Genomic DNA, 72,089 nt, shown 5'->3' with positions numbered 1-72,089 from the left:
ATGTCAAGGACTCTACATCAGCAATGCCTGCTTGTCACCGCAGCATCCCCAATCGAATGGACAGGTAGAAGCGATGAACAAGATAATAAAGGGCCACCTCAAGATAAAACTGGAAAAAGCAAAGGGTGCATGGGCTGATGGCCTACTGTTTGTGTTATGGGCATACAGAACGACGACTCGGATGCTATAGGGGAGACACTATTCTCTCTCTCATACGGAGCGGAGGCAATCATCCCGGTGGAAATAAGGCTTCCCACTACCCGAGTGCAGTTATATCACAAGGGACAAAATACAGATCAAATGACAATGAGCCTCGACCTAGTTGAAGAACTAAGAGAGGTTGTCAGGCTACGAATCGTAGCTCGGCACCAACAAGTTGCTCGTTTTTACAACTCTAGGATCAAACCAAGGCGTTTTTGACTAGGAGATCTCATCTTGCGTCGTGTGTTCCAGAACACATCGGAGCCCAGAGTAGGGTCCTTAGGGCCTAACTAGGAAGGTCCCTATCGAGTCGTCAGCTCGGCGAAGCCCGGTTCTTATCGGCTCGAGACTCTAGAAGGATGCCCTCTATCGCATCCGTAGAATGCCAAGCATCTCAAAATCTACTACTCTTAAAGGGAGCAATGTAATGGTCTGCCCATGTTATCAAAATCTAGTATTTTAATAAAAGAAGTGTTTTTCTATGAAAAGTTGTCCATCTCTACACGATCTACAGGGACCCCTAGCAGGGAAAAGGTCCCGCAGGGAGATCGGCCGCCTAGTTGGATGGCCGGCTCATCTCCCGAGTACTTTACGAATGACTGCCTCTTACGTGCAGATCCTTCGGCGAGCAAACTCCTAAAGAGGAGGTCGGCTCGCCACTCGACAAACATCCAACAGTCATAGATCATTGTTCAACTATCAACATATAAAAGGCCAAATTAACATCCAAAAATACCAAAGTATCATCGTCTGGAGAGAAATTAAAAACTACTCGGCTCAAGGGCTGGGGTCAACAGGCTGAGGAGCAGGCTAAGCCTCGGAGTCGGGAGGAGGAATCTCAGAGTTAGGGACTCGGCCAGGAAGATCACCTTCAGCTGGCCTCTCCTCGGTGTCCTCAGCAGCAAGGCCCTCGAGGTTGAGGTCCGGGTATAACTCCAGGATGGCATCAATGCAAGCGTTATAGTCACAGTAATAAAATCGGTTGGCCTCGACAGTCCTCTCCTCTGAAGATTTAAATTCTTCAATGGCGGCGGCAACCACCGATGCGACTAAAGCCTCGGACTCAGCGCGTTGTGCAGCCTTCGCTCTCTTGACCGCAAGCCTCAGCTCCTCTGCAGCGTTAACTTTGGCCTGTTCCAGTTCAGCTACAAGCTGAGCTTTACCCTCCTCAACTGAGCCAAGACGAGCCTGGGCCTCCGCCAGCTCAGACACAACAACTCCGCAATGAGCTTGGAGCTCATTGATGACCCCTTGGTACTACAACCCCTTCATCTTCTCCTCGCCTAATGAGCCACGAAGCTCCTCTAGCTCCTCTCAGAGCGCTCCGACCTCATCCCGGAGAGCTGCTTTCTCCATGTCTTTTCTAGTGATCTCCCTCAATCTCTCTCGAGTAGACAACAGCATCGGCATGGCCTGAACCGAGTTAAGAGCATGAGCCTAGAATAAATTCAAAAGCAAATAAAGGGAGAATCTTCATGCGAGAGGTACCTTGTAGAAGACAAAGGCAATATCGTTTACAAAAGACTCATGCTGCTTGGTGAGGAGTTCGACGATCTCTTCTTAGAAAGCATGCTTTGCAGCCCAGTTGACCAGACCAGACATATGATAGCCCAAAGGAAACCTCGACCCACCAGCCTCAGGAAGAGGAGCGGATCCAACCGCCTCTCCAGTGCCGCTACCCACCGAGGCCTGAGCCTCGGCCATTGTATTGCCTCTGACCTTGGGAGGAGAGAGCATCCATCAACAGCTCAGATAGCTTCCTCGCGCTTGGAGGAAGTTGAGATCGCGATGCAGGGTTGAGGGGGTGCCGGCGGAGGCATTTCAGAGATTAGTGGGGCGATGGCAGGTCAGAGGGTTGGAATTTGAGCGACATCGGCCATAGATCTGACGATGGTGCCGATTGCCGCGACAACAACTAGAGCTACAACAACAAAAATTAGAGCTACAATAGCAGAACCCTCGCCCGTCTCTTCCGAGAAGTTAACTTTACTAAGGGCTCAGCTTACAACATGTCATGGAGGGGTGGGGGTGTAAGACTCGTATCCCAACCCGTACTGTTCCGTAGACTTCCGTAATTTTTCCGGTCGAATTTCGGCAACCTTCGACCCTTATCCGGTATTTACGCGCGACTCTGCGTCACATGCCGTCAACCCGAGTCGACTCAACCCAAGACTTGTATCCTTGCGACCACGCCATCGCCGCGGTTCCGATGCCGCGTCTTACGCGTCGAGATAATACCCAAGCCAGGAGATGTGGGCCTACGTTCAGTTCGAGGAAAACGCAGCGTGTTACAAATCCCAAGAGAATCCATCACATCAAATGTCAAGTACACTCCCATCACTCACCATCACTCACACCCATACCCAAGTACAACCACCCTCCCCAAAAGTCAATATTTTCTTACAACAAAGTACATACTTACATCACTCACCATCCTTCTCTCCCATCATCTCTCTCTCTCTCTCTCTCTCTCTCTCTCTCTCTCATTTCTCCCAAGCTCCATGGGAGCAACTCACGTCCATGGTTTCCATGGGAGAGGTTAGTGTGGCCCACCTTTTTACCACCCGATCCCACCATCCTAAGCCCATCTAAACCATTGAAATTGTCCATTTGGGACTCTATCATGCATTGGCGGAAGAAGAAAGGAGAGATCTCGAGGTGGGTGATCTTGGATCTACATCTTTGTCATTTTATTCTATTTTAGTTTTGTGATTTAAGGGCTCACATGTAGTGGGACCCACCTTGATGTATACTTTGTATTAAAGAGGGGCCTATAGTGGCGGGACTCCTCCGTCATCACGATCTCTCTAATTCTCTCTTTCCTTCTCCCTCTCTTTCCCTATGAATAATGGCCCACCTTGATGGGTGTATCATCCATCACCGTCCATCCATTGGACAGGACCCACCGGATATGTGGATGTGTAAAACTCAAACATCAGCTTCCTTCAAAACTTGTCGGTCCACACGAGTAGACTCACATCAGTTGTATGTATTCCGTACACACGGGGCCCACCTTGTATCCTACCGTCCAACCGTTTGAGAATGGTGGACCCCGCCATGATGTATGTGTGCATCCAGCGTCCAGACATGGGAGGACGCTGGATGTTACTTTTGCCAAGGATAGTAAGATGATAAAATAAAATATAAATATATATTATAATATATATACTTACATATATGTATATGAGGTGTGGCCACGTGTGTGGAGCCTCACCATATATATTTGTTTAGCAGTGCCGTACTGTCCTCGTGTGTGGACCCTACCATGATACATATGTTATATCTATACCATTCGTCCGTTTTTGGCAGCCGTGGGACCCACTCCACACGTGCTGCGCGTGCAGAGGTGGGGCCCACATCGATGTATGCATTCTGTATCCACGCTGTCCGTTGGAGGGACGGTGGATCCCAGTAGCAAATATGTTGTACTAGGACAGCAAGTTCCGTGGACGTGGTCCACATGATGCTTATATTTCATCCACGCCCTCCATCTACAAGGCCCACCATCATGCACGTGTGCAGAATCCACGCCGTCCATATGTGAGGGACGCACAGTGATGTAGGTGTTTTATCACCATGGTGTAGGCCACACATGTGTGGCACCTGTATGACATATATGTCACATCCCGTCCATCCACTTGGCTGTGTGCCAGCAGCTGTAGCTGCTGCTTTGACACAGCAAGCTCCGTGGGTCCCACCAGCAATTGAGGTCACCAAGTTCTGTGGTCCCCATGAGATACGTTTTGTATGTAAACCGTCCATCAATAACGGTGGGGCCCACTGACGCAGGTGTACTATCCACCGTCCATTCATCTGGACGGTTGGGCCCACTTTAATGTATGTGTTTCATTCACCGTCCATATGTGGAGGTTGTACAGCTAGTGGGCCACCATGATTTATGTATTTTATTAGCTCCGTCCATCTGTTGGACTGCTGGGCAGCAGCCTAGCAGCAATTTACCTGTTGTGAGGGTCACCGTGATGCATGTGTTTCATGTAGGCCGTTCACCTACAGCGTGCAGGCCCCACCTTGATGTATTCACTTCATCCACACCGTCCGCAGGATTGGGACGGTGGGACTCACCTCGAATGTATGTGTCCTATACAAGTTGTCCATTTGTTTTGCCAGCATGGATACCCACCTTGAGTTGTGTTTTGATCCAAGCCGTTCATCTGTTTTGGCAGCAGGTGGGTCCCACCTTGATGTATTTACTCTATGTCCACTCCGTCCATCTATCCAGATCAGTGGGACCCACCATGATTTTTGAATTCATCAATGTCATCCATTTTTTTTTTGCATCCATGTCGGCCATCTGCGAGATCCGTCGTGATTTATGTATTGTACATCTATGCCGTCCATCTAGTTTTCCATATAATTTTAAGGACCGGCTCACCTTGACTGTACATATTCTATAGACACGCCGTCTATCCATTTTGATGGACGTATGGTCCACCTTGAGGCACGTGCTTTAGCCACACCGTACAGTCCAGCTAGGACGTGGACCCCACCATGATGTATGTGTATTACACACACTGTCCATTTATTTTAGCCATAGACCTCATTACCTTGAGAGGCCACTTGTTGTATTTGAGGCCCATGAGTTGTGGCCCGTTGTGATGTATTTGAGGCCCATGGGCAAGGCCTGATGTGATGTGATTATGACCCATATGATGAGGCCCATTAAGATGTATTTTCAGCCCATGAGATGCGGCCCACTTGATGTATGAGACCCTTGTGTGAGGCCATGGGCCCACTATATGTTTGGTTCCATGTGGGCCATTCCTTGGGAACAATGTTGGTTAAACATCTACATTGATGGTCAATAATGGTTGAATGTCCATATTGTGACCTTCCCTTAGGCCTCATTAGGCCCATTCTCATCGAGGCCGATTTCGATTATCGGGGTTGAGGCCGATTCCGATTGACGTGACCAATTTGTTGACTTTGATTATCAATTGATTCCAATTGTCATGATCGATTTGTAAATTTGATTATTGATCGACCCGATTGTCGTGACCAATTTTCCGATTCTGATTATCGATTGATCCGATTGTCGTGACCGATTTACCGACTTTGATTATCAATCGATCCCGATTGTCGTGATCGATTTGTCAATTTTGATTATCGATCGATCTGATTGTCGTGATCTATTTGCCGATTCTGATTATTGATCAACCCGATTGTCATGACCGATTTACCGATTTTGATTATCGATCGATCTCGATTGTCGTGACCGATTTGCCGATTCTGATTATCGATCGATCCCGATTTACCGACTCTGATTATCGATCGATCCCGATTATCGTGACCGATTTACCGATTTTGATTATCTATTGATCCCAATTGTCGTGATCGATTTGTCGATTTTGATTATCTATCGACCCGATTGTCGTGACCGATTTGCCTATTTTGATTATCGATCGACCCGATTGTCGTGACCGATTTGCCGACTTTGATTATTGATCGATCTGATTATCGTGATCTATTTGCCGATTCTGATTATCGATCGACCCGATTGTCGTGACCGATGTACCGATTTTGATTATCGATCGATCTCGATTGTCGTGACCGATTTGCCGATTCTGATTATCGATCGATCCCGATTTACCGACTCTGATTATCGATCGATCCCGATTGTCGTGACCGATTTACCGATTTTGATTATCAATTAATCCCAATTGTCGTGATCGATTGTCGATTTTGATTATCGATCGACCCGATTGTCGTGACCGATTTGCATATTTTGATTATCGATCGACCCGATTGTCGTGACCGATTTGCCGACTTTGATTATCGATCGATCTGATTGTCGTGATCTATTTGCCGATTCTGATTATCGATTGACCCGATTGTCGTGACCGATTTGCCAATTCTGATTATCGATCGATCCGATTCTCATGACCGATTTACCGATTCTGATTATCGATCGATCTCGATTGTCGAGGCCGAGTATCGAAGCCGATTCCAATTGTCGAGGTCGATTATATAGGCCGACTCCGATTGTTGGGGCCGATTCTGAGTGTCGATTCCGATCGTCGAGACTTATATGATGTATATGCGAACCGTAGTTGAGGCCTACTGTGATGTATTCATGGCCCATAGGCAAGGCCCAATGTGGTGTATTCGTGGCCTATGGGCAAGACCATTGTGATATGTATTAGGCCCATGATGTATGACGCATTTGATGTATTCTTGACCCATGTGTAGGGCTCACATGTCATGTATTCGAAGCCCATGAGCAGGGTCCACCTGTTGTGTATATGTGGCCCTTGAGTAAAGCCCATGGTGTTGTATATTAGGTCCTTGTGTGAGGTCATGAGTCTACTATATATTAGGCTTTATGTGGGTCATTCCTTGAGGGCAATGCTGGTTAAATGTCCACATTGTCGAGATCGATTGTCGATGCCGATCATTGATACCGATTATGAGTATGTGACTGCATAGCATTATGATACATTCTCATACGCATCATCTGCATGTTTGTTATGAGATGTGGTTGACCATTGCATAGTGCATTAGGCAGATTGTTATGAGACTCCCTGATAGGAGGATGTTGTCTCACATGAGCGCACGGTATGCGCAGGGTTGATGCATGACTGGATTGTATGACTCATGCATCTTGCATTGTGTGCCCTAGCGACATCAGGGCTGTAGCCTCCACAGGCATATTGTGGGTGGCTAGATGGGGCACCGAAAATCTGTTATACATGGGGTGCTATAGATATCCCTGGGTAAAAGTCCCTAAACCCTCTTGGTTCCAGAGGTTGCTCCAACGTCTAGACCGAGTGGATGCATGAGCGCATGAGGGCCGTATACCGTTAGGCCGCGTCTCATACTATGTCGTGGTTGGTTGGAAGGGGGTACGGCCTTACCTGCCCGAGAGGAGGGGGCAATACTAGGCTGAGTCTGACCAGCTTGAGGAATGGGTCCGCTATCGATGAGCCGGGCCCGATATTGGCAGGCGGATAGTGAGGTCTCTTCCACTCACCCTGTTGCGTGCGATGGGGCGGCAATCTGGTTTGGAGTGTAATAGACCCCGGTGATTTTCTCAGAGAGGAACCGTACTGATATGTGGACTTATTGAGCAGGAATTGCATACTCATTTATTCATTCATTCACTATCCACTCGGGCTGATGGTGCCCAACTATTTGTTATGTGTACCTTCGCAATGGTCAGGATTTTGGTTGGGGCGCGCGACTCACCTGAGATCAGGAGTTTACCACATCGAGTCTGACTATCCAAATTTAGGTATGGGACTGGTTTGGATAGACGTCCCTTGTGATAGACCCCATAGCCTGCGATACTACGTACTATCATCCCAACTTCACACTCCGGCATGGTCATTCCATTCGCACCGCATATTGCGTTACATCCGCGGCATATGGCATTTTTTTTTGTTACCTATGTTTCTGTATTTATATGATTTAGATATGGCATCTGATATTTGACTCTTTATGACTCCTCATTTGTATAGTGATCTGTACCGCGTATTCTGATATTGTTTCTCATTGTATAGTTGATTTGTACCATGCATTCTGATATTGCTCCTCATTTGTTTAGTGATCTGTACCGCGTATTCTGATATTGTTTCTCATTGTATAGTTGATTTGTACCGTGCATTCTGATATTGCTCCTCATTTGTATAGTTGATCGGTATTGCGTATTCTGATATTGTTTGACTCTCAGTATTTCCGCTTACTCTGATTACTCTGATATTGTTTACTTGGCACTTACATTGTGCACACACTTTCACCACCCTCTAAGCTTTCTATAAGCTTATCCACGATAGATGCGTGAAGGTATTATTAGGTTGCAGCAACGTTGAGCTTGGAGCGTGCAGTTGTCTTCTGGAACTTTGATTTCGATTTATGTATTTCCCTTTCAGCATTGTACTCAAATGATTATATTAGTGGATATGTGATGATGATGTTGCCTTCATGAATTGGGTAATCTTATGGTTATGCTTATTATGAGTTAAATGTAAAAAAAAAAGAAAAGAAAAGAAAAATCCTCCTTGTAGGATCCCAAGATCGGAATCTGGTGTATGGACGTTAGGAGGCGAGAATGGGGTACTACGGAGGCTGTCAGCACCAGACTCGGCGATCGTGATTCCTGTGAATCCGATTTCTGGGTTTAGGGCGTGACAAGGGGCTTCCTCTTCCTCAACCCGGAGGCTTCGGCCATACATGCGCAAGTAGCAGAAGATCAAAAAATTTTCAAGTTCAAGGGACTTCGGTGTAACGAGGATGTACTTACTGAAAGCTTTGGGGAGCGGTTTGAGCTTACAAAGCCCGGACTGATACAGATTGTCTAGGGTAATCACGTAGTGCCAAATGCGCTGCTCTTCCGTGTGCAGTCTCGCCTTGGCAATCTGATTCTTAAGAAGAGAAAGGGTTTGAGGGATGTCCTTTGGGTAATCTACAGAAAAAAGAGTAAAGATCGATCAGAATGAGACATGATAAGAAGAGATCGCGGAGGAAATAAACATCACTCGAGGTCCGACCTGGAGTGGCAAATCAAGTGGGGACTCGGGTTGGCAGATTCCTGAGCTCCGCCACAGGTGCTTCCCATTTGCCCGAAGCCCAAAACCACTTGTTCTTCCAATCCTTGTTGGAAGAAGGAAGTTGGAGGACGAGACCTAAGCCCTAATTAGCACGGGTCGCAAAGTAATACCAGCACGGTTCGGTGCGATTGTGCTTAGCAAGGTAAAGCGTTAGGAATTCATTGGGAGTCAACTCCTGGTTCCGAGCTTGGTGCCATATTATGTACGACGACATCAAAATTCATCAAGTGTTGGGGACGAGTTGGCCCGGGGCTAACCTCAGGTGCACAGTCATGGCCTGAATAAAAGGATGTAATGGCAGTTGATCAGCATGAAGCCCGCATTGCAGGGCACAAAGGAAGATGGCGACTTGCCCCTCGGCGGGGTCCCTAGGGGCGTCATGGGGGGCAAGTGCGCATATCTGGACGGAGTCAGGGATCTAGAACTCCTCTCAGACCCAATCCATTTGGGACTCAAATGTATTGAGCCCCTAGGGACGAGCTCCGAGGCTCAGCCACCTAAGGGTACCACAGTAGCCCTCCCCATCGGATCTCGGGGAATCCTCTTTTTGTCCTTTGGGCGAGTGCGTAACTTAGATTCTTTGCCCCTCCTGGGTGGAGGATAGAGAGGTACCACTCCAATGGGACCCTCAGAAGCCCCTTGTTTGGAGTCTGAGCTCTCTTGCTCGGAGTCATCTTTAAATGCATATCCCTCTTGGATCTCGTCCGAACCATTCGACATCGCGAAGAGTTGGAAATGAAAAAAGGAGATCGAGAGAGCTGGGAGTAGGAAGGACTCACCAGAAATCGCCCTCGCCGAAAATTGCCTCCTCAGGTAAACCGCCACAGTAAATGCCTTAGAGAATGACGCAGGGGAGGACGTGAGGTCGAGCACCGTCTTCCTCAAGAGGATAACTATTCCGAATCCACGGAACTTCTCTGGACTCCTCACAGAGACTTCTCGAATCCAAGAGGAAAGAAAGCAGAAAATAGAAATAAATTCTAATAAATTCGAAATTGATTGATGACTTATTAAAAACGAGTTCACAACCCTTTAAATAAGGGTATCAAGCAATGGGAAAGAAATCATAATCAAACTACAACTCAAACTCCTAGAATCCGCGACTTACTATAAATAGTAAACTTACTATTTATAGACGGTCGTGATGTCTACTAGTGCACAAGGTTTTCGGCCAAAAATAGTAAGTGTCCTATTTGGCTTCACCAAATCGTTCCCCTAATTATTCTAAGCTCTTTTCACGTTGGGCGCAACTCCTAAAGCCCAACGGATGAAGAGTTATAATCAAACTAAAACTTACTATTTATAGTAAAAACGAAATTAAAACAGGGAAACGACCGTCAATCAAGGGGTTTTTCGCAATTCCGGGCTGCGCAACCCGACGTAGCGGGTTGGTTGGCTAAAGTAGCTCGTTCTACCCCAAAATCATATATTTTACGTCAGCTAACTCATTCCGGATTGCGAGATACGCCCGATCTAAGGTCCGATGGTCCGGATTACTTCTGTCGTCGACCGGGTCTTTTCTGATCCATCTTGGCCATGAAACTGTCCGCTACCCGCTCTACATCAGAGAATACGAGAAGTATGAGTTCCCCTGGGTATGAGGGCTTATATAGCCTAGAGGTATCCTCTGCATTTATGGTGAGTCGACACGACTGCAGCCGAATCGTCACGAGCCAACCTTGCAAGACACATGGCGATGGTTCATTTGTCGAGCACTGACGGGCTACGTGTTGCAAGCATCAAGCTGCCGAGGCGACGCCTTTCTGTCCTCTCTAGTCCACGTGGCAACCTAATAATCAACCCGACGATTCGGAATCATAATCATCGCCACACGTTCACTCCATATAGATCTCTAGGCGATAGAGCTTCGACGGTACGTCTTCTTGAACAACGGAATCATAATCGCAATCGTGCCCACTAAACAAGTTGATGATTCATATCTTGAGAAGTCGTGTATGATTTTCCCCATGAATGTACTCTCTGAGTCCGTGTCTGAACTCAGAGAGTATAAGGCTTCTGTTAGTGCTTCAGGACCTGAAGAGTCCTCCGAGTAGCGAGGTACTCCGAATAGTAAGACCTAGGAATGTCTCCCGAGCATCGAGAGACATGAGTAAGGAACCTGAGAAGCGGGATTTTGCCAGACCTTGGTCAGCTTGATATCGACTCCGAGGTGTGATCCGAGGGGCAGCGCTGTCATTACCTTGGTGCTGATTGGAAGAGTGGGGCGACTGATGCAGCGTTCCAGTATCACACGATCAACTGGATAACTATATAGCTGCCAATACCTGCATGTTCGTTGGTCGTGGTTAGTGGCTAAGATCACGCCGAGTATTGCGGACTCGACTATTCCAGCTGAAAGGTATAAATAGTTGTCAAAAATAGAGAAACAAGTACACAAAATCTCTCACCCAAAATCCTACTACACCACTTAGACCCAGATTCCTAGCTTAACTTAGGCATTGGAGGGTCCCCTACTTTAGTCAGAGCCTCCTTTGTCTTTCCTTTGTGCAGACATCTAGATATCAAAGTTTGAGTTCGAAGCTCGGTGTGAGTGAACCAAATTTCTGCATTAACATCACTCAGTACCAGCTGAAGGGAGAGGTTTTAAAATAGAGCAGTACTACACGTGTGACTTTTGAATTGAGAATGCACTCAAATCTACCCAAAATCTATGCCGTTAAAAGAAATCCTTTCTTAAAACTCATTTTAAGACATGATCCAAAAAATATCCTTTCTTAAAACTCATTTTAAGACATGATCCAAAAAACAGGCATATCTAAATATTAAGTTGACAATAATAAAATATTAAAAACAATGGTAATTAACCGTTAAAAACTCATCATGGCTATAAAAGTTTTATATAAGTTGATATCTTTATAGTCACCTCATCCAGGTTTTTGTGACCTTAGTAATAGAGTGGATGGCAAATAAAAATTCTGGTGGTCCCATCGAATTTTCAACGAATGGGTTTTAATAACGGCGTCCACTTAAGATTTGGATCTGCTTCATATATACGATCATACACCAAAATGATATTTCAAAATAGATAGACGATTTTGAGGTAAGGCACATACATCGCGGTGGGCCGCACAGTCAGGGATCCACCTAAACTGTGCCCGCTTATTAACTGATCGGCCTATTTTTGTGTAACATGTCGAAAGCCTGATGGTGATGGTAACTCCTCCACCTTACGCATGGCGGGTGCAGGTTAGGTGAGACCCTAGATCCACCGATTTGTGTGGGACCCCTGACTGTTGGGCCCACTGTGATGTATGTGACTATATCCACGCCGTCCATCTGTTTTGAAAGCTTATTGTATAAGTGTTATAAAAAAATGAAGCAATATCATGTCTCAAACGAACTAAGGTACAGGAAACAGCGGTGATTGATTATTAAAAAACTTATTAGGAGTCACAAAAGGTTCGGATCAAGATGATATTTATGTGTCTCTTCATTTAAGCTTTTGTGATCCTATCAATAGGTTAGATGATAAATAAACATTCCAGTGCAATGCATGAAGTTCTTAAGGGTCAAGATTCAATCACGACTGTTTCTTGTGATGTGGTTCACCTAAGATTTGAGTCTGCTACATTTTTGGGATCATGCCTGAAATGAGCTTTCAAAATGGTTGGACAGTGTGGATTTAAGGCACACACATCATTGTGAGCCTCAGAGTCAGGGTTCCGAGGTGGTGGATCTCACCTGATCCGCTCCCACTCATGACAGAATGCAAGGAAGATGAGTCACTTGTCTCATGCGATATGTAATTCTACGAGAGAACTGCACGTAAAGGTAGCTGTACCACAACTTGGTATCGTGCCATCTTTTCTACCCACGTTCCACCTGTTTATGAAATCAATACCATGGAAATTCTAAGACCCACCATGAAGATCAATTTCAACAGGCTGATCGACTAGCTAGGTGGGCTAAGACTGTTTGTTGAGTTAAACGGTCGGATATCCTTTTTATTCCAAAAGGGTGGCTTACCTGATAAGCGGTCCATCTTGATTTCTGTGTTAGGTGATATTCATGGTGGGACCCACCGTTTTAATGGTTCTGATGTCCTGAATAAATATAATTTTAGCGGAAAAAATGGTATCGTGGCACAAGCTGAGGTACATCACCTGCAGGTGGTCAGTTCAGTTCTCATTATGTAGATGTACAGATAGCGACAATGTCGTTGCACGTGGCGTCGGGTTCTTTCTCGGGAGGCCTACTCAATTACTAGCGCGTGTAGGATTACAATCCTCTTCCCCGCCAACGTGCCACCGTTGAACACTAGCATGATATCCCAGCCGTTCAAGTGGAAGGCTTAGCATGGCCAGGTTATTTTCAGCAATCATCCGGCCATCAACTTGATAGTTCAAGGTGGGTCCCACTTGAGAATTGGGTGATGCACCGCACATGCATGTGGCAATTCTACCACGTATGTTTGGGTGTACTATATTAAAATAGAACTGACGTGACTACACATGAATTTTGTGCTCTCTCCCGTGAGAAGTGCTAAAGCAACGCGCGAGAGGATGCAAGATCTGGCCATTCACCACTGTGGAACCTCGTGAACATGTACCAAATCGAATACGGTGGTCTATTCTGCAGTCAAGCAGTAAAATTGGGGTTGTTGTAGTCTAATTGGACCGTTTGGTTGTATAATTGCATCGGTGATTGAGATGGATCAATCACTGTTCAGCAAACGACGAAAAAAAGTAGGAAAGTCATGCTTTTGGCAAACAGAGGATCCGGACTCATTGAGCAGTGCGCCACACATGGACACCAAAATATGGATAGTTGGTATTATTTTCTCACAACGCAATCTGGATAATGTCTAAATGATCCAAACCGCTTATATAATGGGCCTCAATTTGATGGGATGGCTTTGATTGAAACACGGTCTACTAAATACAAACAGTAGATGGGTTGAATTAGTTCAGTATGAGAGGTTTTTAAGTATCCACTGTAATCGGATTGCGTACTGAGTTACTCATTAGGCATGTATCCTACTGAGAAAACTTTATTGGGCCCACCATGAATTTATGTAGTTTATCCACACTGGCCATCCGTTTTTCCAGCTCCTTTTAATGGTTGAGCCCAAAATTAAAGCATATCAAAAGCTCCAGTGGACTATGCCACAGGAAACAACGGGAATAATGATTTTCACCGTTGAAACCTTACTAGGGCCAAGGTAATGTTTATTTATTATCCAATCTGTTCATAAGATCACCCAGTCATGGACAAAGGGAAAACACAAATATCTGCTTCATCAAAAATTTCCGCAGCGTTCGGGGAAATTTTCAATAGTAGACATCCAATTCATATTGCTTCTTTGTTTCACGTAGTTTGGTTCAATTGAGCTTTGGATATGCTTCATCGAGTATTTGATATGCTTCATTTTTAAGCTTAAGCTTTAAAATTATATGGTAAAATGGACGGGTAGGGTGAATAAAATATATAAATCACAGTGGACCCCACAGAATTTACTCATCAGTATCCACTATACGCATAGATTTTAGTTAAAAGGACCTAATCCAAGGGCTAAAGTTACCATGTATCCTATTGTAATACATATGAATGTATTTTAGTATCTACCATGGACTTTGAATATGTGCACACGACATAGAGATGAAATATTCAAGGGTTTCATAGATTCTTATGAGAATTAGTCGGTACTAGAAATTACTCTTCTCCATGACATAGGGAAAGTGACATATGATCTTACGCGCACCAGTGCGCAAGGTGCCATTTAAGCACCTAGTTTATAGAAGTTGACTTAAGGTGGAAATAGCAAGAAACTAACGAGATGGCTGCAGGAGAGACTCTCGCGGCCTCGCCCACTCTCATGCTTCAATTCCTCCCGTTGTATGGAATTTCAAGGAAGTAGACTGAGTGGTGTACCTAGGTTACTAAGTTATGTGGGGCCAACCATGATACATGTTTCATATCCACATTGCCCATTCATTTGTAGAGATCATTTTAGGGCATGAGCCTAAAAATGATGCAGATCAATATCAAATGGACTGTACCACTGAAAGCAGTTGGGATGATAATATGCACATGGTGAAAACTTCATACGGTTCGCCGTAATGTTTATTTGCCATCTAACCTATTCGTAAGGTGTCATAGACCTGAATTTAGGGAACAAACAGATATCATATTGATCAAAAATTTATGTGACTCAGGAAGAAGTTTTCAATATATATAGTAAGTGTCCAATCACTTTTTGTAGTGTGGTTTGCTTGAGATTTGGATATGCATCATTTTTAGGTTAGTGCCCTAAACTGATCTTGCCAAATGGATGGACTGTTGCGGATATGGTAAATACATCATAGTGGGCTCCCATAAAACTTGGTGACGGGGACACCATGCAGTCTTCCACTTCCTCTTCACTGTCCTTCTCTCACGTTGGCGGTGGATTACCTTGGAAAGCCGTTTGCATGAACTTCATGCCGGAACTAAGGTCGGGCATCATGATAATGTTTGTTGTGAGAAATCCATTATGTCCTTATGTTTTTTCAGAAATGTTAAAACATTGGCTTAGAAATGAATTAGATGCAAAACTTAAGTGAGCCACATGACAGGAAACAATAGGGTTTAATTACCTTGTAACCCCACCTTTATTTTGTTTACATATGCAAGTGTTAAATACTATTGATGGTTTCTCAGACCTACGTGTGATTGCATGTAGATTGCAATGCACTACAGGGGTGTAAACTTACCCAACCACCATGAAGCGTGGGGAGTTATTTATGAGGTTTGCTTGAATACACCCAGACATATTGCAATATATGTAGGACGTAAACCATTTGAATTGGTTTTTATTAGTCGCCTAAGTAGTTCATGTGATAAGAAGCCTCTTGAATGGAGTATGCTTGATTTTATTTATTTATTTATTAAAATAATAATAATTGAAGATTTCAATTATTTGATTATACTAAAGGTATGTTTGGATGGAAGTAAATATATAAAAATGAAATAATTTGAGAGTAAATGGGCACATAAATGAAATCCTCTCTAAATGAGAGATTTGTAAGTAAACAAGGTGAAATGTCTTTTTGAGTTTCTTTGGAGAGTCACGGGTGTAAACAAAGCTATTGCCACACATGTCCACCAAATAGATGACATGTTAATGATACTTTGAAACAATGCAATTATAGATTACAACACTAAAATCACAAAATAGAATGTGACGCAGGGGAGGATGTGAGGTCGAGCACCGTCTTCCTCAAGAGGATAACTATTCCGAATCCACGGAACTTCTCTAGACTCCTCACAGAGACTTCTTGAATCCACGAGGAAAGAAAGCAGAAAATAGAAATAAATTCTAATAAATTCGAAATTGATTGATGAATTATTAAAAACGAGTTCACAACCATTTAAATAAGGGTACCAAGCAATGGGAAAGAAATCAGAATTAAACTACAACTCAAACTCCTAGAATCCGCGACTTACTATAAATAGTAAACTTACTATTTATAGACGGTCGTGATGTCTACTAGTGCGCAAGGTTTTCGGCCAAAAATAGTAAGTGTCCTATTTGGCTTCACCAAACCGTTCTCCTAATTATTCTAAGCTCTTTTCACGTTGGGTGCAACTCCTAAAGCCCGACGGATGAAGAGTTATAATCAAACTAAAACTTACTATTTATAGTAAAAATGGAATTAAAATAGGGAAACGACCATCGATCAAGGGATTTTTCACAATTCCGGGCTGCGCAACCCAGCATAGCAGGGTTGGTTGGCTAAAGTAGCTCGTTCTACCCCAAAATCATATATTTTACGTTAGATAACTCATTCCGGATTGCGAGATATGCTCGATCTAAGGTCTGATGGTCCGGATCACTTCTGTCGTCGACCGGGCCTTTTCTGATCCATCTTGGCCGTGAAACTGTCTGCGACCCGCTCTACATCAGTCCCTTCCACTTCAAAAGAACTCGTCCTCGAGTTCTCATCCTGCGCTGGTTCATGATACTCGATCAGGTCCGCGACGTTGAAAGTCCGTGAGATTGCCATGTCATCTGGAAGATCAACAACATAAGCGTTGTCATTGATCTTTCGGATGATTGGTACCGGTCCAATCTTTTTATTCTTCAAGTTGTTGTACGTTCCGGTCGAAAATCGTTCTATGTGCAGATGGACCATTACTTGGTCGCCCACCTCGAACACTTTTTGTTGCCGATGCTTGTCTGCTTGCTCCTTGTACTTTTTGTTCAAGGCATGTAGCTTAGTTTGTACCTCCGCATGAATGCCCATGATCTTATCAGCCATATGTTCCACTGCAATGCTCATGCCTGGGAGCTTAGGCAGAGGGTGTTGAGGGTCAAATATTACATATAGACTCCAGTTATTACCGGATTTTATGAGCATGATACTGTTTAACGGCCCAATTTAATCGTGTTTGTGATGCAGGGTGTCTTTAAGAGCTTGGATTGAAACAGGTGCTAAAAGCTAAGATTTAATGCAGAAAATTCACCAGAGCATGGGACGGACTCCAGGGGAACAAGATCGACGAATTTACATGCTAGAGATCCGAGAAAATTGAGAAACTAAAGCTCAAGTGGCCGGAAAGTTAGCCAAAATGCAAGATCATAAGGTTCTCAGCATCTGTTCAGCTCAAAACTTCATACATGGCCTGATGACCATAATTTAACCGTACACATAAAATTTGACCCATTGGATCCTTGTGGAAGTGGCCTGAGAGACAATTCAGCACCTAAAATCATGATTTGGGGCCCGCATGAGATCTGGATATACTTCAGTTTTAATATCAACCCCTTAAATGAGGTTCTAAAACAAATGGACGGAACAGATTTCCTAAAAACATCATGAGTGGACCCCACTGGCAGTGCCAATGCACAATGCACAAGTGCACTCGACGTGCAGCGGACTGGGACAACCGGTCAAAGGAAGAAGACCCGTCTCCTTCCTGCGAAAGGAAACAGCGGACGAACGATGTCCGTCGGTTTTGCTTAGTGGGCCCCATTAATCATTCAAACGAACGATCCAGACCGTTCATTGCATTCATAGGGCAAGTCTAATCCACATCTAGGTTTCCTTTTAGTTCATTCACATAAATAAAGGCAGATCACCGTTCAAAAGCACGATGGACGGCGGAAGAAAAACATCAGTGGACCGCGTCAACAACAATCTAAAACCAGACATTCCTGACCTATTTTTCGCTAGAAATTCAATGGACGGGGTGGATTTCATTGAAAACATCATCTTAGGGCCCACCGAGAGCTCAGCACAGCCCTCGTGCGTAAGCTTACCCGCGTCCGTGAAAACCGGCGCTGTGGGGCCATTCTGTGATCAAGGGGACGTCTGAATCCATGATCCAGACCGTTCACAGGTTGAAACAGGTATCCATAAGCGCAGCCAAGAAGTCAGTTTTGATGAATCTGGACGGTTAGCCTCCCAAACTCAGGCCAAACGAAGGATTTTTCAGCGTTCTCTTGATACGCAAAAATAAGGTATGCGTCCGGATCTTCTATGCATGGAGCTATGTAAATTGAGTAGGTTCCATAACTCCAATGGACTGACTACAGTTTTTATAAAAAGAGGAAATGAGAGAGAGTGTTTGGGGGCAGCCGTGGAGGCAAGCAGTGGAGCATGGGCCGGCATCCTTCTTTTCCGCCTTCTCATCTTCGGTTCCTTCTTCCTTTTATTATTTTTCTGGCTTTAGCATGATTATGATTTGTTGAACCTCTTAGCTAGGACTAAGAGGTGAAGCTTGTAGTGAGATGGGAGACTCTATTTTATGCCTTTAATTTAATTTTAATTTATGAACTGAATTTGATATTAGTTTGATTATTAAGGGAATATTTTTTTAAGTTTTTAATGGTCTGTTGTGACTAAAATTACAATGGATCTACGATAGCTTTGAGCATGTTCATTCCCTTTTTGTGTTTATGACGTCAGGAAGCCCTGTTGTTCACCATCGTCCCTTGGGCATGGTCGGATGACGGTACCTTTCCTAACCTTCATACATTGATTGATTGGTTGGTAATTAGTTTAATTCTGTTGTTTACTTTGTCTCCTGGGCATGGTTTGGTGATGGAATCCATTCTAATTCATATACCTTTCATCTCTTGAAAACTATATCAAAGGAAGTTCAGTTTAATTTTCATGGTTACACCTTTCAACTGAATGAAGATGGACTCTAAGTTCAGTTGAGTTTTTGATGCAGGCATAAGATCTCCCTGATCTTTACAAGTGGATCCTCTGAATCCCTAGTTTCCCTCCTTTGAATTCATTAAGTTTTAGATTAGTATTTCACTATTATTCCTCAAAATCATTCGATTTAGATCTCATCTTGATCTAGTTCTAGTTCTAGTGAGTTTCAGATTACGTACAGGTTTCAGTCCCTTGAGATTCGACCTCGGTCTTACCGAGTTTATTACTACATCACAACCCTATACTTGGGGAGTGAACAGAGGGACCAAGTCTAGTGTGTGCCGAGGTACTCGTCCATAAATAACCTGGAACGGAGATTTCCCTGTCGAGCGGTTCACCATGTTATTGAATGCAAACTCCATTTGGCCAAATCCCACTGCTTCGATTTTTCTCCTGAAATACATCGAAGGAGGTTTCCCAATGTGCAATTTACAACCTCAGTTTGACCGTCAGTCTATGGGTGGTAAGCGCTGCTAAACTGAAGTCGTGTATCGAATCGAGTCCACAAAGTCCGCCAAAAGTGGCTTATGAACTTCGTGTCACGGTCAGAAGTAATAGTCTTGAGAACCCCGTGTAGCCGCACAATTTCTCTGAAGAATAGATTCGCCACGTGTGTTCCATCGAGAGTCTTCTTGTATGGAATAAAGTGCGTCATCTTGGAGAAACGATCTATTACCACGAACACTGAATCCATGCCGCGTTGTGTTCGTGGGAGACCAAGCACGAAGTCCATAGATAAATCCTCCCAAAGGCTGTCAGGCACATGTAACAAAGTGTAAAGGCCCGTATTATGAGATTGCCCCTTAGAGGTCTGACAAATATAACAACGTTGGACTGCCTTTCCCACATCACGTACCAATTGCGGCCAGTAATACCGTTCTTCCACAAGAGCTCGCGTCTTGTCTCGCCTAAGGTGTCCACTGAGGCCACCTCCATGTAGCTCTTGGATTATTTGTTCCCTTAGCGAACTGTTTGGGATGCACAGTCGATTTTCCTTGAAAAGGAACCCGTCTTGCATATGTAAGTCGCCGGGGTGACCTTCTTGGCATCTAACCCATGCGTCCTTAAAGTCGTCGTCATCGGTATATATGTCTTTGAGGCGCTCAAACCCGACAACCTCATTACTCATAGTGACTAACAAAGTTGCACGACAACTCAGTTCATCAGCTACTTTGTTTTGTTGTCCTGACTTATGTTTTAGTACGAACGTGAATTCCTGCAAAAACGAGATCCACCTAGCATGCACACGGTTCATGTTAGCTTGACTATTAATGAATTTGAGAGCTTGATGGTCCGTGTAAAGTATGAATTCCCTTTGAATTAAATAATGTCGCTAGTGCCGCAGTGCCTGGACCACCGCGTATAAATCGATCTCATATGTAGACCACTTCTTACATGCATCGCTAAGTTTCTCGCTATAGAAGGCTACCGGTCTACCTTCTTGAAACAAAACTCCCCCAATTCCGACATATGAGGCATCATATTCGACTTCAAACAGTTTGTCGAAGTTGGGAAGTACAAGAATCGGGGTCGTGGATAATCTGCGCTTGATTTCGGCAAAGCTCCTGTCGGCTTCGTCAGTCCACTGAAACTACCCTTTCTTCATGCAATCTGTGATTGGTGACATAATAGTACTGACATTTTTCACGAACCGACGATAAAATGTCGCCAGCCCATGAAAATTTCGCACTTCGTGAATATTTGTAGGAACCAGTCATTCTCTGATTGCCTTCACCTTTTCCTCAACCACCTGAATGCCCGTGGATGTGACGATAAAATCCAGGAATAATATGCTATTAGTCATGAAGCTACACTTTTTTAAATTGAGGTACAGTTTATTTTTAATGAGCACTTGAAGGACCTTCTTGAGGTGTTCCATATGGGTGGTTTCGTCTTGACTGTATATCAAAATATCATCAAAGTAAACCACAACGAACTGCCCAATGAAAGGTTTCAGAACTTGGTTCATCAATCTCATAAATGTGCTAGGCGCATTCAAAAGACCGAAGGGCATGACCATCCATTCATATAATCCTTCCTTGGTCTTAAAGACCGTTTTTCACTCATCACCCAACCATATTTGAATCTGATGGTAGCCGCTCCTTAGGTCCAATTTAGAGAATATTTTTGCACCTTCTAACATGTCTAGCATATCGTCCAACCGTGGTATAGGAAACCTGTATTTTATGGTGATTTTATTGATGACTCGGCTGTCGACACACATGTGCCAACTCCCATCTTTCTTTGGAGTTAATAGAGCTGGTACAGCACATGGACTCATGCTCTCTCGAATAAGACTCTTACGGATCAACTCCTCTACTTGTCCCTGCAGAATCTCGCACTCATTCGGACTCATTCGATAATGGGGACGATTAGATAAACTGGACTTAAGGACAAAGTCGATATGGTGTTGGATATCCCGCATGGGGGGTAACCCATCAGGAAGGTCATCGGGCCAAATTTCTTTGAATTCATGTAGCAAGGGCCTTAGTCTTTCAGGGATGTTAGTAGGCTCAAGTTCTTTCCCTTTTACAATTAATGCATAAGTCTGTCCTATTTTCTTTGATTCTTCCACGAAGTCCCGTATGGTTAAGAGAAAATGACCCTCCACTTTAGAAGTTTCAGGTGGTCCCTCTGGATCCATAGGGGCCAATATGGTCTTTGAGCCGTCCTTGACGAAGATATATATATTATCTCGCCCTTTATGAGTGGCGTCATGGTCAGATTGCCAGGCCGACCGAGTAATATGTGACATGCTTCCATGTCAACCACATCGCATACTACTTCATACTTATAATGTTTGCCAATTGAAAAGGATATGGTGCACCGTTCAGTTACCTTTGTTTCGCTGACCTTTTTGATCCAACTGATTGTATATGGAGAGGGATGACGCTCCGTTTTCAATTGCAATTTTTCCACCATGACCTTGGAGACGATGTTCTCGCTGTTCCCACTGTCAATGATCATGTTACAAACCTTTCGATTCACCGTACACCTAGTGCGGAAGATGTTATGCCGTTGTGGATGCACTTCTTTTCTTGGCGTATATAATAGTCGCCTCACGACGAGCGACTCGCCGTGATCTTGCTGAATCTAACCTGAATCATTTGCCTCGTCCTCGGTGGAATGCTCATGTTTTTCAATATTTGGATCTTCGTAAGCGTTATCAGCACTACCATCATTGATGGCGAGGTTTGCCACTTTTCGCTGGGGACAAGTATTTAATAGGTTGTCCGGTTGGCCACAACGATAGCAGTTATCGGGCCTTAGCCGAGGTTAGGGGTTCGGGATTCTACTTGGACCAGCAACAGTTGATACGCCCCTTTAGGGTCTAGCTTGCCCGCTTCCCTGATCTCAGTTCTCAAACGTAGGAGGTTGAGTGCGTGCTCCTACGAGCTCCTTCCCATTAGGCTATGCAGTTCCCTGAGGCATACCTGCCACGGGGATCCTTGCAGTAGGATAGGTCCGTGTGTTAGGACGTTCAAGTTGCGCTTCTTCCCGAGTAGCCAACTTGATCGCATCATTCATCGTCTAGACGGATTGCATCTAGACCCGATCCTGGATAGCCATACGCAATCCACCGTTGAATCGGGTGACTTGCTACGACTCAGTCTCGACCAAATCGTTACGCGCGGCCAGGCGGTAAAATTCTTCTGCGTATTCTCTCACCGACCAACTACCCTGTCGACAATTTTAGTATTGTTGTAATAATACCTGATCGTAATCGCTAGAGAGAAATCGGGCACATAGTAGTTGATTTATCCGCTGCCAGGTGAGGATTGGTGCTTTCGTCTGCCTGGTTCGCGCGAGTTGCAGTTGTTCCCACCAAGCTGAAGCTCCTCCTTTCAACTTATAGGCCACAAGCTTGACTTTCTTTACTTCAGGGATGTCCATATAGTCAAAAAATCGCTCAACTTCAGAAAGCCAATCGAGGAAATTCTCAATGTGTAGTTGGCCATTGAAGTTAGAAATATCAACCCTCATCTTGAATTCTCGATCCGTTCGATCTACTCAATCGCCGCCATGTCTGGGGTGTTGGAAGATTATGTCGTCGATTTTCTCCTCACTGGAGCCCCCTTCCTTAGGAATGACCCTTGGATGCACTGCTGGTACTATCCTGCGATCAGGGCGATTAATTGGGGGTAGAGGATTGCCACCAGGAACACGGAGTTGCCTTAAGTTTTCCGCCAAGAGATTCGTTATGCGGTCGATGGAAGCCTGCAGCCCTTGCATGGCTTGCTAATTCTCTCGTTGCGCTACTTCGAAAGCTACCGTCATTAAAGGTGAATTCCCTGGATCATCGCCCATGGGATTGTTACCCGACCCGTCGTTAGAAGCCATCAATCTGAGGAGAAACCTCGCTTTGATACCAAACTGACGTAGGGGAGGACGTGAGGTCGAGCACCATCTTCCTCAAGAGGATAACTATTCCGAATCCACGAAACTTCTCTGGACTCCTCACAGAGACTTCTCGAATCCAAGAGGAAAGAAAGCAGAAAATGGAAATAAATTCAAAATTGATTGATGAATTATTAAAAACGAGTTCACAACCCTTTAAATAAGGGTAACAAGCAATGAGAAAGAAATCAGAATCAAACTACAGCTCAAACCCCTAGAATCCGCGACTTACTATAAATAATAAACTTACTATTTATAGACGGTTGTGATGTCTACTAGTGCACAAGGTTTTCGGCCAAAAATAGTAAGTGTCCTATTTGGCTTCACCAAACCGTTCTCCTAATTATTCTAAGCTCTTTTCAGATTGGGCGCAACTCCTAAAGCCCGACAGATGAGGAGTTCTAATCAAACTAAAACTTACTATTTATAGTAAAAACGAAATTAAAATAAGGAAACGGCCATTGATCAAGGGGTTTTTCGCAATTTCGGGCTGCGTAACCTAGCGTAGTAGGGTTGGTTGGCTAAAGTAGCTCGTTCTACCCCAAAATCATATTTTACGTCAGATAACTCATTCCGGATTGCGAGATACGCCCGATTTAAGGTACGATGGTCCGGATCACTTCTGTCGTCGACCGGGCCTTTTCTGATCCGTCTTGGCCATGAAACTGTCCACGACCCGCTCTACATTAGAATGATCCAAATTATCCAAAGGTTGGCCAGCTAAATGAATGGTTAGAAAATAATGACAAGTTGTTTATTTGTGATCCTTACATCTATGGTTCCCTGAGGCTTGAATATTTTTCCATTTTTAGTTAAGTATATATTACAATAGGATTATTATAATCATTTTATCAAATATCATATATCTACACTGATTTGAAATATTACATATGTTCTTGCGCATATATTGAAAGATTCTAATGCATTTTAATTGCTCCCATTTGCTCATACCAAATGTAATATTTAAACTTCAAATGCATTTCATTTACTCTCATTTAAACACAACTGAGTAATTCATTTACTCTTAATTCATCCACCTCCAATTCAATTTTCCATTTACCTCATTTATAAGCTCCCAAACAAGTCTTGAATAGGAAGACCATCCATTTTCAAAGCAAAAGAGCCAAAACTCAAATGGTTAAAAATTATATATATAATATTTCAGAGTTTGTTTGGATTATGAATTACACAACAGTAATTGAATGCAAAAACGTTATTATTATGATTTTACATCGTGTATCTAAACATGTAATATACGGTGATGCATTTAAGGAGGCCGCACTATTTGATACTAAAGTAGGGTAGATTATGTTGCTTGATACTGTAGCATTCATAGGTAGTACATCTGGAAAACACTTACTCAAATAAATCCACATAAATTGTGGAACCTACTGTAACGTAACCAAGAAGAAGTTGGTTGAATAATCCTAATTCATGGACACTTGTTTGCTGGAAATAAGAGTGTTGAATATATAAGTGTTTGCTGGAAATAAGAGTGTTGAATATACATGTGTGTGTGTGTGTGTGTGTGTGTGTGTGTGGGTCTCAGTGCCTGTGTATCATCTAGGACACTCTGTCAGAGTACCAAAGCCTTCCCATGAAATACAAACTTCCCCAGACAAGCCCAATTCAACAACAGCATAAAAAAGCAAAACAGAGAAGGAGAGGAAGAGGAAAAGCAAGAGAAGAAAAGCTGAGAGACTGTTTTGAAAATTTTGCATTTTGATGCCAGTTTTAAAATCAGGGAGTAGGCCACCATGGGTGGGCCTTGCAGCTGCTGTTTGGGTCCAAATAGCAGCTGGAAATGCCTACACCTTCCCTCTGTACTCTCACTCTCTGAAATCTGTTCTGGGCTTCAACCAGCAGCAGCTGACCATGCTCGGCGTCGCTAATGACATCGGCGAGAACATCGGCCTACTTCCGGGGACCGCATGCAACAGCTTCCCGCCATGGGCCATCTTGTCAATCGGAACAATCGCATGCTTCTTCGGGTATGGCCTTTTGTGGCTTTCTGTCAGCCAGATGGTGTCCTTGCCTTACTGGGTGGTGAGTGTTTTCATTGGTTTTCCTTTTCTTCTTGTTGAGTTTTCTTACTACCCATTTGTGGATTTCATCGGTAGGATATGTTTTTATTTGATTTTGGTAATAGGATTTTTTTATTTTTTATTTTTGGATTGAGATTTGGTAATGGTTGGATTTTTTTTTTTCTGAATGATTTGTGTAGGATGTGTTTGGATGTCCAGCTGAATTGAATTAGATTGTGTTCTAGTAAATTTGGTTTGGTTGGTTTTTCTTTTTTCTTTTTGAATTTTGGGTTTTGTGGGTTTTCTGCAAAATGTAAGTTTTCTTATTTTTATTTCATTGGGAGTTATTTATTTAATCTTGCTGATTACTGGGGTCTCACTCAGTTTGAAATATCCACCATGCATGCATGTAGTTCCATCCTGACTGTCTACATTGTGGACCTTACTATGGATTGGATGTAGCTCAAGAATCATACTGATGCAATGATCCTGTCTGATTGGTTAATGGCCATCAGTTGAAATGAGAAATTGTTAATGGTACATATTCAATAGGAAAATATTCATGGATTAGATGGATATGATTGAATGATCCTTGACATTTTTAGCCATGCTCAATCCACATTGGCTATCCACCATTCAAACGGTCTGGAACCTTAATACAGTTTGACATCAGTGGATGCGTTAAATACCATCAATGTGACATGATTACATTGGTAAATTATATCCTTCTTCACCTTTAAGGCTTTAGTTTAAGGTGCATTTGGTTGCACAAAATATCATGATATTTCATGATTAATCAGTCTAATTTGATGCAAAATATCATGAAATTTAATGATATTTGGTGCAACCAAACGCACCCTTACCAATGAGGAAATTAGAAAAACTAATGATGATTCATAGAAGTTGTTTGAGGCAAAATGCTTGAGTAGAAGTCGAGTTTCTTTTAATAGCAACCCGATGTAATGGAATTGCAATTTGGAGCCCAGACCCTCATCATGGATGCTTAGCAAGGAAATTACAATCGGCATGTTTTAGCTTTGTTAATTGAAACTACTTATTCTGTAAACAGACATCAACCATGGAATGTTTTTTTTTTTAAGCTGTAATTGAATCTTTCTGTATAAATCTTCTTATTCGTATTTGCTTAGACTAGGTTTGGATGCACCCCAAATTGCAAGTTATATGTATTCTTTTGCAGAACAGATTGTAATTCATTCCATTTTGTTTTTGGGGCTATGTGAGAATCAGAAACACTTTATTGCAGGTGCTGTTACCCTCACATTCCTACCCCAAAGCAATATTAGTGGTTCTCACGTGTTAATTCCGGGTGGAAATGTCAGAAGAACATCATCCACCCTCTTCCGTCTTTGTATTTGCAACCACCCGGAATGCATAACAATATGGATGGCCATCCATTCTGTCAATACATTTGAACTACTTGCAATTTAGGTACATCCAAATGCATAATGGACAAAGACAAGGCAACTTATCGTTTTCTGTATCTGTACATAAGACAACAATAACATATTAAGCTTATGGATTCTTATCTGTATGGTGGCTACTCTTTAGTTGCATAGTCACTACTGCAATTCTTGTTTTAGCTTGGTAGGAATCTCATATGATTTGAGAAGTTACCAAAAGAAAACATCATGGAACCTTCTTGTGTACTGAAGATTTTCTAATGTTTGAAATCATTCTAAGACTTGAATTTAACTCCCTAGACCTTAATGGAATAATACTCGGATATGCTTATGCTGGCCATTTTAATCAGTGATTGAATACATGTTTTCATGTATTATAAAATACAGTTTTAGGGCCTGTTTGTTTCACCAAGTACCACGGTAATGTAAGGGAAATGTGCAATGATTACAAATTACTTTACCCGTCTCCTGACAACATCTATACTTGATCACCAATTCCCGTGTTTGGTTTATCGGCGGTAAAATCATAATGATGTCATTTCTACATTACTTTAATGTCAAATCATCATAAAAAATAAAATAAAATACTAATGTTATTGTTTGGATTCGAGATTTTCATAGTTATGCCATGAAAAAAGTGCTCCATTTACTTGTCTCATGAATACATTTTCATTTGACTGACAATTCCCATGTTTGGTTTTGCTGTGGTAAAATCACAATGGTCACGCTTTTTCTTTACATTAGGTAATTGGCGAAACAAACGCCCTTCGTGCTTCCGGGCAATCTGAGGATGGACGAGTATGATTCATAGTAATTGATGCTGAGGTGATGATCCTTGGTAAAACATGTCAATAAGTCTGGATGAATTATATGATCCTCAGCTCCGGGATATCCGTAGTGTCTTCAGTCCTTCAGTAAGTGGACTTCATTGTTGACTGATCCAAACGATTGATGTGATGGGCTTAAAAATCTCCTTGATGGGACAATCCTAATCCTTACATCAATGGCCTCAGATGCAAACACTGTTAAGAAAAAAAAAAATCAATGGCCCATATGATCCCAGAAATTATAGGCCAAATTGGATGACAAGGATCTTCCAATGTGGGAGATGATATGGCCATTGAATCATCAGCCTATATCATCAATCCATATGTCACTACTTGTACAGTCTCATAATCACCTATTTGAAATTTCTACATATTTAGTCAAGGATGTCTTTATTTTGTATAGTTGTTATAACAATAAAAATTAGATGTTTGCCCTCATCTCATGGTAATCTTGCATAAGAATGTGTAAATATCAACTAGGGCTGTTAATGGGTAACCCCAGATCTGTTGATAACTGAAGTATCCTCCCCAATTTAATTGGATATAGATCCAGATTATAGTTTTGATTAATAATAGGGTCAGGCTCGGTCCTATTAGAAATAGTTCTGGTCGGCTATCAACGTGGGTGCTGGTTGGCTACCCAAAGGTAAATTATGTTAGTTTTATCTTTTATTTAATTATATATACTATATAAAAACCAGAAAAAAAAAAAAAAAAAACGGCTTGCTTGTGGGGGCTGGATTGGAATCAGACTCGAACTCGTGTCTGTCCCTGATTCCAAATCCTAATTTGTGGTTGACATTAGACATGATGAGACATTGGAATGCAATCCACGTCCCATATATGATACCCGTATACAAACCGTATAGGTCCCAAACCTGATTCCCTTACAGGTCTGATATGGTACACGAGTATCCAGCCCAAGCCTTTGCTTAGGTGTGGCAACGTTTCAGGGTGGCCCATCGGTCAGCTGGCCCAATGCACTTCTAGGGCAGGCTCGGGCCAAACTAAATGGGCAGTGGGTTGGGATCAGGCTAAAAATGTGGTCTGTTTAAGTAAATGGATTGAGATTGGATTGAACCCTACCTGACCTGATGATATAGGTTATTGGTGGGATGGGCCAGTTGTTTGTTCAATCCAACCCAAAGGACCCGAAACATAACAATGAAGATAAGCATAGATACTTACATATGATGTATGATTTTGGTATGCATGCACACATGTATGCAACAGCCAATTGGGTCGGGTTATGCATGCCCTTAATCCCATATTCCATTCTAAAACCTGAGTTGGGTTGTGTTGGACGGTAGAGCCCGAAAATTAAGTGGGTTGGGTTGTGTGGGCTTGGGCTTGATGAATTTTAAGTGTGTTGTCTTGGGCCATAGGGCAATGGGCTTCGGGAGTCAGAATCGGGCTAGAATTCTTCACCCATTTAGTAAATGGGTCAGATTCATGCTCAACCCAAACCATTGCCACCCTTACATGAGCTGTTGACAGCCCTAATTGCAACCATTTTTTGCTCGATCTTAGTATTTCAGTTTCTGCTAGACAATGCATATTTTGAACCATTTTGTAAAGGTGGTGACTCATCCACTGCACACCTTGACATACATAGATATCAATCCATACCATCCAACTACCCGATTGTGGATGGCACATAACCCAAAAGTATCACTTATCGAGTAATCGTAACCATCTGGCATCAGCTGTTGTCTTTGACCGCTGATTGTTTTCTTTTTAAGCCTGCATTTGGTAGTCAACAATCATATCGTCGTATACTTAGAATTGTCCTACCATTGTAATTTTAAGGATATGCTCCATATACCATGATCATGTCCCGTCCATTTTGAGAAACAGCGAGATGCACATAGTAGTCAAGCCCATTCAATTAACATTGTGGTGTCTAACATGTGTTGCTATTATGATTTGGCAGTTATGGATTGCACTCTGCATCGCTACTAATAGCAGTGCATGGCTCGGAACGGGTGTGCTTGTGACTAACATGAGGAACTTCCCTCTAAGTAGGGGCACTGTTGCTGGCATTCTTAAGGGCTATGTTGGGCTCAGTGCTGCTGTGCTTACAGAAATTTATTCTGGAGTTCTTAAAAATTCCTCCTCTAAGCTTTTGCTATTTCTCGCCCTCGGGATTCCTGCCCTATGTCTGGCGATGATGTATTTTGTTAGGCCTTGCACCCCAGTTTTAGAAGAAGACTCGGCTGACAATGTTTATTTTCTATTCATCCAAGGTGCCAGCATTTTTCTCGGCATCTATCTTCTCACAACTACAATACTTGATGATGTTCTCGGTTTGAGTACTACTATTTCCTACATTTTCTTTTGTATAATGGTTCTCTTGCTCCTGGCCCCACTTGCAATACCATTAAAGATGACACTATACCCATTGAACCGCAAAAAGACAGGCGCACTTAGCCAGTCAACTTCTGCAGAACATCTGATTTCCGGCGAGCTCGATTCAGACAAATCAGAGCCGTTGCTAAATCCATCTTCGTCAACGCCAAATCTTGGAAATTTTCAGGAAGGTGATGATGCTTCGGATGTGAGCATGCTTCTAGCCGAAGGAGAGGGTGCAGTCAAGAAAAAGAGGAGACCCAAGAGGGGGGAGGATTTTGAATTCTTTGAAGCTTTCATCAAGGCTGATTTCTGGCTCCTGTTTCTGGTCTACTTTCTTGGGGTCGGATCTGGTGTTACTGTTCTCAATAACTTGGCCCAGATTGGAATCGCGGAAGGCATTAATGACACAACTGTGCTCTTGTCTCTCTTCAGCTTTTGCAATTTTGTCGGACGTCTTGGCGGGGGTGTGGTTTCTGAATACTTTGTCAGGTTAATACAACTTCCCTTATCCTTGCTATAGCTATGTGCAACCCATACAATGGTAATATGTGTGCAATCCATGCTATTCAGGAGTGCTACACCATGTACGTGTTGTGGCCCCAAAACACGTCATCTTAGATGGGTCACATGCATGTGACAAACGTGGTCCAATGGTCATTTTTTAAAACCATCCATTTTCACATACATGTGGCCCGTCTACTGACAGTACCAGCCCACTTTTAAGCCACACCACAAACATGGTGAGGCCTGCAAGATGACCAAACCAACTCACATGTTGCTACAATGTGGATGGTATGATTCAAAATCCAATGGATGCAATAGCCAGCACTTTTCCCATCTTCCTATCATAAGGCGCACTCCAATGGGACCTGGTGCCACTGTTAGCTGACAGTGGTACCAGGCAGATGTGCGCCTACTTGATGCATTCACATGCCCCAACCCCTCTATCAGATGCGTCACCTCAAAAAACTTAGGACCAAAAACTAAGCCAATCTGTAACCAAGTCAGTTGCAGCAAATAGCCCACTCTTGAATTTCACAGGGGTCCACCTGATTCACAAAACAGCCTGAATTTTGGCCTAACCCTTCAGCCAGACTGGATTACAGGTTGGAACTACCTTGATTATATACACACAACAGGTGGACCCCACACTAATCAACTGTGGGCGTTCCATCTCAATATGTTCCCTGTGCTGTGGCCTATCCGAGATTTGGGTTGGGCTGTTTTTTGGTCTCTAGAGGCTTTATGAGGTGACACATCTTATGGACAGGTTGGATTTCTTGAATACATCACTGGGGCCCACATCTGCCTGGTACCACAATAACTTAGTGTGGTATCAGTACCACTACAGCCTGCCCCTAAGCCACAAAGCATGTCCTTTTTTTTTTCTTGGTTATATCATAGCATATGATGTATATTGCAGGTCGAAGAATATTCCTCGGACAATTTGGATGACGTACACACAAATAATAATGATTGTCGTATACCTTCTATTCGCTTCATTTCTTAATGGCACCCTTTACATTGCAACTGCATTGCTCGGCATTTGCTATGGTGTCCAATTCTCTGCCATGGTGCCAACCGCCTCTGAACTTTTCGGGTTGAAGCACTTTGGTATAATTTACAATTTCATGTCAATAGGCAATCCGCTTGGAGCACTGCTGTTCTCGGGTGTGCTAGCAGGCTACATTTATGATCAGGAAGTGGAGAGGCAGAATGGAGGTCTCACACTTGGTTCGAGTACTTCGTGCATTGGACCCAATTGCTTTAGGCTCACATTCCTTGTTCTAGCCGGGGTCTGTGGTTTGGGCTCTGTATTGAGCATAATTCTGACAGCGAGAATAAGACCAGTGTATCAAATGCTCTACTCCGGCAGTTCGTTTCGGTTGCCTCAAAGTCCGCGCTGTTGATGAGGTCCATGTTGTTTTGGAGGTTAGGATTTGCAGCTTAGGTACATGCACTTGTCTCTCCGTGCAGCCACTTGTGAGTTGGACATCTGATCTATGCGTAATGTGGATCCTGCAGTCTAGATGATCTGGCCTGAAATTCAGGCTGACCAACTCATCAGGTGCAGTCTTATCCTGCATAGAGATGGTCTGCCTAATGAGTTTCCCAGCCTGATCTTGGGCTAGGTTATCGACATGGTGGGACCCACCTAATGAATGGCTTGGGTGTCGATTCCAAGTGCTAGCCGCACGTAGAGTTGTACATGAGTATCATCAAAATCATCGATCTTGAAGTAGGAATAGAAGCCAGCCGAACTAAGTTATCAGGAGTACAGTTCCTCGTAACTATTTGGGCTATTTCACTATTTCACTATGAGCTTTTCTAAGACCACATGCATTTACAAGTCAGCTAATGGACACACTACCAAATATGCCAGCATGGCAGCACGTGTTAAATATCCAAGCCGTTCATCATGTGGGCCTCACCGTGTACTCATGTACTGATAAAATATAAGGTGGTCTACTCATGTGCCTTGATATTATAACTAGGGTTAGAAAACTTCGGGCGATTTTTTCACAAACAAGCAATTATTCAGTTAATTGTGGTCCACCTGGCGAGTGGACTGACCCGATTCTTGGGCACCTGTCTGCCATGCTGGTACATATGTGGTGGCGTGTGCGTTAGCGGACTTGTAACCTCATGTGGGATTAGCAAAGCTCAGCTATTTATTATGGTTTACACCTATTTTATGTAAATTCATATGTGGGAGTCTTGGAGCTTGCAGTTTGATTTTATGAATGTTGGGCTTCTTAGGTGGTGGTTATTCTTCAGTCAATAAAGAAGCTTCTTGGGTCCATCGCATTTTCACACACATCCGTTATAGTGCGAAGGATATACAGCGTCGGAGTTAGATCGAAGCTAGCAGATGATAGTGCAAAGGATATACAGCATTGGAGTTGGATCAAATTTGGCAGAGACAGTAACCTCCCTTGATCTTCGAAGTATTCAACTTTCCATACCGCATCACGCATTGATGATACAACATTGATTGGAGCTTTTGTTATATGTTTTCAGATCGAAGGAGGTTAGTCACAAGCTAAAGCAGGTACCTAGATGTAACATCTCTGTCAAATTTGGAAAATATAGTTATGATGCTTTAGTAATACATATATCGCGTTTTGGTCCCTTCAAATTGCTTTGATTTCTAGTGACGTTTGAGATCATTGCTGCTTAAGGTAGTGACCGCAAGAGATTTGGATTTTATTTTTTTTCTAGTTGAATTTCTTATTTTCTTGGGATTTGTGAAAATTGGCCACTTTCCGGATTGCTTCTGGGTCATCCTTCTAGGCGAGGGCCCCGAATTCCAAAATGTTTTAGTGGGCCTATTCAACATTTTGATTTTGCTTGGTCTGTGGCCGGGTCTATTGTCGGTCATGTGTCTAGACAACAATGTTCCACCGCGTCTGGGGCTAGACCTGTTCATAGATCTTCAGGCTTGGAATTGGGCCTCATACACAGGCTCATGTTAAGATGGGGCCTTGGGCCTCATACTGTCCGGCCGTTGGCACCTCTCATGTGCATTACTAGTATGCACATTGAAATTTTGTGTTCTATTAGAAGTAGATGTTGATCTTATTTAAATCAAGAGAGTGAATGGCTTACTCAATTGTGTTTGAATGAGAGAGAATGAAATGCTTTTGAAATCGAAATATTCTTTTTGGATGGCAGTAAATAGGAGGTATTAGAATGCATTGGAATAATTTAATACATTCACAGGAACAAATGTAATATACCAAATGGATTTAATATACTAGATTAGTGTACATATGTGATACTTAATAGAATGATTGTAATAAGCTCATTGAAATACGTACATGTCAAAAATGAGGAAATTTTCTAGCCTCGGGTGGGCCACAATCGTAAGGATCACAGACAAGCAACTTGCTAATGTTTTTTAACCGTCCATTTAGGTGGGCAACCTTTGGATAGTTTGAATCATTCTATTGGTGTTTTTTTTTAGTGATGTAACCGATAATTAGATTGTTTCGGAGTATCATCAATGTATCATGTGTATGGCGGACATGTGTGCAGCGGCCTTGTTTACTCATATAACTCTTCAAGAGAGCTCAAAAAGGCATTTCACCCACATTTACTTCCAAAGCCTCCATGAGAAGATTTCATTTACAACCCCATTTACTCCTATTTCATTTTATCCTTGTGCATTTACTCCTATCCAAACACACCTCAAATATCACTTACTTCTATTTACTCCCCATTCATCCCATTTACCTCCATTTACTCCCATCCAAATGGCCCCAATATTATACACATATCTATCATATATAGATATTTATTTTCTTTAACTCTACTTTTTTAGCAGAGGGCTTATGAACTGAAGTTTCTTTCTTCATGGTATTTTTTAAAGGATTTTTGCAAGGAAGCTACCTAATTGATTAGGAATTTACATTCTGGTGTCTTTTTCAATTTTCTTTTTCCAAAAAGCTACCTTCCTTACATTTCTTTTAAGTGTTGGTTGGTTGGGTGTTCCAGTAATTAGATAGGCTGCTTGGGTGGGGCCCATTGTAATGTTTATGTAAAATCTACTCAACCACTGGGTCCATCACTTCATGTTAGGCCAGGGGCCTGAACATCGCCCCCTATCAGTGATTTAGGTGTGATTTAGGTGAATCGCATGATTGGAAACAATATATACGGCAATGATTGCCCTCCAAACTGTTTGCCTTGGTATGGCCCATCTGAATTACGGATAGGTTTGATTTCTAGGCCCTAGGCCTAAATTTTGGTGTGACATCTAATGGTTGGAGTGGTTTCAAGAAATCACCACAACTATCCTTGTAAAAATCAAGGATGATCAAGGGTGAACGTCTCTCTCCCAAATGATTTGTTTGGTGTGGCCCACATCTTACAAGGCAGTCTCATGTTTGGGCTCTAGGCCTAAACTGGCATTGCCCATCTAATGGTCAAAGGCAGATTTCACGTAGACAGTGGTGGGTAAGTTGTAGTTCATCCGGGAAGAGATTATTTAGGGAAAAATGAATTGTATGGGACATTGCTTGGGGCTCACCATGATATTTAGGTAAGATTCACTCCAACCATTAGATATTTATTCTCATATTAGGCCCAGAGCGTGTGATTTTGTTGGGCCACACCAATGAAAACAGTTGGGGGAGAGATATCCACTCTTGATTTTTATTAGGTCCATCATAATAAATTATAAAATCCACTCCAACCATTATATTTGACACAAAAAGTTAGGCATGTGGCCCAAAAATCATACCTATCCATGATTAAATTGGGCCACACTAATGGAAATAATTTGGAGGGTGAGCATTGCCTGTACACTATTTCCAATCATGTGGTCCACTTGAATCATAGATGTAGATGATTTTCAAGCCCTTGATTTTTGAGCCCTTGGCCTAACATAGGGTGACAAATGTTGTCAGACTTTTAAAAGTCTTCAATACTTAGGGCTACTCGATCGGTTGAGAGGTTGGCTCGACTGGTCGAGGGTCTACTCGACCGGTCGAACACCACTCAACTCAAAGTCCAGCGTGCTATTTATTTGGGTGTCCGGGACACTTGACTGGTCGAGGGGATGACTCAACCAGTCGAGGTTACACAGATTCGAATCCCAATCTTATGTGGACTACGGAAATTTGAAGCGGTTTCCAGACTTTTCCGGACTAAGTGCGTAAGTGGAGTTTCCTAAACTCTAAATAGGGGTTCCTAGGGCTATTCTAAAGTATTCTAAGAATTCCTAAAGGTATTCTAGAGGGTTTTAGGGCTATCAAAGGGTGTAGCAAGGGTGAGATTCGAGGTTGTTCGAATCGGGTAAGTTCTCTCTTTTTGTAATTGATGCTTTCATAGTGGAATTTTATCGCTTTGTGTCGTGGTTTTTTTCCCGTAAAGGTTTTCCACGTTAAATCTGTGTGTTCTCTTGTGTATGTGCTTAGTATCATTGTATTGCTATCCTAGATCTAGATCTGTGTGATTCCGTAGGCTAAAATCCCAACAAGTGGTATCAGAACAATCGTTGGGGCACAAATCTGAATCTACAGGATTAGTAATAATGGCAAGTACTAGGTATGATATTGAGAAATACTCAGGGAAAAATAATTTTAAGTTATGGAAGATCAAGATGATTAATTCCTTAATCAAGCAAGGCGAAGATGGTGCTCTTGAGGAGTGGAAGTCTACTATGACTGATGATGATTGGAATACTCTTGATAAGAAGGCTTTATTATCGATCCGTTTATGTTTCATGGATGAGGTTCTCTACAACATCATGAGGGAGAAAACTGCGGCTAAGTTATGGGTGAAGTTAGAGGATGTTTATGCGAAGAAATCCTCTGAAAATCGCCTAAATTTAAAGCGGCATTGGTATAACTTCAAGATGGCAGAGGGTGGAGATCTGGAGGCTCACATCAGCAACTTTAATAAATTGGTTTCCAAATTGCTAGATATGGAGGAAGTGATAAAAGATGAAGAACAAGCATCAATGTTGCTAAATTCTCTTCCGGCGTCGTATGAGTCATTCAATGACACTATGTGCAGCACGAATAAAACCCTAAGTGTCGATGTCGTTATCTCAGTCCTTCAAGGGAAGGCTATGAGAAAGCTAAACAGTGACATAGGGACATCTTCTGATGCACTGTTTACAATGGGTAGGAATTCTGAACAAGGTACGGGTTCTTCAGGTTCTAGATCCAAATCCAAGGGTAGGGGCAAAGGAAAGATAAAGTGCTGGAATTGTGGGAAGGAAGGACATGTGAAGAAGGATTGTGAAAATTCTAAATCGAAGAGAGAAGATTCTGAGGCTTTGTACAGGGAGGCCAACGCTGCCACATCAGATGGATCGATTAGATGTGATGGTGATGTTTTGTCTGTGTCTACTATCAGGCGGCCATACATTGATCATAAGGACGAGTGGATGCTAGACACAGGGGCATCTTTTCACATGACTCCTTATCGGAGTTGGTTCGCCAGCTACAGGGAGTGCGATGGTGGACAGGTGTTTATGGGCAATGGCTTTGCCTGTAATGTTGTGACTATTGGTACGGTGCACATCAAGCTATTTGATGGGGTGGAGCGTACCTTGACTGATGTTCGGCACGTTCCTGATTTGAAGTAGAATCTGATTTCTCTTGGTGTGCTTGAGGCAAAAAGATGCAAGTACACATGTATTGATGGTGCTCTTAAAGTATCTAAGGAGGCACGGGTAATCATGAAAGTGCAATGACTCGGTAACTTGTACAGGTTGATCGGGAGCACTTCAACAGGTGGAACTGCCGTGGATGTAGTGGATTCCACCTCTGCACTTGTGTAGCATGTTGGGCATGACACGAGCAGACAGGGCAGGAAGGCTGAGACGTGCGGACATGGATACAGAGCAGGTGGAGCAGCCACCTATGAGAAGAATCATACGGCATGATCGCAGGATATCGGTGAGGTACATGAACGACTCCAATATCACAGGGGATTCATCTTCTATTCAAATAGCTCTAGATGAGCCTGGTGCTGAGAAGTGAAAGGTGACTATGGGCGATGTGATGGATTCTTTGTACCAGACCCACATATGGGAGTAGGTGGAGCTTCTAGTGGGCCGGAGAACGGTTAGATGCTGGTGGATCTTCAGGAGAATACAACATAGATATAGAGCGAGGTTAGTAGTGAAGGGTTATGCTCAGAGAGAAGGGATCAGTTTCTCAGAGATATTCGTGCCGACGGTATAACAGGTGTCTATTAGATCTGTGATTGGCATTGGTTGGCAAATATGATCTTGAGCTGGAAGGATAGATGTGGAGTCTACAGTTTTGTAAGGAAAATTAGAAGAGCAGATCTACATAAAGCAACCAGAGCGGTTCGAAGTTAAAGGGGCTGAGAAAAGACTTTGCAGGAGGTCGTGGTTCGACATATCGCCTAGGCAGTGGTTTGATTCCTTCATGGTGAGTTAGGAATTGATGACATGTTGATCGCCAAGTATGACATGTTTGAAATCAATATACTGAAGACTTGGTTAAGTGGGACATTCAGGATGAAGGATCGGGGGGCTGCAAAGATGGTTCTTGGCGTTGAGACTGAAAGAGGAGTAGGCTTTGGTAATCACAGGAAGAATACCTTATGTGTAGGTATTAATTAAGGATGTGATGGACCAGGTAAATCGAGAGAGCATTCCCTACGCGTCTCTCCTCAAATTTTTCTCAGGACATATCCCAAAACAGATGAGGAAAAGCAGGATATCTCATGAGCCTTATTCGAATGCGGTTAGCAGTGTATGTCAGGGTCTGGATTAGATCGATTATTTCACAGGCTATTAGTATTGTAAGCAAGTACCCTGTCACGCCCCAAACCCGGGGACGGACAGCTTCCGTGATGCCCCGAATTCGGCACTCGACTTCCATACACCAAGTCTCGAGTTCAGCGCACCACAAGGAAGATTTTTGACTGGATTTTTTTTTTTATATACATAGTAATACTTGAGCATGAAGATCCATGATCAAACTACCAAGCAACACTCTCCATCATAAGTTCCGATGGTTATAAGTATAATGCTTTACAAAAGATACGTAACGTCAACATTGCCCAAATCGAAGAATAGATGCAATGCATCAAGAAAGCTAAGTCTTCCAAGCTACTCGAACCCTGAAAAAAAAAATGAGAAATAGGAGGCTTAGGCAAAAAGCCTAGTGAGTACACACGTGTGTGCAGTGTGTCCTACATGCAGGCAAGATAAATATGCTACAAGGAAATCATACCATAGCCATAAGCATATTACATGCATCCGTAATCACATCATCATCATCATATTGTCATGCCATAATTATACAATATCGGAAATACTGACAAGTCCATGAGTCATACAATATCAGAGTACGCAATATAAATCAGCATGTAAATGAGGAGTTATAAAGAGCCAAATATCAGATGTCGAGGATGCAATGCAATATGTGGTGCGAATGAAATGACTATGCTGGAGTGAGGTCGGGATGGTAGTACGTAGTATCGCAGACTATGGGGTCTATCACAAGGGACTTCTATCCAAAATAGTCCCATACCTAATTTGGATAGTCAGACTCAATGTGGTAAACTCCTGATCTCAGGTTAGTCGCGCGCCCCAACCGAAATCCTGGCCATTGCGAAGGTACACACAATAAATAGTTGTGCACCACCCGCCCGTGTGAATAATGAATGAATGAATGAATGAGTATGCAACTCCTGCTCAATAAGTCCACATATCAGTACAGTTCATCTCTGGGATCATCACCGGGGTTTAGTACACTTCAAATGGCACTGTCTCTCTCCCAGCAGCACAGTCCAAGTGAGCGTAAGAAACCTCACTATCCGCCTGACCAATAGTCTGCCAATACCTATCCGGCACGTCAATAGCAGACACATTTACGAGCTGGTCAAACTCAGCCTAATAATGCCCCCTACCCTCGGGCGGGTAAGGCCACACCCCCTCCCAACCGAGCACGACACAGTGGGAGATGCGGCCTCCTGGTATTCGGCACTCGGGCGCTCATGTATCCACTCGGTCTCGACGTTGAGGCGTCTCCTGGCCTCTGAGGTTTAGAGATTTTCACCTAGGGACATCTATGGCACCCGTATGCTAGAACCAAATATTTTCGGTATCCCATCTAGCCATCCACAATATGCCTGTGGAGGCTACAGCCCTGATATCGCTAGGGCACACAATGCAAGATGCATGAGTCATACAATCCAGTCATGCATCAATCCTGCGCATACCGTGCACTCATGTGAGATAACCCCCGCCTATCAGGGAGTCTCATAGTAACATGCTCAATGACATATACAATGATCAACCACATCTCATAACGAACATGCAGATGATGCGTATGGGCATGTATCATGATGTTATGCTATCATGTACTCGTAATCGGCATCATCAATTGGAATCGGTGAGAATGGGCCTAACAAGGCCTAAAGGAAGGTCACAATATGGACATTTAACCAACATTACTCCCAAGGAGTGACCCACATAAACATCAATACATACATCATGACAAAATCACACATCACATTGGTCCTCATATACATTGCTTTGGGTCTTTCGCAAAGGCCGCACATTCATCGCATTGGGCCTCACTCGTGGGCCGCATATACATCACATTAGGCCGTATCATATGGGCCTTACACATCGCTATGGGCCTCGACACATGGGCCAGGAATACACCACATCAGGCTTCACAACCCATGGGCTTCAAATACACAATAGGTGGGCCCTACACATGGGCCTCAAATACATCACAATGAGCCTCATCATATGGGCCAAAATATATCTCAATGGGCCTTGCTCATAGGCCATGAATACATGGCTACACCAATTATGATAAGTCTTATACTACAACCACTTCACACGTTACATAGTTAATGACTCATATTTGGTGCTGCATAGTTAAGGGCCAAGAGCCACGTTTCATCGTACCATTTACGGTTTAGCGATCATAGCGTATAGACTCCAGGACCTTAATAGCATTAGCTTGGGTAATATAATTCTACATCACATTCAGTTAGTGTACAACCTAGTTATATGTGATTCAAGTGGCGGTATCTATATCGATAAGCACAAACCTACGTCATTGAATGACCATCAATGCCACTTGATTTCATAGGGTTAGGTGGCCTTGTACGTATTTCACATTTATACAATTAGATGACTACGTATACTACATATACTCCACTATTACCTATGATTAGGCGGCTATATATACATCAAATACCTACATGATTAATGGACCAAACAGGTATATCACACCCTCACACCACTAGAGTCTACATATTTATTATAATTAAACATGTTTAAGGGTTTAGACACAAGTCACATGATCCTATTACTTAGGACCATACTCTAACCAAAGTGCCAAGTGATCAAGGGCTGTCCACAACCAGCACATTAAAGGGATTATTCATCATTACTTTAAAAATTATAATACTAGTTCGTCATATGTTCAACACATGGAGATTACCAATTACCAACCCTTGTCGAAGAGGCCCAATGGTTGGCCTAAACAAGGCTACCACTGATGGGCCCATATAACATTCACTTAAAATAGACCTTAACATTCTTGGACCCACAAATAAATAAAATTTACAATGAGTTCTATATGGTGGAGCTCATGAGGCTTTCCCATGAGGTTAAGTCGTATGTGACTCACTTAAGACTTAGGTTTACTTTGATTTTAACATAAATTCTAAAATGATATGAGGAAGTGGATGGTCCGCATGGATTAAATAGATACCCCATGGTGGCCTTAGGTTGGATTCAATAGTTAGGTCCTTATTCTCGCAACCTTGTATTATATGGTCCAATTCAGGTTGGATTGACTGATCTTTGGGATAATGCTCTAAAGGGGACCCAGTACATGGGCTAGATGGGTTGAATATGTAATACATCATCAGGATGACCCATAATAAAAAATTTTAGTGATGAGAGTTCAATTTATATTATTTCATAATGTCCGGCTGTCTAATCATTGGATGGGCCTGCTTCGTGGTAACATACCATCAAAAGGGTTAATAAAATAGATAAACGATGATGATCTTAAATATATATCATGTCATAGCCATGGTAGATTAAGTGGCATAACACCTGCATCAAAGTGGGCCATACCATACACAAGTTGAGAGGTTTACCCTCTATTAAATATTCATAATCGGGTCTATAGAGATGTGGTTCGTAAATCCGGCCCATCCATTATGTGTGTCCCACTTGGTTGAGGGGTCAGACCAAGTTTTAGATACATCCATATTTCAAGTGGACCTAACAAGTGATTTTACATGCTCGAGCTTCGAATTGTACGAATGGTTCAAGGAGATCAAAGTTACATGGGTCCTAAAGTGATGTATTTATTATACCTACACCTTTCATTTACTTTTAGAGATCATTTTAGAAAATTATCTAAAAATGAATCATAACCAAAGATTATCTGGACCTCACCTCAATTAGCAGTGAGGATAATGATTTCACCGTTAAATCATTCATAGGTCCCTCCATAATGTTTATTTTCCATTCGATATGTTCATAAGGTCACCAAGACCTGAATTAAGGGGAAATACAAATTTCATATTGGTCCAAAACTTCTTACCCAAAAGGGTTCCATTGGTAGATATTTAATCCTTGCTGCTTTTGTAGTGTGGCCCACTTGATAGTTAGATCTATCTTATTTTTCTTCTCAAACCTTAAGACAAGCTCACCAAATGGATGAATGGTTTAGATATAACATATACCATATGATCAAACCCATGAAAATTGCTGATTTATTCAGCTTCATGAATTTATTTTTATTTTTATTTTTTTTTTATGGTGTGGGCCACATGAGTTCCGTGTATGGCTGAATTTTGAGGGTGACCCATTTTTAAAGGGGACCCATCAAATGCACGGTACTGATGTTCGACATACATCAAGGTAGGGCCTGTGGTGGGGCCCATTTTCTTCCAGCATGAACAGCAGACGCTGCTTGCTGCAGCGTCAGACGCTGGCAGCAACAGCATCAGGCTGTTTTGCAAACTAATTTAACGGGTCATTCCAAGTTTCAGATACATCAAAATTTCAAGTGTGGCCCAGCAAGTGCTTTTATATATTTTAGCCATGACTGCACATTATTTTAGATGGTGTGAGCCACTTAAGTTCTTTGTACGATTGCTTTTTGGCGTGACCCATTTTTAAGAGGGGACCCATCAAATGCACGGTGCTGATGTTTGACATACATCAAGGTAGGGCCTGTGGTAGGGCCCACCTCTTTCCAGCGTAAACAGGGACGCTGCAGCAGCAGCGTCAGAGTGCTTTGTTTTTTTTTTTTTGTTTGTTTTTTTTTTTTTTTGTTTCTCATATATGGGGCCCACAACAGGACGATCCAGTCCATATGTTGTGTGTGTCCCACGTGGTGGAGCGTTCAATCTAAGTTTCAGATGCATCCAAATTTCAGGTGGGGCCCAGCAAGTGCTTTTATATGCTTTAGCCATGTCTGCACATTAGTTTAGATGGTGTGGGCCACCTAAGATTTGGATTGTCTTCATTTTTCAGCTCCATGGCTAAAATGAGCTGAGAAATTAAATGGACAACGTGGATTAAATACATACATCATGTGTGGGGCCCGTTGGGGACCCACAACCCCTACCCCTTTAAATCAAATTGCTGGCAGCGTCACTCTCTTCTTCTTTTTTTTATACGTGTAGGTGTGTGTGAGTTTGGCCAGCCCAATGGGCTAATGGATGGATGATTTGGATGCCATACAAACATTTTGGTGGGGCCCACTATCAATGGGTCCCACATGAACTCTATAATAAATTAATTTTATATGTTTTCTCCTATGCATCCCCACCATTAATAGCATCATCATCATTATTGCAATTATCTTCACCATCAATCATACTATCTTCATCATCCACATCATTAATCACATCATCATCAACATCATCTCTACCATACATAAACACAACAAAAATAAAATAAGAATGAGTAGGGTGGGTGTACTCACCTTGATGAATTAGATGGATGGTTGAGATGTATGGAAGGGATGGTTGAGATGGATTTGATGATGAGATGGATAAAAGGTATGAGATTGATGGAGTTGATGGCCCACTAAGATCACTCCTCTCTCTCTCTCTCTCATGGAAAAAAATGGTGAAATGCTAAGGAATGGAGGGGTATTTATAAAGAAATGGATAAATTTTTTATTAAGTTAAGCTAATGTGATTAATATTAGCTTAGGCTAGGATTATGGTACTTAATTCATGCTTTGTAATTAATGGTGGATTAAAGGAGCATGGGATGGCATGGTGTGGTGATGTCATGTATAGTATATGGCATGGAGAAAGGTTGACTTTTCATGCACATGAGAAAGAAGAGGTATGGGTATGTGACATCACACACATGGGTAGAGATTCTCTCACCCATGTGTGGCATGTACATGTGTGCATGACATGTGTTGTGCACATGTGTGGAATGAAATACATGGTGTCATGCGTACATGATACACTTATTATTCTTCACGGCATATCTCACTAACAGATTATCATACCGACGAACGGGTGGTACCTCCACGATCGCGGCGATGGGGCAGTCGATATGAGATAGGTTTCAAGGTCTTGATGTCCCGGTTAGTTGGGTGTGTACTATGAACGGCTAATCTAGGTCTAGCTAAGAGCGTAGATTATCATGTACATATATGCATAGAAACTGGTACGGAATGGACTGGGTATTACACAAACAATATTGGGTAGCGGTGAGATGGTAAGAAGACTACGTCTTTTCTTTTGAGAAGACAAGGAGCAAGGGTAGTTGGGCACGTAGATTTTGATCCGGCAGACATGCTCACCTAGATCGTTCCTTCAGAGAAACTCAAGTTCTGTGTAACTTCTCTGGGCTTGGCGATGGCGAAAAAGAAGGATGGAGTGTGCACGAGAGGCTATGATGTGATGCAGAGATAAGATAAGAGGGCAGGAAGATACACAATTGAAGATTGAAGACTTGGTGGAGATTGTTGTCAGACTTTTAAAAGTCTTCAATACTTGGGGCTGCTCGACCGGTCGAGAGGCTGGCTCAACTGGTCGAGGGTCTACTTGACCGGTCGAGAGGCTGGCTCAACTGGTCGAGGGTCTACTCGACCGGTTGAGCACCACTCGACTCAAAGTCCAGCGTGCTACTTATTTGGGTGTCCGGGGCACTCGACCGGTCAAGGAGATGGCTCGACCAATCGAGGTTGCGCAAATTCGAATCCGGATCTTGTGCAGGCTGCGGAAATTTGAGGCGGTTTTTGGACTTTTCCGGACTAGGTGCATAAGTGGAGTTTCCTAAACTATAAATAGGGGTCCCTAGGGCTATTCTAAAGTATTCTAAGGCTTCCTAAAGGTATTCTAAAGGGTTCTATGGCTATCAAAGGGTATAGCAAGAGTGAGATTCAAGGTTGTTCGAATCGGGTAAGTCCTCTCTCTCTGTAATTGATGCTTTCATAGTAAAATTCTGTCGCTTTGTGCCGTATTTTTTTCCCGCAAGGGTTTTCCACGTTAAATCTGTGTGTTCTCTTGTGTATGTGCTTGGTGCCATTGTATTACTGTCTTAGATCTAGATTTGTGTGATTCTGCAAGCCAAAATTCCAACAACAAATACTTGAGCCACCCACCCATTTGATCGCATTTGCAGCCTCGAGGGAAGGCAGTGGGATGATAATTACATGAATCGATGTGGTAGCTAAATTTTTGAATGCCTTTTTGAAAAAAAAAAAAAATAGAGAATATAAATTTCTTATTAATTAGGCAGTTTTTGTATAACTCCTTTTGTTTTATAACCAACTTTTTAACTGTCTTATTAAGAATCAGTACCAAATCAAACAAAAACGTTTTCAATAGGGATTTTTACCCAAAAATTCCTCTTAGAATTGGAAATTACTAAATAGTGCTCCAGAGGAAACCATATCCCGGCTAATGATTTATGAGACAAGAAATTATATTACTACCCTCCTTTATTTTTCCTTTACAATAAAGTGGAGAATTTTTTCTTTTCAGTGAAAGTGATGGATTGACAATTCTATGTCTCACATTCAACTCATGCAACCGATGCACACTAACATTATTTAACCAAAATTATTTGGATCCAGTCATAAGGCGGGTTAATCCATAATAAAATAATATACTGCATTCAAATTATTCTAATTCAAGTATAGCCCATCTGATGATTTGATTAGCATAATGTTTTGTTTATGTTATCACTATAATAGGGTGCATATGTGACGCAGGAATGAACGTGATGAGGTCGATCACCATCTTTCTCAAGGATAACTATTTCGAATCCACGCATCTTCTCTGGACTCCTCACATAGACTTCTCAAATTCAAGAGGAAAAAAAACAAGAAAATAGAAATAGTATTGATGAAAATTTGTAAATTGATAGATAGATGAAATAAATGAGTTTACAACTCTTTAAATAGGGATACCAAGCAATGAGAGAAATTTCAGAATCATATTACAACTAAAACTCCAAGAATTCGTAACTTACTATAGAAAGTCGTGATGTCTACTAGCATGCAAGGTTTTCAGCCAAAAATAGTAAGTGTCTTATTTGGCTTAACCTCGTTGTTCTCCTAATTATTCGAAGCACTTTTCGCGTTGGGTGCAACTCTTAAAGCCCAATGGATGAAGAGTTATAATCAAACTAAAACTTACTATTTATAGTGAAAACAGAATTAAAATAGGGAAATGACCGTTGATCTAGTGGTATTTTGCAAATCTAGCTTGCGCAACCCCGCTTAGCCGGGTTAGGTGGCTAAATTAGCCCGTTCTATCCCAAAATCATATATTTTACGTCTGAAAACTCATTCCGGATTGTGAGATATGCCTGATTTAAGGTTTGACAGTCTAGATCACTTCTGCCGTCGATTGGGCTTTTTTTTTTTTTTTTTTTAATCCATCTTGGCCGTGAAACTATCGGCGACCCGCTGTACATCAATATGTTGGCTGGCTTGAATGTTTTACACATGCCACGTGCGTTTCACAAATCTTGACTTTCACTGCTTTTAAAGAAAGAAAAATAAAAGAGGGCATTTTTATAATTTTATCCTTCAAAAAAGCACCTCCACATATTTTCCAATTGTGTAGGCATTATTAGGTAAAATATAGATTCCTCAAGAATTATGCGGTTGCATGGCCACACGTAAACACACGGAGGCGGAGCGGATTAGCTGTCATCCCGGTAGCACCTCAGTGGGTGCTAGCCTAACTGTGTGGGGCCATCTTAGATGTATTTGTTTTATTTCTACTTTTTCCATCTTAATTTAGAACGCGAACTCAATCTCAAGAAGATCCAAATCTCAGGTGGACCACACTACTAAAAACAGTGACCAATGACTATTAAAAACTTCACATTAAGAAAACCTTATGATGTGCCTTTTGGAATTTTTAATGGTGAGGATCTCAAGTACCACTGTTTCCTGTGGTGTGGTCTATATGAGATTTGGATCTGTGTAAATTTTGGGACAACTTCCTAAAATGGTCTTTAAAAAATGGATGAACGGTGTGGATATACAACACATCATCAAGGTGGGCTCCACAGTAACGGTAACACCCTTAGTGTGATACCCAGGCAACATCTAATCCGCTCCCTACGGAGGCGTGCATACCGCTTCAATGAGGCACGAGCTTCACACACTGCGCCACCTAATGTTTGACCTTGACCTAACATCACATCCATACAAAGCTCAGATGGGCCTCACCGTAGGAAAATAATGCAAACTCGTGCCTAAAACGTCAAAAATCACGTGGTGCAGCTCACATGAGCTTCAGAAGTGCCTGATTTCTGAGTGGGTGAGCATTAGGCAAGGCAGCTGATAGACGTGTTGGGGTCTCATGCCGTTGCTCTCCATGTGCTGCTCGCTGGGTAAGAGGACATTTGACGGTCAAAAAGAAAATTATGGAATGGTTGAAATATGGCCGCGAGTATTAACTGACATTTATGGATGACTCCTTGTGGATGGGATCCACCCTGTTTTTCAGATGTGCAAAAGGCCTAATCGCAATCATCGCATGATCCAAAACTCAAGTGGGCTCACAAGAGGAGAGTCTGTAAAATCTGCATAACACCTATCAAAGCGGATCCAACACAATGCTTTATGTGTTAAAGCTTGTCCTACGGCCCAATATGTGTGAGGCCCAACGTTGCATGTGCAAGCCATATAAACCAATCCTCATGTTCTCTATGGTGCCTTGGAAATTAGACTACTCTAAAACTGACGCAGGGATGAACGTGATGAGTTCAATCACCGCCTTCCTCAAGGATAACTACTCCAAATCCACGGAGTTTCCTTGGACTCCTCATAGGGACTTCTCAAATTCATAGGGAAAGAAAGCAAGGAAAATTCTAATAAATTCGTAATTTGATTGATGACTGAAATAAACGAGTTCACAACCCTTTAAATAGGGATACCAAGCAATGAGTGAGAAACTAGAAGCTAACTATAACTAAAATGCATAGAATTCGCAACTTAATATAAATAGTAAACTTACTATTTATAGATGGTTGTGATGTCTACTAGTGCGCAAGGTTTTCATCCAAAAATAGGAAGTGTCCTATTTGGCTTTACCAAGCTGTTCTCCTAATTATTCTAAGCTCTTTTCACGTTGGACACAACTCTTAAAGCCCAACGGATGAAGAGTTATAATCAAATTAAAACTTACTATTTATAGTAAAAATGGAATTAAAACAAGGAAACGACTGTCAATCTAGGGGTATTTTGTAAATCCGGCTTGCACAACCCGGCATAGCAGGGTTTAGGTGGCTAAAGTCTCTCATTGTACCCCAAAATCATATATTTTACACTCGATAACTCATTCTAAATTGTGAGATATGCCTGATTTAAGGTCTGACAATCTGGATCACTTCTGTCATCGACCGGGCCTTTTCTAATCCATCTTGGCCATGAACTTGTCCGCGACCCGCTCTACATAAAAAACGAAGGTTGGCCACACTGTAAATTTATGCCTAAAACCATTAAGGGCTTTTGTTGTCAATTATATCAAACAAGGCTACATGTGTGAACGAGGGTTTGGATTAATTTTCACGTGTGAGTAAGATGTGCGGGTATACTAAAGTCTATTCGACTCAAAGGTTTGATTGAATTGTTGTTCTCCTGTGTTGAGATGGATAGATTGGATACTGAACACAGGATCCAATTATTCTTTCAATCACTGATTTGCATTTCATTCAAGCGATTGTGAAAGAGTAAGAGTTAGCCCTTCCGAAGAGTTCTTTTTGCCCTGAGATAGTAGATATGAGTCTACGGACTTAAAAACTTTTTCTTCCACCAAACTTTTGATTTTTATATATTTTCAAATAAACAAGAATATACTGAAAAATAAAATAAAGACAAACAATGCCGATTTTATTGACATTTAAATGTACGGTCTATTATAATTGATAAAGTAACAATCATCCAAAGAAATAAATAAAAAGGAAAGATAAATACCTAATACATCTATCGGAGCAGACGATCGAGACGAGTGCTTAGTAGGATGTGACCGGATTGACATAATAAACCAAATCGGAACTTAATTGATTATAATCCTACAACTTAAGGTTAAGGATATTTACTCTACTCCTAAGGTATTGTACCAGGGGCTACCGTGTAGTAGCTATCTATGCTATAACCAAGCTATGTTAAGCTAATATAAATAAAAAGAAAGATGTAAAGTAGATGATATGTTTGGTATGGGCCCTCGAGCTATTCTTCGTGTGCTTCTTTTATAGCTTGTCAAGGTAATAAAACTCTTCATTGGGCTTCCTTACTGCTTCTGCATTCTTCACACTCACGTCACGATTCAAGATACGGGAATCTCCTTGATTGATTTGGAACCACTGGCTTGCATTAAAGAAATGACTCTAGCCAGAGTTGGACTTGCTGGCTTCTCGAATCTTCTTCTTGTAGTTGACCTTTTGTGAAGAACTTCGTAACCTACTAAAGATCGAGTATCAGACCACTAAAGTTCTTCTGATGAAGACAACCAGGCCAAGATCAAGGAACCTTAAAGGCTGGACCCAGATTGATCATGGCCACTCAATGTCTTTGCTGGTGGCCCTCCTTGTCCAGTTTTGAGGTGTTGGGCAGTTCAGATCAAGTGATGAGGACATCACTTCACGCACCTTTGCGTACGTATTAAAGGAGGAGGTGGGTCGCACCAATTTCTCTATGGCTAGGCGAGTACTTATGATCATATCGAAGACCCCATATGTATGTGCGAGCATTTGGAAGACCCCGCAATTAGGATGATGTATATGGGTTGTTTTATGGAGTGATTTTGACTGTTGGATTTGAAGGACGTGACAATGGGGGTGGGGGGTGCGCGCACGTGTAACCTCCATTACTTGGTTTTGGAGGGGAAAAAAAAAAAAAAAAGAGGAGAGAAAGCTCCTATTTTCTTCTCTATGTTCATGTGATGCGAAGCTTCAAATGGGCTTAGGTACCCTTTTAGTGAATTTCTTTTTCTATTTGCAATGTTTCCTCAGTTGATCTTATGCTAATTTTGAGAATTTGCTACGATCATGTGAAGAAGTATATGCGATTTTAAGTGGGGTGTCTACAATAGTACAAGCATATGATTGGGAGATAAAAAGTGCAAAAAATTATATATATATATATATATATATATATAAAATCTTCTTAAGAAGTTGAAATTAGTGTTGGCACGGCCAAAGACATGCAAAAGTTTTGCTGGTGCGACTCTAGGACCAGAGCAAAAGTAACATTGGTGTGGACTGATGGCACAGAACATGCCTAAGCCCGTGCAAGTCATTAACACATGAAGCAACCTAATCCCATATTCTGTCACGCCATCAATCACTCCTCTTGGAGTGATGCATATGCACATGGCATGATTATCAGCCAATAAAAAAATGACACATTATTATCAAGTTCCCAAGAACTCTGTAAATACCCTATAAGCATTTCCATTTAGAAACTTTTCCATGATAATCCTCCTTTTCTCACTCTCATTTGCTATCTTTCACTAATTTCCCTCTTTTAGGATTGTGCAGCCTTTTCAAGGAAAATTCCTAGATTTCTCTATTTGATGAGCGACAACTTCCAAGGTAAGTCATGCTAAGACCCTTGAGGCTACATTTTTTTATTTGGCCAATATCTCTAGCTGGCATGTTGTCCAACTAGCTGGCGCTGCCACACCATCACTTATGAAAATACTATTTGATTTCTTTATTTATCTTTGTAATTTATCTTCAGACATTTTCATGATTCTTATAATGGTCACTCTCATGCTGATCTAAATATACTAGTAAGAGAGATATTCTCGATTCTCTAATCTAGTACAAATCTTTGAACATCTTCCACATACATATATCCAATATAGTGCTTTAGTACTATTCTTTTAATATGCAATAACATGTTATTCTTTTAATATGCAATAACATGTTCTCCCATACAAATATATTGTTACAATCCTTGTCTAAGAGACCACACGCTAAACATACATCCATTTATCTCGAATCTGCAACACCATCATAAGATATGTATTGGAAAGGAAAACACTAATAAAAGTTCTTACCCTTATGTCTCACCATGCAAGGAGGCTACATTGCCTGAACTATAGATCACAAGATGCTTCTGAAATGGGAATGTGGATTATACGTGAATCCAAATTCAGGGGGCCAAATACTAAAAAATCCTCCATTTCTTCCCAACTACATGCTGCGACGTCACTCAAATACGCTCATATACAGGCTGCTTAATCATCTGATGTTGCCCACCTGAGTCTTGGAATGGTTGATTTTTGGGGTGTTCATTCATCTTAGTGCAGTGGACCGGCCTCATTAATAAAACAGGGGGAAAAAAAAAAGGCAAATGGGCCCAGCTGCACTAGCCTTTCTTCTTGTATCCAATTGGACCACTAATTTAAGGGTGTGTATAGTGGTCACTGACCTTTAGTTTTAATACATTACAATGGAGATTAAAGAGTTCATTGGGAAAACACGTGTTGATGCAGATAATATGTGTTTTTATCTTGTGGGTCCCACCAAAAGCATGTCCTGGCCTAAAAGTCAGGCCAATCCACTGATCAGGCAGGCCGTATGTGCATGAGAAGAAATGGACGGTTGTGGGAAAAGAATGCCTACCTGTCTGTACTCAACTTACAAGCACATGATCTCATGAGTGGACACCAGGGCATGTTCACGGTTTGCCCCACCTAAAGAATTGCCTACCTACTGTGGGTCATCCTGCTTCGAGACATCATAATATCCTGATGCATCATAATGCAAATAGTATCCTGATGGATCTATTTTGTCTAAGCAGAACCCATGTTTTAGCGATTGAGAATGTTGACACGAGGGGCACTTGTTACTGAAGTATGCTCAATTTTTCAAATTTGATAATTCTATTTATTCAAAATGGTAGAAAACGAAAAGAAAAAAAAAATGTAATGATTATTTAATGAAGAATTTTTTATAAATTTCATGAATATTATTGAAAGCTGAATCTTAATGAATTTTAATTTTTAAGGAGTCATGTTTGAATAGCAAGTGAAAATCTAATATATATATATATATATATATATATATATATATATATATATATATATATATATATAAAAGTTTACTACATGTTTCAAATTATGAATATCAATTGGACAGTTAAAAATGAAAAATATCAAATGGTTCTATTTCAAAAATCAGTTGTACACCAATTCAGAGGGTAGGATTGTTCAACCAATCTGACTTTTTGATGCTATCTTGGTTACAATGGTTTCCACAATGTAGTGGGTTTAGTTTGAATTAATATATATGCCATGTGTACGATTTCTATATGCCTATTGGTATTTTACTATCTAAGCATAGTAAAATGTCCCATTATTAGAAAAATATTGCTTAGGGTTATTTTATTTTCATTTTCTACAATTCAAACAAATCATAAATTATTTATTGGTAGGCCACTGATAGAAGAAATAAAATCATGCTGTCTAGCAAGCTTTTTAGGTGTCCAGTTCCTGCAGAAGAGCGTTCAGGACCCCCATATCAATGGCCCTAAATACAGACATTAGCACATCAGGACCCTAAAGTTCCTCTCACAAGAAATGAGATAGATTGAGAAGTTACTTAAATACGTTGAAACAACCCAATGAATTTTGATTTCTTACCGAGTTCGGTTTTATGCATTCATACAGTAGAGCTGATAATCATTCCCATCAACAGTAACCTTTGATATTTTTCTCATATCATCACATCACTTATAAAAAAAACAACAGAATAGACAGTCGCATGATGACAACAGCACCCCTTAGTGCTAAGGTGGGTCGTCTCATGACCCATTTAAAACAAAGAAAAAGAAGAAAAAGGAGAGAAATGCTGAAGGAATCCGCGCCAGGAGACCTTGAAGAAGTGATTCGCAGTACAAATGCCAGTCTGGCTCACATGTACAAGATCCGTGCCGCTCATTAGGTGGTCCACTCATCATGTGTGGAGATCTACACAGCACAGACATAGAGAAAAGATCACCTTCGTACTTCTGCTCATATGTATAACCCTTTTTCACACCCATAATACCAGCTGTCGGATTAGAAAAACGACAGGGATACCCACATGTCTGGCCGTGCGGTGAGAGAGAGACTCGCTGCTCTCTTTTACATGGGTGATATTTTCTCTCTCTCTCTCTTTCTGGCTCAACCAGATTCCACCAAGACTCAGAAAACTCAATCTAGTCACGACTCAGTCAAAAGTTGAGAAAAACTCAGCTTGACTAAAGAAAACACAGCAAAACTCGATAAAATTCGACTATACTCGCAAAAACTCATCACTATTTATACTCTTTAAAACTTTAAATATTACTCAAAAACTCGTAGGAGTTTTTTAGAGAACTCAACTGAGTTGAGTTGACTCGACTCAACTGGGTTTTGAGTTTTTGTGCTTTCCGTGTGAGGGATCCATCTGAATTTGAGGCCGGAGAGTGTTCACAGCGTGAACCTTCTGATGAATGATGAGTGGCTCAGATCTCGCACGTATGAACCACACTAGTACATGTGATCTTAACAAAATCTCGCTGGTGGAAGAACAAGAAAAAAGCATCTCTCACCATCCAAAAAACAAGAAAAAACATAAACTAAGAAACAAGAAAAACACCTTATGTTGGTTTCAAGTCTTGAAACATAGAGGCCCACCTGATCTCCTCCACACCGCCCGCCGACCAACACGGATCGTCGCAAGCTTCATCCTCCTTTCCAAGATCATGAACAACCGGGCTCACCCCACCAACGATGGGTGGCCCACCTACACCCACGCTCCCATCAGTGATCATCAAGCTCGCTTGTTTGACCATCATCATCCTCTTATTCCTCTTCAACAGTGCTCCTCTCCACCGTTTCCCATACGCCTTTGTCGGTACGACGATGATCGCCGAGTCATTGCGGTGGAGCCATGCATGGATGCACTTAGCCAAGCACCTCTTTGTCTTCTTGATCATTGTGAGGAGCCTCGACATCGGCCGCGGGCGCCGACCGCTCTCCTTCTCAACGAGCTTGATGATTTCTAGCCTGTGTTTGGCGATGGAGACGCCTATGCTTTGCAGGAATTCATGGTTGAAGTATGTGATGTCCTCTTCCTCGAGCTCGTTGTGGGCGAAGGCAAGGCCGTACTCGTAAACCAGCGATGGCTCGAGGCCTGTTTTCGACAGCCATGAGAACCAGTCCATGGTCATGTATGTGGATGGATGTGATGGAGGGTTGAGATGTATTTATAGGTATGTGGAGGAGAAGAGAGATAGGAGTGGAGAGGGAAGGGAGAGTGTGTGGGAGGAAAGGTGTTAGTGTTTGGCGGGCCAACTTGATATGGGTTGCTATCTGCTTTTTGAAATGGAGGGTCGTTGAGAGTGACAAAAACAAATGAATGATGGGCCCACATTGCTTTCAAGGTGGATTACTACAATGAAAATGAAATTCTCGAGAGTTTTTCTCTTCTCACAAAGAATGGTTGGTGATCTTGAGCGAGTAATATACTTTTGTGGCGGTTCCCTCTCACGGTGGGGACGTGGCACATTTGAGAAAAATACAATCCATTCATCAGGTGGGTCCCACAGCGTAGATACCGTAGCTTGAAAATCAGGTCGGTTTGCTTTAGAGTTTAGACCACGCATGTAAAAAAAAGAGACGGTGGAAGAGGCGGTTTGACTGATGACCCCAACATAGCCAGCCAGCTAGCTAGCTTGCGTCAAAGCTCGGTGGGCCCCACCATGATGTATTTGTTTTATCCACGCCGTACATAGAATTTTCCAGCTCAGTTTAGGGTATAACTAAAAAAAATTGAGGCAAATCCAAATCTCAATTTGACCACACCACAAGAAAACAGAATTTATTGAATGTCCACCATTAAAAACTTCCTAGGACCCTGTAATGTTTATTTGTCATCCAACCTGTTGAAAAGGTCACAAAGACCTAAATGAAGGGGAAATATAAATATCATCTTAATACAAAGCCTCTATGGCCCCTATGTAGTTTTCAACAATAAGCGTTTAATCCCCACTGTTTCCTATGCTGTGGTCCAACTAAGATTAGATCTACCTTATTTTTGGGTTCATACCACAAAATGATCTGAAAAAAATGGATAGACGGAGTGGATAAAATAAAAACATCGTTGTGGGGCCCATAGATCTTTGACATCAGCTAGCTTACTGTGTTGGGTTCACCAGCGAAACCGCGACCATAGAAAAAAGAAATGGACCGAAAAGCAGTCGACCATTCAACGCATTGGTGGAAGTGATCCAAATCAACCTTTGCTTTTGTAACGTGGACTTCTTCGGCATGTGTTATTGACCGTTAATTTGCAAAGGATCAGCACAGTCGAGAAATCTATAACCTATAAACCATTCACAGAGGAGCCTACATTATGAAAGGTCAGGATCATGATGATGTCAAGTGCGTGGCTCAATCTAGACCAAGAGTTACATAACCGACTTTTCAGTTTGGAGAGTACCATGATATTTTCTCTTGGCATATACTACGGTAAATTACATCTACAAAGCATCGGAAATGAAAGGGGCAACGCTCCAATATCTGTGGGCCACAGCTCTGCCCTTCTGGTTACCATCAAAGTTCTGTTCAGACCGATTATTTGGACGCATCTGTGGAAACGAAGGGCATTGATAAACTTGTACGGATGGTAACATACGATGCACTTGTACAAATTAGTCACAGTGACATGTGTCGACATGCAATATACTTATGAATTAATAATTTCAGTACTTGAAAATGTATGTTAGCTCATCCCAAAGGACGCGGTTTGGCTAGTTACCCTGCCACTAGCCACGCGGCTACTGGTAGGTGCTCTGTGGTCCCACCGTGATATTTGTGTTTAATCCATGCCGTTTATTTATTTTTCTGGACCATTTTAAGGTTGATCCCCAAAAAAATGAGGAAGATCTAAATATCAGGTGCACCACATCAAATGAAAACAATAGTGATTGAATGTTCGTCATTGAAAACCTCCTGAGGCACACTGTAATATTTATTTGACATTTAATTAGATCATACAAACCTTGAAAAACAAATATCACCTTAATTCAAAACTTTTGTGGCTCCAAAAAGCTTTTCAACAGTGGACACACCTTCCATGCGGTCTATTTGAGATTTAGATCGGCCTCACTTTCTTGCTCAAGCCCTAAATTAGTCTGAAAAATGGATGGACCGCAGGTTGAAACAATTGCATCATGATGGAACCTACAAAGCGCTGACCACTAACCATTAATGACCAAGGTCACTAGCCAATCTGCGTCCCATCCCAAACGTCGTAAGTATACACGGTGGTACATCAGTTATTTTATCACATCAGTTATTTTATACTTGACTACTGGTCAAACCTAACCCAAAAAAAATATTTTTTCTTAATATTAATTTAATTTTTCTAATTTCCAATTCATTACTTTTTTTCTTTTTTCTATTTTAAGATATCCTATTTTTATCAGACATATATATGAGATTTTTGAAGGTTAAATGTAATGCATGTGAAGTGGTTGAAGATAAATATTCTCACTTACAACAGATTAATTACAATACATTTGAACACGTAACAACATATTTACGAAAGAATATTACTTTTATTTTGAAAAGAAAAAAATAAAAATGTTAAACCATCTTTATACCCAAAATGTTTATTTTTCAATAAAAATTATTTGGATAATATTGTCTTATTGAAACCAGTGCCATATTAGTTTGACATATGTCATGTTCGGCATGGCTGTCTAAATGGAATTGCTTCGGTAACCAAATTTGCATGATCCTAACCATTCAATTTATATCTGATATACAAAAGAATATGGTGAGAGATAACATAGCTATTATAGCATACACATATGCCATACGTATACCATATCAGATGAGTTGCCTCAACTTAGTGACTGGTGGCAAACATGTTCTGTATTCCAGTCCCAACGGAAAGTAGACAAATATCAAGGGAAACTTGCGCACAAACAAGGACTGAACAGGCGATTTGGAGCACACACGTACTGATGAGCAGAATTGTGCGAGTCTCTACCCGTTCATCAGATGGGGCCATGGTCAGCATGCCCTGGCACAAAAATAATAAGGGTGTTCCTGTCATCGAGCGTGGTGGATGCGGATTGCATAATGACACTGCCATGGTGCTCTGTGGGCCCCACCATACTGCCCATCCATTTTGGTCGATCATTTTTAAGGTATGAGCCCAAAAATGAATCAGATCTATTAAGTGGACCACACAACGGAAAAAGTTGTGATTGAATGCTCACCGTTTAAAAACATATTGGAGGCCACGAAAGTTTTATATCAAGATGGTATCTATATTTTACCTTCATTTAGATTTATGTGACCAAATAGATAAATTGGATGAAAAATAAATATTACAGTGGGACCTAAACATTTTTAACGGTGGCTATTCAATCACCACTGTTTTCCTATGATATGCTACAGTTAAGATTTGGATCGGCCTCATTTTTTAATCCATGACATAAAATAACGATTCAAACTGAATGAATGGCGTGGATAAAAGGAAGTGGATTGCGTAGGGAGTAAGCATACTGAGTAAACTTTGTGGGGTCCATCATGATTTATATATTTTATCCACTCCTTCCATACATATTAAGAAATAATTTTAAGGGTTGAACCCAAAAATGAAACATATCCAAAGCTCAAATGGACTACAACATGGGAAACAATGTGAATTGAACATTTACAGTTGAAAAATTCTTTAGGGCTACTCAAGTTTTGGATTAATCTTATATTTGCATTTTCTCTTAATCCATGCTTTTTGGATCTTATGAACAGGTTGGTTGATAAATAAAAATCACTGTGGGGCCTAGCAAGGTTTCAATGGTGGAAATCATTATTCCCAGTGTTTCCTGTGCTATGGTCCACTTAAGCTTTGTACGTGCTTCAATTTTGATTTCAACCCCTTAAATTATCTGGGAAAATGGATGGATGGCATGGATAAACCACAAATATTTACGGTGTGCCCAGCAGAATTAACTCAGTATGATAAGAGTGTACTGAGCAACTCAGTACGCAATCCGATTTCTGGACGAAAGACATACATAATACATCGTTATCGTTATCCGAAATGTATGCATTCCGCAACCAAGCGTGCTTCCCGCTTACGTGATAAAATGAAAACCTAGAAAAGGAAAGACCACTTGTCTGTCCGAGGGGAAACCGAGTGCGGTATTATATTTACTGGGCAAAGTTCTGTTGGTTCCCTATGATGTATATGTTATATCCACACCGTCCATCTATTTTTCTAGATCATTTTAAGCCCCATGAATTTAAAATGAAGCAGATCCGAAGATCAAGTGGTCCACACCACATAAAGCAGTGGAAACAATGACAGCCACCATTGAAACCTTTTAATGGCTCACCATGATGCTTATTTTCCATCTAAGGTTGAATGAAGTAAAAAAAATAAATATAAGCTTGATTCGAAACATCCACAATACCCAATAAGTTTTTGATGGATATATCATACAGATAACGGTGCTGTGTTACACTATGTAATCCGTCAGCCTCTTCTTGCATGCATGGAGCGTGTGTACTGACATGGGTGTGTACTAACATGCTGCCCACCTTGATGATGTGCTGTATATCCACTCGTCCATCCGTTTTTCCAGCTCATTTTAATGTGTTCAAAATAATTAAACAGATCCAAATATCAGGTGGACCACAACTCAGGAAACAGTGGTGATTGAACGCTCACCATTAAAAACTTTCTGCCAACCTGTTGATAAGGTTAAAAAGACCCAGATGAAGAGAAAATATAAAGATCAGCTCGATCCAAAACTTTTGTGTAATATAAAAAGTTTTTAATGATCATTCATCACTTTTTCAAGTGGTGTGGCTCACCATAGATTTTTATTTTCTTAGTATTTTGGATAACGCAATAAAACGATCTGAAATAACGGATGGACGGAATGGATATATTATACATTCATCAATGTGGGTCCCAAACGGTAAGGATAACGACCCACCGACGTGTTACTCGGGTAACACCTAATCTGCTCACCTACACGGTGACGGGTCCTCCATGATGAGCGGGCGCGCCTGGTGTTTGGCCAATTTCTCGCGCGAATAGACTTGAAAATATCAGTTGAAAATATCGTCGATACTCACAGCCATACCAGGAATGGAATCGTAAACCGAAAGGATGGATTCCTTACGAAAGTTTCGCGGCAATCACGCCATGGGAAAAGAATAGATGGTCTACTGGACCCCACCTCTTTTGTAACATTCTTCTGCGGACCAACGCTGATATGCAAGCCCGTGCATCATCCCCTACTCACTTCCCCAGTTAATGTACACGTGCCAAACATTTCTGCTGATCTGAAAAGTTGCTCTGGTGGACCACCACGTACATGAGCCAAATAACAAAACGTAAGAGGTTCTTACGATGGCAGAAATCTGATTACTATCAAGTAAAACCAACGGTTAGAAGTCCACATTCAACAACTACAGGAGGGCACCAGAATTGTCAAATCAAGGATAGTTTTGGGAAATAGCGTATTTCTAAATTAGTCCACCAAATCAACGGTTCCGATCACCATATGTATCTTCCCCCGTGTGCCGTAAGAAGGGTAGTGCACGAAACTTGTATGTACCAAAGCTGCATGTTAGCGAACCTCTTACCGTGTGTAGCGGGCTTAAATTCACGGAAATTTCAAACCCGCAATCCTTTTGGGGTAGACTTCCATTCGTAGATTAGAGATAGGTTTCAGACAAGAAAAGCAATGCCTTTACCTTCTCCAACTAACGAACACTGTTCACTCACGAGAGGGCTTTTTGGAGTCGTACTTCTTACTTTGGAACACAGCACCGATGTGGGTACTGTGTTGACGTGGCAAACTTCTGTGGGCTCCATCATCATGTATGTGTTATATCCACACGGTCCATCCATTTTGACAGATCATTTTATATACGGGAGAAAAAAATGAGGATGATCCAAAGTTGAAGTGGACCACACAATAAGAAACAGTGAGGATTGAACGCCTACCATTGAAAACTTCCCTAGGCCAAATAAGTTTTGGATCAAGCTTATATTTCTGTTTTCCCTTCGTTCAGGTCGGTGTGGACATACTAAGAGATCGGATGACAGATAAAGATTAGGGTGGCACTAGGATGGTTTCAACGGTGGGCATTATTGTTCCACTGCTTTTTGTGGTGTGGTCCATATGAGCTTTAGATTTTGCTGATTTTTTGGATCATGAGCTGAAATGATCTGGAAAAATGTATGGACGGTGTGGATGTAATACATACATCTTAGTGAGACTCACAGAACTTTGCCACGTCAATACACCACAGAAGTCAGTGTGTGTTCTAGACTAGGCAATCAGAGTCCAGCTCCTTGTCACAACCTTGGTGTTCCCACTTTTGACGTCAAAATCACATGCGTGTACCATGTGTACAAGATCCATGGTAATCCTCTTGTGGGCCCCACCCTATTATGCCCTTGTCCAGAGTTCCCACCTAGATCATCATCATGCCGTCCATCGTCCATCCAACGGATCGTTGTTCAACCGTCGTGTCATTCCTAAGGAGGCTTTTGGTGCTCGTTATTAGATGGGATTGATTAGGTGGGATAAAATTTCGCTTCGTTCCGTGCAATTGCATCCGCATTCGGAGAGGATGGAAGAGGTTAGGATTAGGTGGGATGGAATTGCATTCGGTCTGATGCAAGATTTAAGTGGATTTTGAAATCCACTGCACATGTGGGCACCACATTGATGCATGCATCTATCCATGCCGTCCAATCATATACACCATTTACATGTGACACTCTGGTTATAAATATATGTGTATACACCAAACATGATCCGTGTTTTCCTGTAGCAAAATTTTTATCCCAGGTGAGGGATTGGATGGCTACAATGCCATGGTATTTCCAGCTACGTAATTATTGTGCAATAATGATATTAGTCCCGTCTAATACAATTCAATACCATTCAATTCGACGGACCAAACACACTGAATCTCATGTACTACCTTGAATAGCCCAGTCGTGATCGTACAATCGTAATGAAATGGCCCATTATGATTATGGGTTGCCAATATGGGTGAGTCGGATGTGATTCATCGGAGTAGACTTGGACTTGATCGAGTCCAATCCGTTGCGGCACCACATGTAAAGCATTGCAAAATATCCGATCGGGTAACTTCTTAGGGCTGTAACTTGGGTTGGGATCAACCCGTACCCGATTGAGCCGACCTGATTTGGACTTCCGTTGGGTCAAGATGTCAAGGTGCTCGGACGGGTTGGGTTGACCAATTTCTGGCTAGGTTAGGTTAGGTTGGGAATAATTGTGTATTTGGGTTGAGTTGGGTCAGCTATGTCAAATACTTGGGAATTTAGGTTGGACATCTCTGGTTGGAAATTGGGGTAAGGTTAGATTGCAGGTCGAGTCTTCTCCACCGGTCTTATTCTCGTCTCTCAACACCAAAAAGTCATAATATTGGGTAAATTAAAAAGCACTTAAGCTTTGTGAGATCATGTTTACCGTTGGGAGGAAAATTAGTTAGATAGATCGACTTATTGAATGGACCAACTCTACTAAACGGCATGGGCCCTTTTTGGTACCCGAACCCTAAGGAGACATCTACATCCAAAAACAGGCCGAGTTCCTAGAGGAATGATGCAACTATAAGGATACTTAAAGAGGAGGCAACCGTACATCTACTCAAATGGCCAATTGTCGACTTAACCTATAGGTTGGCCATAGCTCGGCTATTAGTCGATTATAGGTCGGCCATAGTCCGGTTGAAGCTTGACCAAAGCTCGGTTATAAGTTGGGATGACCTCCGAGAGAACGCATATGCTGGTTCCATAGAGAACTCGGCAAACGATCTATCCTCGAACCAACAATCAAAAGATCCCTCCAACAGCCCGAAGATCTCTCCCAAGATCTTTGGAGGATCAGGATCCGATAGGAATCCTGAATGGGATTCGTCTCCAGCATATCAGGAAAGACTCTCTACTATTTACGTCTTCCCTTTCCTATAAATAGAGGTATTCCCAGCCAAATGCACTTCTACACCCTAATATACGACCGGTGACTCTTTTCCAAGAGAGATCATACCCTACTAAAGACTCAAAGTCCTGACTTAAGCATCGGAGGGTCGCCTTTGCTTTTTGCTTTTTTCCATGCATGCTTGAGTGGGTTAACCTGGGAGGTTCCGCCGAAAAGTTGCATCAACAGTTTGGCACCGTCTATGAGAAATGACGTTTTAAGCCATTCCCTCTCTATCAGAAAATACTCCAAATAATCTGCAATGGAAATGGGAAAGAAGAAGGCTCAATTCCCTCCAGTAGCAATTCTGATCACGATTCTACCTGCGCCTAATCGCATCTCGCAGCCCTTTGAGCAACCAGAACAACTTGAGCTGCAAGAGAGCCACCAAGGTTCCTCCTCACACCTTCAGGCCAATTCTGGTTTTAGCAGATGTGGTCAGTGAACTCGCGCAAAGAATGGCCGACTAAATAACCTCGAAAAGGAAGTCGGAGATATAAAGGCGGATATGGGCTATCTGAAATAGCTGCTAGAGCAATTGTAGCCCCAACACGTGCAGGAGACCAACAGAAGGAACGGGCAACCGAGCAATAATCCTTCTTGGCCCTCCTACATACACGCCACCCCCCAACAAAGCCAGCAACATAGTCCGACCAGACCTGTCTCATCCCATGTCTCTAGAACTGCACCTTTACCCGCCTTCGACCCGCGCCACGAGTTAGATCGAAAGAGGCGCAGTAAAGCTCCGGTCGAAGTTACTGCTAAAAATAGGGAACCGTGGAAAGCTGAGCTAGAAAGTCTGCGAAATCAGATTGGGAACATACAACAAAACATCTGAGCTAACACGTCGACACAAACTGTGGTGGAAGAGACTGAATCTCCATTTACCGCCGACATCATGCGAGCGTAATTGCCAGACAGGTTTCGGCTACCCCAGATCACTCCCTTCTCAGGGAAGACCGACCCGTTGAAACATATGGAGTCGTTCAGAATCTACATGGAACTCCACAATGCCTTTGATGCGGTCATGTGCCGAGCTTTCTGCTTAACTTTAGCCGATGCTGCCCGTCTGTGGTTCAAGCAGTTGAAGCTGAACTCCATCAGTTCATTTTCTCAACTGAGTCAAGCTTTCGTCACGAACTTCATTGGAGGAAAGAAAAGGCTCAAAGCATCAGCCTACCTCTTTCACGTCATTCAAATGGATGGAGAGCTCCTGAAAGATTACATCAAGCGCTTCAACCTAGAAGCCCTACAGGTCCATAAGCATTCAGAAGAGGTCACTCTCAACGCTATTATGAGTAGGTTAAGGGATAAATCATTCCTCTTCTTGCTCGACAAAAATCCTCCTACGACAATGGTTGAACTATTGAATAGATCTCAGAAATACGTTAACGCTGAAGAATCTCGGATCTTACTGGACCCCATCCAAAACAAGGTTGCCCCAACCAAAAAACACACAAAGGCAGAACCAAATTCCACTGGAACGAGTAGAAAAAGGAAGGACGACCAATCAAGGGACGACCGCAGGTCAATCAAATGGCCCAACAGTAAGTTCAAAACTTACACTCTTCTCAACAAAAAGCCAGAACAAGTTCTGATAGAGATCAAAGACAAGTGTCTCCTCCATTAGTTGAACAAGTTGAAATCCAATCCTAATAAGAGAAGTAAGAACAAGTGCTGCTTCTTTCATCAAGACCATGGACATAATACGACCGATTGCTTCGACCTTAAGCAGGAGATCGAAACACTCATTCGCGATGGCCACCTTGGGGAGTTCGTGAACCTCGAAGGAGACCGGATTGCAGTGACAGATGAATGACCGATCGACAACCAGCCGACAGGGAAATCTGAACTATCTTCAAAGGCGATGGAGGCGGAGGCGACTCGAACAATGCACGGAAGATGCATGCTAGAAGCATTTCTTGTCCTGGAGAAGAAGTCCAACTAATCGGAAGGCTTCTAAAGGGACAAAAATTGGAAAAACATAGCGTAACTTTCACTGAAGAGGATGCCCGAGGAATCCACCACCCACACGATGATGCGCTAGTGATCACTCTGACTATAGCCAATCGAAAGGTATTTCGGATCCTTGTCAACACTTGTTCATCTGCTGATGTACTCTTTGTCTAAGCCTTCGACAAAACGGGAGTTGGTCAATCCTTACTTCGACCCATCAAAACTCCCATACTCGGTTTTTCAAGTACACAAGTCATACCCAAAGGAGCAGTCCAACTTCCACTCATAGCCGGGGATGGACAAAACCAAGTCGCTGTGATAATCAACTTTCTTATAGTCGATCATCCTTGGGTTTACAATGCTATTCTTAGTCGACCGTCCCTAAACCTCCTACGAGGAGTGGTCTCGACCTACCATGTGGCCACGGAATTCCCAACCGAGCAAGGCGTTGGTATAGTAAGGGCGATCAACATGACGCTCGCCAGTGCTATGCAATGGCACTGAAAACCCCACATCAAGCAATGACTATTTCTTCCCTAGATCCGCGCAAAGAATCTGAGGAAAGAGGTCGTCCCATGGAAGACCTCATTCAAATCCCGCCCGAGGAGTTCAACCCATCCAGGACTGTTCAAATCGGGTCATCCTTAACTATACCTTTGCGAGACAATATAATAGCTCTCCTTCGACGTTATGTAGACATGTTCGCATGGTCTTACAAAGACAAGCCCAGCATTGACTCCAAGGTCATAGTACACCGACTGAACTTCGACCCTTCTCATTGACCAATCTGACAGAAGCGACGTACGCTCGGTCCTAAGAGATACACAGTGATCGGGGAAGAAGTCGACAAACTCCTCAAGGTCGAGTTCACTGAGGAGGTGTACTATCCAGACTGGATAGCCAACATAGTACTAGTAAGAAAGCTACCAGAAAGTGGCAGGTTTTTGCAGATTATACAAACCTGAACAAAGCCTTCCCCAAGGATAGTTTCCCTCTTCCCCAAATCGACCAACTAGTTGATAGCACGGCTGAACATGAACTGTTGAGTTTCATGGATGCATATTCCGGTTATAATCAAATTGTAATGCATCCTAATGATAAAACGAAAATGCCTTTATCACTGACAAAGGTCTTTATTGTTATCAAGTTATACCCTTTAGATTGAAAAATACAGGCACTACTTACCAATGATTGGTTAACAAAATGTTCACCCGGCAAATAGGGTAAACGATGGAGGTATATATTGACGACATACTTGTCAAGAGCGTCAAAGCTATAGACCATACCGCCGACCTCGAAGAAATGTTCCTTATTCTTCGCAAGTACCGAATGAAGCTAAACTCAAGCAAATGCGCCTTCGGGGTTAGCTCGGGAAAGTTCCTTGGCTTCTTAGTCAGCCAGCAAGGAATTAAAGCAAATACCGAGGAAATCAAGGCTCTCCTTGATATGCAATCGCCAAAGATGACTAAAGACGTCTAGCGGCTCACTGTAGGATCGCTACCCTCAATCGCTTCATGTCCTGAGCTACAGACAAGTGTCTCCCTTTCTTCAAATAATTGAAGGGAAAATAATAGTAAAGTGGATAGAAGAATGCGAGGCGGCCTTCCAGTAGCTCAAGCAATACTTAGGGTCGCCACCGCTAATCTCTAAACCTGAGCAAGGCGAATCCCTACTACTTTAGCTAGCCATTTCCCATGCAACAGTTAGCTTGGCCTTAATTAGGGAGCATGAAAGAAAATAATTTCCAGTATACTACGTTAGAAAAACCCTAGTTTCGGTTGAGACAAGGTACCCTGCCTTGGAAAAATTAGCTCTAGCTTTGGTCATCTCCTCTCAACGCCTGCGGCCGTATTTCCAAACTCATACCATTGTCGTCCTGACCGATCAACTACTACGTTAGGTGCTCCAAAAACCAAAGGCCTCAGGGTGACTAACTAAGTGGGCAATCGAGTTAAGAGAGCTCTACATCAGGTATCAGCCTCGGGCGACCATCAAAGGTTAAGAAGTGGTGAAATTTATTGACGAGCTAACTTTTACGCCCGAGCAAGCCGCAGACCCACCTAAGTTGGAGCTTAGCCCAAAGTAGCACTCGCCCAACAATCTACCGAAGTGTTCAACTCCCAGGCTTATCCCGACCCACTCACGTGGATGCTTTATGTTGATGGCTCTTCCAATTCTAAGGCAAGCGGGGTCGGGGTAGTCCTAGAGACCCCAGATTCTACGTGTACACAATATGCCTTAAGATTTGGATTTCAAGCCTCCAACAATATAGTGAAATATGAGGCCTTGCTCGTTGGACTCAGATTGTCAGCCAGCATGGGGGCTCAACATCTCGAAGTCTTCAGCGATTCACAGTTGGTCGTCAATCAAATAGTTGACATTTACCAAGCCAAGAAAGAACGTATGAAAGCATATCTTCAAAAAGCCAAAGAGTTAATCAGTTGCTTTCAAAAATGCAGCGTCGCCCTAATCCCTCGAGCCGAGAATTTAGAAGTTGATATGTTGGCAAAGCTCGCCATAACAGATGAAGATGAGATCCCCAGATTTATCACAATCGAGTTCCTAACAAAACTGAGCATCGATAAAGCTAACCACACCACTATTCTTCCAATCAGCTCAGAACCAATGTGGATGGATCCGAACATCAATTGTCTCATAGAAGATGAGCTACCCGAAGATTGAATGGAAGCAAGGCAACTGAAAACTAAAATTGCCTGGTACACCATACTCAACGATGTGCTCTACAAGAAGGGATTTTACCTTACTTACCTGAGGTGCCTCCGACCGGAAGAAGCAAAGTATGTCATGAGGCAGATCCATGAGGGAATCTACGGAAACCATTCCGAAGGATGAGCATTAGCCCATAAGGTGATTCGATAGGGTTACTACTGGCCGACCATGCATCATGATGCTCGATAACTTGTTCAGAAATGCAATAAGTGCCAATATTTCACAAACATACCTCGATAGCCGCCTGAGGAGCATACTTCCATGGCCGGACCATGGCCATTTGCTCGGTGGGGAATCGACATTATCGGTCCGCTCCCTATTGGTAAGGGTCAGACCAAGTTCACCGTTGTGGTGGTCGACTACTTCATAAAATGGGCTGAAGTAGAACCGTTAGCAAAGATAACTAAGCAAGATCACCGACTTTGTTTGAAAGAATATAATATGCAAAATTCATCGGACCATCATCTTTGACAATGGGAAACAATTCAACAACAAGCAGTACCAAGAGATGTGCGAAAACCTCGGTTTATGAAACGTTTACTCATCGATGCGACATCCGCAGGAAAATGGGCAAGTCAAGGCAGTCAATAAAATTATTAAACACCATCTGTGAACTAAGCTCGAACACGCTAAAGGAGCCTGGGCTAAGGAACTCCCTAAAGTTCTCTGGGCATACCGGACTATTGCCCGAACAGCTACTTAGGAAACCCCCTTCTCTCTGACATATGGGGCAGAGGCAGTTATTCTCGTAGAAATCAAACTACCTACAACCCCAAAAAATCCTTTAATGAACAAGTCAACGCTGAGCTAATGGCCCTGAGTCTCGACCTTCTCGAAGAACAAAGGGAACAACCTCAAATCCGAACTACTGTTTGCTAGTAACAATGACGTGTTTCTATAATACCCGAGTAAAGGTTAGAAGATTCTGAGCTAGTGATCAAGTCCTTTGGAAGATCTTCCAGAATACCAAGGAAACAAGGTCAGGAACCTTAGGCCCAAATTAGGAAGGTCCTTACGTAGTAACAAGTGCGAGCCAACCTGACTCATATCGGTTAGAGGACCTGAATGGCCAGCTCCTTCCGCATTCTTAGAATGTCAAGCATCTTAAGATCTATTATCCTTAATTGATTGGCGCAAAGTTTGCTACTTATCGATAAAATTCAAGTTAATATGAATAAAAGTCCACTACGATTTCTACAAATTGTTCTCCCCACAAGAATTGACTAAGATTTAAGCAAGATCCGACCTATGTCCAACATATGTCCGATCAATGCCCGATCAATGTCTGACCCATCGGATTTGACAAAGGTCCGATAAAAGCCCATTTAAAGTTCAACAAGAACACAATTTAAAACTTTAGTATTGGCTGTAAGTTGCGTCCGAGCAACCGGGTCTAAGTTCAGTCTACTGTTACAATATCAAAGACGATCTATTTAACTCAGAAATTCACAATTCGAGATAATTCACAGAAGTAGCACTTTCATTAATGAAAGCCCAAAAGGCATGATTACATGATTATGTTGAGGGTCAAATATTGCATATTAGACCCCAGTTATTACCTGAATTTACGAACATAATATTGTTTAACAGCCTATTTTAATCCTGTTTGTGATGCAAGGTGTATTTAGGAGCCTAGACTGAAAAAGGGTACTAAAAGTATAAATTTAATGCTCTGAAGTCACCAAGGTAAGGGACAGACCCCAGGGGACCGAGATCGAAGAATTTACATGCCAGAGATCCGAGAAAATCATGTCACTCACATTAAACGGGCCTGAAAACCATCCAGAATGCATGATCACAGGGTTCCCATCCCATCATCCATTTGGCTCAAAACTTCATATATGGCCTGAGGTCAAGGTGGGGCCAACCATTACCAATGTGGCAGATACCAGAGGCAGGCTGTACAACCGTCCCAAAAATCCACTAAATACAACTTGGTTGCGCTTCCTTCTTGCGTGCGTAAAGAGCTTCTGCATTTCGCAGGTGCTTTCTCCACCGCATTTGCTGTGTAAAGGAGGTTCTCCACCACCCTACCTTCTTTATAAAAGGGAGAGAGGAAGAGAGATAAGGCATCCTTGGATCGGGGCAACCATGGAGGCCATAACATGTGAGGAAGCGAGAGAGAGAAAGATCAGCATGGGCCAGCCATCTTAGAGGAGTTCTTTCTTTTCTTCCTTTTTCGTATTTTCTATTTAGTTATGTTCCTAAGAAGATTTTAGTTTAATCATGGTCATGATTAGCTAAACCTCTTAACTAGGGCTAAGAGGTTTAGCTTGTAGTGTGATGGATGATTTTCTATGCTTTGATTCATACTTTAGTTGAACTTTCTTTTTATTATAGTTTGATATTAAGGAATGCTTTCAGATTTTAATGGTTTGTTGTGACCTAAATTACAATGGATCTGCATAGCTTTGAGCATGTTCTTAGCATTATAGGGTTTGTGAATTTGGGAACCCTGTTGTTCACTATCGTCTCCTAGGTATGGTTGGAGGACGGAATCCTTCCTAACATTCATACATCCCTTAGATTGGATGTGGATTGGTTAAATTCTATTTTTTTCTTTGTCTCATAGGCATGGTTTTGTGATGGAATCAATTCTAATTCTCATACCTATCTTCTCTTGAAAATTGGATCAAAGGAAGTTCAGATTTGGATTTTAATGGAATATCTTCCAACTGGATGAAGATGGGACTCTGAATCCAGTTGTGCTTATTAATCAAGCATAGATTTCCCTAATCTCTACAAGTGGATCCTTGGCACCCTAGTTTTCCACCTTTGAATTTTACAAGTTTTAGATAAATAGTTCACAATTATTTTCTTAAAAATTCCTTGATTTAGATTACATCTTCATCTAGTTCTAGTTCGAGTTACTTCCAGATTATGTACAAGGTTCAGTTCCTGTGGATTCGACCTCATCTTACTGAGATTATTACTACATCACAACCCTACACTTGAGGTGTGAACAAATTATATCAGTTACAGCCTGGGAAGGCACATTTACGTCAACCTACATATGCTTGAAGCTGAAAAAGGGAAAGGTATTGCAAAATCGAGGAAAGCATTTCAGAGCCAAAGAAATGTATTGTAGAGTGAAGGAAATATTACTCTGCAAAAGCCAACCTTCAAGCATCAGCCTTGGAGGGCCGCTCGGGAGCCACTTCGTCGCCCGACCCATCGGAGCCTGACTCAGACTCATCAAAGGCGGAGAGGTCTAGCTCGTGGAAGGTCTCCTTCATAGCCTTAACAAAGTTGGAGTAACCCCAACGATAGAGGGCATCTCTGTCCTCCATGTATGCTTGGGAGGACTCGAACTCCTTGACTGCTTTCTCCCAAGCTAGAGCAAGAGCAGCTCGAGTCCTTGTCTTGAGTTCCTCGAGCTTCACCTTAGTCTCCACAAGTTTAGCCTGACATTCCCCGTACCAAGCTCGGGCCTCCTCCATCTTCGCCTTTACCTCGTTTTTTTTGCAGAAGCTGATTCAAGAGCTATTTTTACAGCCCCTAGCTAGACCTCTGCAGTCGAGGCCCGAGCTTCTGACTGAACAACCTTTTGATAGGCCTCGCCCATCAGTTCGCTTCGCCCATCCGAGCGAACTCAACGTGCACCTTCAATATGCATGGGGCAAACTACAAAAAGAAATGAAAAGTTAAGTACTAGCAAGCAACGAAGAAATGAAAAATGTGACCTAACTTCAGAAAACTCCATACCCCGAGGAGGCTCGTCGTCACGTGTGCCAGAGCTGATTACATAAGAGAATCGAACATACCGCAGAACTTCACCTCCGGTACGTGGCGGTCCACCTAAGGGGCGATCTCCTCAATAGTTCGACGAAGACCTTTACGGCGAGCGACCTCCTCTATCCCTAAAGACTGAGCTTTCGTGGGAAGCTTGTGAGCCCCATGCGCTTCGGCAGGAGTAGCTTCTTCTGGAACGATTGACCCCGCCGCCTTGGCGGCATAATGTTGAGGGTCAAATATTACATATTAGACCCCATTTATTATCGAATTTTATGAACATGATACTATTTAACGGTCTGTTTTAATCATATTTATGTTGCAAGGTGGATTTATAAGAGTGGAATGAAAAAGATGCTAAATGCATGGATTTACCACTCAGCATTCACCAAGGCAAGGGAAGGACCCTAGGGGACCAAGATCGACAGATTTACACGCTAGAGATCCGAAAAAATTGAGAAACTGAAGCTCAAGTGGCCTAAAAGTCAGCCAGAATGTAAGATCATAGGGTTCTAACCATCTGTTCAGCTCAAAACTTCATATATGGCCTGAGGACTAGAAAGTAACCATACACGTCAAATTTCATCCATTAGATCCTTGTGAAAGTGGCCCAACAGATAGATCAGCCCCTAAAATCCTGATTTGGGGCCCTCTTGGTATCTGGATATGCTTCAATTTTGGTCTCAACCTTTTAAATTGGACGAGAGGGAGGATGGACGGACTAGATTTATCAAGAATATTAGGATGGGCCCCACCCTGGGGTGCGTGCACACCCAGTACATGTAAACCCACTGTGCATTGAATTAGTCAGAGCAGTCAACGACTGCTGACCCGAATTTGAGAAGGATTTAGAAATCCTCCTTCCTTTCCACATGCAAAATTTGAAACAGATCTTGTGGACGTGTTTTTATGGGCCACCATCATGATGCAAAGGTCTGATCCAGACCATCCATTGGAATTCCACGGGCCCACTGGCCAAAGCCTAGGTGGCGGTATTTCAAAAGGCAGCAGAGATTGGATGTCAACCGTCCAAACGTAAGACGGACGGGAGAGCAAAAAACCATGTGGGCCACACCGAATCTAATCCAAAACCAGTCATTTTTAACTTACTTTTCGAGAAGAACATGTTGGATGGGGTAGATTTCTCTGAAAATTCCAACGTGGGGCCCATCAATCGTCACAGCGCAAGAGCCGTGCGCAGGCTCTGCGTCTGTGAAAACCAGCCTCTGTGGGCCAATGCGTGAGCTCATCTTCTCTCGGATGCACGATCCAGACCGTTCAGAAGATCCAAAAGTGAGCCACGACCCCAATTATGAAGTTGAACTCCAAGGACAGGCCGTCCTTCGTCCCGAAACTCAGGTCAAACGCAATGCAGTTTGCGTTCTTGCGCATGTTGCTGCGTAAACGCAAGTGGCTGCGTAATTCTCCACCGCCTCTGTCACAGCAGCACCCACCAACTTTCGCCTGACTATATAAAGGAGATCTTTTAGAACAGGAGGGCGGTGGATGCATCTGGGACGTGGAGTCAGCCGTGGAAGTGAATTTTGAAGCCGTTTCCAGGAGTTGTTTTCTTCCTTTTTCTTTTTCTTTTTGTTTATTTCTTTCCTTTCATGTTTCTCCTTGGTTTTAGCATGAGCATGCTAGGCTAAACCTCTTAGCTAGGACTAAGAGGTGAAGCCTGTAGCGTGATGGGAGACTTTTTGCTACGCCTTTTGTTTAGACTGAAT

General features: G+C 42.3%; 2 protein-coding genes across 3 annotated transcripts; one reads left to right on the top strand and one right to left on the bottom strand.

Annotated features, from left to right (window-relative positions):
• The first annotated feature begins 24,956 nt into the window (after positions 1 to 24,956).
• LOC131216862 (protein NUCLEAR FUSION DEFECTIVE 4-like) lies at positions 24,957 to 33,162 on the top strand. Of its 2 annotated transcripts, none has more exons than XM_058211458.1 (4): positions 24,957 to 25,375; positions 29,535 to 30,442; positions 31,377 to 31,885; positions 32,714 to 33,162. In XM_058211458.1, the coding sequence occupies exons 1-3, from the start codon at positions 25,055 to 25,057 to the stop codon at positions 31,861 to 31,863; spliced, it is 1,716 nt and encodes a 571-aa protein (XP_058067441.1). In that variant the 5' UTR covers positions 24,957 to 25,054; the 3' UTR covers positions 31,864 to 31,885; positions 32,714 to 33,162. The 2 variants fall into 2 exon arrangements, with proteins under 2 accessions (XP_058067441.1, XP_058067442.1); XM_058211459.1 differs by having other exon boundaries at positions 31,377 to 31,904.
• A 19,453-nt stretch (positions 33,163 to 52,615) lies between these two features.
• Positions 52,616 to 54,366, bottom strand: LOC131216861 (uncharacterized). Its single transcript, XM_058211456.1, has one exon. The coding sequence runs from the start codon at positions 54,124 to 54,126 to the stop codon at positions 53,554 to 53,556; it is 573 nt and encodes a 190-aa protein (XP_058067439.1). The 5' UTR covers positions 54,127 to 54,366; the 3' UTR covers positions 52,616 to 53,553.
• Positions 54,367 to 72,089: the final 17,723 nt, after the last annotated feature.

This window comes from Magnolia sinica, chromosome 10 (genome assembly GCF_029962835.1).
Source record: "Magnolia sinica isolate HGM2019 chromosome 10, MsV1, whole genome shotgun sequence".
NCBI lineage: Eukaryota > Viridiplantae > Streptophyta > Magnoliopsida > Magnoliales > Magnoliaceae > Magnolia > Magnolia sinica.
Note: the sequence above shows the minus strand (reverse complement) of the source record. Positions and strands in the feature narration are given on the sequence as shown.

Excerpts from the sequence above, each read along its gene's own strand:
- LOC131216862 (XM_058211458.1), top strand. The coding sequence starts at position 25,055 with ATGCCAGTTTTAAAATCAGGGAGTAGGCCACCATGGGTGGGCCTTGCA. Across the intron at positions 25,376-29,534 it reads TGTCCTTGCCTTACTGGGTG|TTATGGATTGCACTCTGCAT; the intron begins GTGAGTGTTTTC and ends ATGATTTGGCAG. Across the intron at positions 30,443-31,376 it reads GTTTCTGAATACTTTGTCAG|GTCGAAGAATATTCCTCGGA; the intron begins GTTAATACAACT and ends TGTATATTGCAG.
- LOC131216861 (XM_058211456.1), bottom strand. The coding sequence starts at position 54,126 with ATGACCATGGACTGGTTCTCATGGCTGTCGAAAACAGGCCTCGAGCCA.